Genomic DNA, 71739 nt, shown 5'->3' on the forward strand with positions numbered 1-71739 from the left:
GTGTTGTTTTTCTTGGGAGGACAGTCTCCAACAGCTGGACTGATGTTGTGCAATATACTGTGGTGAATAGTGGGATACACTTGGCTTTGAATATCGCTTTGAATCAGTGTTTGAAGTGTGCATCACATCTGGGTTACAACTGTTGGCATATTTCAGACATGGGACACACCTGTCTACTGCCTGGTGGTGCATGAACGTGCACTTAAGTGCTCAAGACTATAAGTGTGGGTGTTGGAACAGCCACGATATCTCATCTCTCTAAAAACATGTTTCCTTGATTCTTCTCTCTTCACTTCTTCAGTGGGATGGACTATGACGCAAAGAAAGAACACAAGTGGAGAAACATGGATGCATTTGAAGGATAGACGATTATTATACAGAACCATATATAAAGCTAAACTTACAGAGAAGGCAAAGGTCCCTGTGTGCTTAGTTAAGAACTGGTACTTTACCATTGGCAATTGAGGTAGGCAGATATAAAGGTATTCCTTAAGAGAAACGTTAATGTGTTTTTTGTGATCTTGGTGTTGTCGAGGATGAATTTCATTTTGTATTCTATTGCCCTTTCAATCAATCAATCAATCAGTTTTTATTTATATAGCACCAAATCACAACAAAAGTCATCTCAGGGCACTTTTCACATAGAGCAGGTCTAGATTGTACTCTTTAATTTACAGAGACCAAACAATTCCCCCATGAGCAGCACTTGGCGACAGCAGTAAGGACAAACTCCCCTTTAACGGGTAGAAACCTCAAGCAGAACCAGGCTCTTGGTGGGCGGCCATCTGCTTTGACCAGTTGGGTTGAGAGAGGAAGAAAGATAGGGGGGGACAGAATTACAGCAATCACAACAATAGCAACAACAACAGCAGCAATAGCCAGGGAAGGACACCAACAGGACCACAAAGGACCGCGAAGGCTCGGCCTGCATCCCAGGGTTTCCTGTGAGATGTACAATGACTTGAGGAATTGTTTGTTTGAAAGATAGAATTGAAAAACCCTGATTTGTTTTGGTTATCTGATGCTGATGTGTTGAGTTGGCTTTTTGATATGGAAATTTTTATTTTAGCGAGATTTACAAGAGATGCTTGGCAGGTAAGACAGAGATAATTGTATTCATCATGACAAGACATTTCTCCCATGTAAACTAAATGTTCTGAAATGCTTTATTTCTGAATTTGTGGAACTGTACAATATGATATGTCATGTGGCCATCCTGGTTATTTTTGTCTAGTGTCTTGTAAGCCCACTTAAATAAACAATTCAATCAATCAATCAATCAAAAATATGACTAGAGATTTTCTATACTGTTCTTATTGTGAATGAATCCCACGTATTACTCTGTAAATATGTCAAAGAACTTCAGTACAAAGTCAAGAGGTTGTGATGTAGCCCAACAAACTAGCAAAGCTGTAAAGAGAACCACATTCCCGCACATGCTCAGTGGTGCCTTACACAGAACTACTCTCCGGAGACTGAAAACACAATCGCTGTTATTTGTCTTTGGAGCCGTTTTTAAACAAACTAACATGATGAAACTCTTCATGATGAAGAAACATGTGACCGAGTGCAGCTGTGTGGCTCATTGATATGTTTTTAATAGAAACAAGCAATCAAAAAAATAAGCGCCATAAGTGCCAAAATAAATGAATGGATGAAGTATGAAATTAGTAGGACAAATTAGGGCTCGGACACATGACACTGGTTAAATAAATATTTAAAATTTTTTAAAAAAGCACAGAGGGTGTTTGACTCTCATCAGGCTGTCAGACTGTGTGTCTCCGATGTTGAGCAGGGAGGCTGATGGGAATCTGTTCATCGTCAGACTAAATGATATTGACAGCAGTTGTGTCACCGCTCATCAGCTGCTCAAGGACTTCAGTGTGCAACCACTGGCTGTGTTTGCTTGTTAGAAGAGAAACTAGAGAGGAAACTGAACATGATATGAGTCTGAGAGCTGCTGGTGGAAGTCACATCAGGTCAAAAAATACCACTTTCCAAAATGACAAAGGAAATATAACATAACATTTAATAATTATCTCAAGAATTTTCATTGTGTGTTTATGACTGCTGCAGCTGTTAAACTCGCTCTACTGTTATACTCTTCATTGGTTTCTGTTCATACTGTACTAATTATATTTACCTTACTGACACGTCACACCTGCATTCACTTGTACTGTACATTTTGCATGTTGCTGTTCCTACTATATCTGCATCATCTGTTCATTCATTCTGCCAATTTGTTTTTTTTTATATAAGAGAGGGTGTCTGCAGGTCTTGAAAAGTCTTAAATTCAGCTTCTTCAAACAAAAAAAGGGGAGCATTGGTTTTTACGTCTGCTGACCATGTGACTCCAGAAAACAGGAAACATAGGAGTGTTTCTCTTGTGTAAAATCAGTGAGTAGTTGTGTCTTCTTGTAATGTTTCACATGTCTATGAGTTGTTAACAGCTCCACCAAATAGTGTTTTTTCCCTCTAAACTTCTCACATGCTTTCATTTCAATAAATGTTCAAATGATCCAATATTTCAGCAAAAATCAAAGAAAACGTCCAAAAACAGATTAGACCATTAATCATCTCACAACCCTCAGACTTATCTGCTGACCTTTTGGAGGGGCCCGACCCCTAGGTTGGGAACCACTGGACTAAACTAGCTAACTGTATATAAAGTAGTGTAAACTAGCTCCACCTCCAGCAGCTACAACAGTAACATGCTGCTCTAACACTGATGCTTCACTATTAATAATCTAATGATGTCATATATAATAATATACAATTGTATATAATGAGCTCTTTCATGGCTGATACTTGAAGTACTTTTAGTTGATGATACTTATGTACTTTTACTTAAGTAGGATTTTAAATACAGGACTTTACTTGAGTAAAGGGTCTGACTACCAGGCTTTCCAGCTGGGTCACAAATTAATTAAAACCAGTGTCATGCAGAGCTTCCCTTTAACATGTTGTAATGAAACTAAAAAAAACTCAAATAGCAAAAAAAAGACGAAAAAACAGCATACGAACACACCTGAATATGAGACTTAATGCCACTACATTTCACAGCATGCTTCTGGATCACTGAGTTGGATAATTGTTTTGAGTGTCAGACTCGTTTACATATTGAGTGCATTTCTTGAGAACATGGCAGAAAAAGAAATATATATATATATACATATATATATATATATATATAAAACAACATGCGTGGGCGAACAATTTCAGCTAAAAGCCATCCATTGTGTTGTCTCTCACATGCATAATGTCTTCCATTCCTCTCAAAGTCTGAACAAATACCGCTGGTGGAGGCTCGTACAGCTGTCACAGAAAACACACAGCTGAATATCTGAATATTAATGATACAGCAGCAGCTCTGTGATGAGTCCGTCAGTCTGGCGGCGCACGGCGGCTCACCTGAGCTCTGACTGATCATCAGTCCAGTCACTCAAATAACAGGCAGAGCAGACAAGATGGAGTGTAATACAGGACAATACAGGATTGTCTGTGTGTTTGTGTGTGCTGTTTTTCTGCAGAGTTTGGTCAGCTACATCTTACTGTCGTGTTGAACATTAATAGTTTGTCTATTTCGGTTGGTTTGTTGAGCAGATGTCTGTCCAGATCTGCCATGCTGAGAGACTGAAATCTGAAAATGTGGACTGATGCTACGATCTGGATCATTTTTATCTGCTCTAGCTCAGAAATCACTCCTACTACCACAAAATAGATAAATATTTTAGAAACAAGTTTTAAAAGCAGCATCTAGGCTGCAAAATTGTACATGCATGCGATGATTCTCTCACACTTGAGTCATTGCATTACAAGTTGGTCCTAAACTGGAGTTCCCGCATTAAAGCTGATACAATCTGTCACGATACTGTCACCGTCCTGTCATTCCTGTCATTATTGTGTTATTTCTTGTAGACTAGCCTCCTGTATGTCTCTCCAGCCTGTTTTTCCCTCCTCAGCCCTGCCCTGCATCCAGTGTTTCTCCCAGAAAGAAAGAAAGAAAGAGAGATAGATAGACAGACAGATAGGATGTTTCTTATCTTGAGAGCTGAACCCCACTGACACAGAGATAGTAGAAATAAATAACAGAAGGTGGATTTCCTCCAAATCCACTTAGGAAAATCTCCGCCGTATAAGCTATTTATTTAGTTTATATGCTATTTTACTGTAGAAAAACAAACCCGCAGAACGTGGAAACACACATTTGGCGTGACAGAAGGAGGGTTTTTAGCTTTTAAAGGTGAGCTGGAAAGTGAATTTTAAAAGCCAGAAATCTCAGCTGCTGAGCAAGAAGCTACTGAGTCACTGACATCGATTGAAACCGTCAATGCCCATAAATATATTATGGTCATCGTATCTGCTGTGTGTCGGTAAAAATCCAATTTCTCTCCTCTTTGATCACAGAAGAGGCTTCTGAAGCCTTGTCATAAGGTTTATTATTCAGATTAAGCAGTGATGTGACTAACAAGACCTGTGAAAAACAAAGGAACACTCAGCTGTCAGAAAACCAAGAGAGATGTGGAATACGAGTCTGAAAAGCCTGGAAAATAATTCTTAAAAAGGTTAAAATAGACATCTGGAGCAGAAAATACAGTTTCATCATATCATGCCATACACATTTCATCATATATATCATATTAAATGGCTTAAAAAGAAAGTTGATGAAACTGGCAGACACACTGTAAAACCTTTCACTGGGAAATAATCAATGTATATTTCAACAGAGAAGTGGGTCATTCATCACTTTCCAAATGAATAACGGTTTTGAATAAAAGCTGAAAGATGAGAATTTCCTTCATCAGAACAAAGAAGAAAACCAAATTGGTTTATACTTTTCATTTGTCCTGCAAAATGCTGCCAGTCACTCAAAACATTTAACTCAATAAATTCATCATCCAATGTCCCTTTTATTTTTATTTCTTTTCTATTTGTTTGCACAATAAATACATTTTTTGTAAAATAATCTAAAATTTTATATGTACACACAGACATTTTTATATTATATATAAATACATGTTTTTGCATACATTTGTTCATCTTTACATAAGTTTAAACTAAACAAACACTTGTGCAGCAGATGCACGAAGCTAAAAGCTTTTACTCTCCTTAAATCTCAACACAAGATAAACAGAATTACATTAAATAAAACAATAAAGTGTGGGAAGGCTATTAGAAAACAAAAAGAATGAGTAAAGAATTGAGTAAAGTGTTACCACAACCATTCAACAAGTTACAGTTTTTGTCAAACCCCTCGTAGGAAAATTCTCAAATTCATAGTTATTTTATCGCAACAGTCTATCTTGTTCTACAAATATCTTCAGCTGACACTACTGAAATGACTGATCACTGCAATTCATGACTCTTGTGCTGAAGCAACTGAGGAAAACTGAGGAAAAAATATCGGATGAAGAGACGAGCAACATAAGCAGCAAAATACCCCCATGTCTTCAGAAACAGGATATATAAGTGTACTCTGAAATGAGCTGAAGTGGTATCTCCAGTGTCTCATGTTGCAGTCAGGAAGGTTTGTTGTAAAGAGTCACCCTCTTGTGGACATCTAAAGTAATACACCAGTAAACACAGAGACAGTTCTGTAGTCTCAGTCTATGTGGTGTTGGCACATAAACGTGAACTTGGACATACATTTATTCTCTTAAAAGTTATAATGTTCTACTATAATAAACGTAACACAGCAGAATTTCCAGCTCACTCAAAACCTCTAAAACACCCAAAGCAACATCCTAATGAGTCTACAGAACCTTTATTTAACATCTGTCTTTCTCTTCAAGACACTTGGAACACTTTCAAGAATCCCTAGACCTTTAAAAGACCTATGGAGCACACTTAAGAGTCTACAGAACTTGTAGAACCTGTGGTTTCCCCTAGAGCCTTTGAGACCCACCTCAAGAATATCTGTAGTTCTCTTAAGGACTCCTGGAATTGCTTTGAGAACTCTACAACCCAAAGGACCCATGAGACACCTTCAACAGCCTACAGAGCACTTCTAAGAACCTCCATAAACCCACGCCAAAACACCAAATGAAATTGACATTTAGTCAAACGATAGTGGCCTAAAGTTTTGTAATTTGAGGTATATTGTGTTTTTTCTTTTAAATGTAAAGTGTCAGGTAAGATATGTCAGCTATATTTCATATTACCTCTTTTAACGTTAGCTTTGTCAGTCGGTTCATTCAGCTAGCTTACGCAACTTAACCTGGCAGTTAGTAGCTGTAAATATTTAGTAACAATTCATTATAGCAACTAGTTTGTGCTTTTAATTTAGTGACATGTAAATCTACACTGACATTATAACGAGGCCAAATTTGAACTTCCGTACAGCTGCTTCAGCCAACTCCAGGACCTAATGTATAGATCCCCAACAAGAGCTCACCAAAAGTCCCCAAAACTGCTGAAACCTCCTCAAGAACATCTGAAACCTGAAAGGAACGACTGCACAAAGCCAGAGTTCAGCAATTAGGTTCAACCATGGGCCATTTTTTTTCAGGATTTTTCATTTGGTGTGCAGTTACATGTTCTGTTTGTTTCTTTTAATTAATTTAAGAATCAAATTGATTTATAACATTGTTTAGGACTGAGCTGTGAGACGTTCATGAAGTGGAGCATTGTGGGAATGTCTTGGCGGTTGAACCTGTCCCACGAGTTTAAACCCTGCAGCTAAACTTTAATAGTTAATGACGGACCGGTCGCCTCGTGGCTGACCTGACTGTAATCTCTCCGCTGGCTCAGAGCAGACTACACAGCCACTCATTTATATGGAAATGACTCCGTCCTCTTGGTCTTTCCACACCGTCTGAGAAAAGCCCTGAAGTCAAAAATAAAACGGTGAACCACTAAAGAGGAAACTTTCAACTGATGTAATCTTCCTGTTCGTTAAGTGACTCAGTGGGAGCTGAAGAGTCAGAAGCAGGTGTGAAAAACAATATGAACAGTCATAACAATGTTTTAACACATCTTTACAGGCAAACTGGTGGAAAGTTACTAAGTACATTTACTCATTTACTGTATTTAAGTACAATTTTGAGATACTGGCACTTTACTTGAGTATTTCCATGTGATGCTACTTTCTACATTTCAGAGGGAAATATTGTACTTTCTACTCCACTACATTTATTTGACAGCTTTAGTTACTTTTCAGATGAAGATTTGACACAATGGATAATATAACAAGCTTTTAAAATACAACACATTTTTAAAGATGAAACCAGTGGTTTCCAACCTTTTTGGCTTTTGACGTCTTATAAAAAGCAGTGTGTAGTCGGGGTCACATTTCACATGTCTATGAGTTGTTAACAGCTCCACCAAATAGTGATTTTTCCCTCTAAACTTCTCACATGCTTTCATTTCAATAAATGTTCAAATGATCCAATATTTCAGCAAAAATCAAAGATTAGAGAAAAAGTCCAAAAACTGAAAACAGATTTGTGTATCAGAACTTTGTTTTTTCTTCTTTCCTCTCCCATTAATCATCTCACGACCCCTCAGATTTATCTGCTGACCCTTTGGAGGGGCCCGACCCCTAGGTTGGGAACCACTGGACTAAACTAGCTAACTGTATATAAAGTAGTGTAAACTAGCTCCACCTCCAGCAGCTACAACAGTAACATGCTGCTCTAACACTGATGCTTCACTATTAATAATCTAATGATGTCATATATAATAATATATCAGTCAGAGGGACCAAACCACTACTTTTACTGCAATACTTTCACTACATCAAGCTCATAATACTTATGTACTTTTACTGCAATACTTTAACTACATCAAGTTCATAATACTTATGTACTTTTACTGCAATACTTTAACTACATCAAGTTCATAATACTTATGTACTTTTACTGTAGTAGGATTTTTCATGCAGGACTTTTACATGTAATGGAGTATTTTTACATTGCTGTATTGGTACTTTTACTTAAATAAAGGATCTGAATACTTCTTCCATGATTACAACATTTCTATAATGTTTTTGCTTCTTTGTAATCTAATTAAAGAAAAATCTCAATATAATTACGGGTTTTAATCTATATATTTATACATTTACTCAGACATTTATTCATGTCTTTTTGGTTTGAAGAAATATTGTGTGAGATTCTATGAATCACCTCTTTATCCATTACCAAAATGATGATTGAAAGAATGTAAAATAAAAATAATGCATGGGAGCTGTTGTGTGCAGTTTTCCTCTTTCTTTTTCTGATGTCTACATCTGGTTTTCTGTCAATTCATCATACTTTAGAATAGTATATAATAATAATAATAATAATAATAATAATAATAATAATAATAATAATAATTTTCAAATATTTGAAGGAGCTGGAAGTCCAAATAAAGCATTGTGCCTGATCAGCTTGGTGTAATTCAGTCTACAGTGCAGCAACATTTCATACTGTAGAAAAACAGAAACACACCTGCCCAGCAGCCACAACTCCATCCAAAACCAATATTGTTCTTGTGGGCTGGGTGAGAGGAGCCTTCAGCCTCGTTTCAACATTTGAGGGGCGGATTAAAAGCTTTCCAGGGGAGGCTTGGACCTGCGTGTTGACCCCTGTATGTCCTGATGGGTTTATGAGTTTTAAAAAAGTAGGAGCAAAAGTTTCTCTGCGGGATAAAATACTGTCACCGGTTGAGTTGAGTTGCAGAAGTTTACTGACACATCATCTATTTAAGTTGTTTATTTAAAATCACACATGAGTTTAAAGGATAAGGCTGCTGATATTCTATATTTTTCTTACTGAAGAAACATGTCACACACGTCATAGCGAGCCGAAGTCGTGACATCACTTCCTGTAGCTACTGTCGGTCTTTCTGAAACAGTGAAGCGTGTTCCTGGAGTTTATTCTCCATATTTGCAGACCGCTCGGCTCCAGCTGCTATCATAAATTTAAACCTTTGTTATTTTAACAAAGTTGAACAACAGAAAGAACTACACCTCCCGTTAAAATAACAACCAGCTTGGCAGCACGGATACGTGCGTCACCATGACTTGGTTTCCATAAAACATCCATAAAACTCCCCGACGCTTTCTGCTAAAGTCATTGTTCATGTTTGTGACTTGTACAGCGTCCTGTTGTTATTACAGACGTGTCTGGTCTTGCTTTTGTTTGGCTTTCTGCTCTTATTTTGCCTTCTGAGTATCCTGCTTGTGCTTTGTCTGTCAAAGCAATTTGTAGACTCTGTTTTTAAAGGTGCTATTTAGTTATAATCATGCCTGAACTCACCGCGACCCCTCCGCTAGTCTTTCCTGTTCAGCCGTGCGATTCAGTGGATTTATGGGAAACATTTGTTATTGGATAAACAACAATATTCAGACGGTTTTTCAGAAAACTCCCGTCCTTCCAGAATCCAAGGCTGGATTTTTAACTTATTAACATTGTTAAACATGTTTTGAATTTTGGTTTTCCTACTTCTGAAACGAAATCCGGATGTTCTGGTTCTGACTTCGGCTCTCTAAAGAGCTCCTTTGTTGTCCGAAAGCTTTTAAAAACACATCAGTGAGCCACATCGCTGCACTGGTGACATGTTCCTTCAGTACCATGAACACATACACACACACACACACTGTAGTTTATTTTGGCTCAATCCCACACACACACACACACACACACACACACACACACACACACCATCCTGCTGTCAGAAACACTCACTAGAGTGACAAATTCATCCGCCGCTGAAAATAGTCCCCAACAAACACACCGTTTCCTCCTGCTTTGAATAATGTTTTAGGACATTACTGAGCTTATATATTACTGAGATGTTTTTAAAGTTTTACACTAAGAACCAATGAGCTTCAGACAGAGTTGGAAAGGAGGAAAAGTGTTGAGGGACAGACTGACACATTGTTGGTTTGGGTGTTTTGACAGGATTTGTTGTAATAACTTTGCTTCATTTGCTTTTTTTTTTTTTTACTTCAACAGCTTCATTTCCTGACGTGAACTGAAATACGTTTAAGGTCGTTTGGCCTTGAAGCCTTGTTAGTCTAAATATCTCACCTGACACAGTTTAGACATGAAGTCCAGGTAAATATTACCTTGAGGGGATGTAAACAACAAATAGCAGTGAGAAACACCTAAAAAACAAACAGATTCATGTCTTATGTTCTTGGATTTACGTCACAAACATAAGCAGGTAGCTTCTCTTTAAAGGTGTGTTTTACCTCCTCGTTTTGTCCTTGTTGGTGTTAAAATAGAGAGAAAGATGTCGGCAGAATGACCTACTTCTATTTGTTTTGAAGGTGGGTTTGGTTGCAGATTTTTGGCAGCAGGTGATTGTTGGGATCCACCTACATGGGCTCAGTTTTCTGCTCTGTTGGGTGTTATCTCAGCTGTGGCTTTTACCAGCAGATTACAGCCGCAGCAGCTCCAGTAGATTTGTTGTTATCTTAATACACGATATACCGAACCAGATAACTTCACACTGAGAGAAAAGTTAAACAAGAGAATAAAGGACGGGGTTCACGGTTTCTCAAGTGTGTCTTAAAACATCAGTCAGGTGTCCATATGAGCAGTGAAAGAGGTTTTCCTCGCTGTAATCATTCCTCCTGTTCATACTGGATATTAAAAGATCCTTCAAATGTGCTTTCAATGGAAGTGATGGAGGCTAAAATCCACAGTGTGTCCACACAGTCATTTAAAAGTCTGTGTGAAGCTTCTATTCAGCTTCAGCAGTCTGAGTTATTCATATCAAGTGGATATCTGACACATTTACAGTCTTTTTAGCATCAAAGTCCCTCTTTGTGTTTCCCTGTTGAGCTGCAGGCGGAAGTATAGTAACAAAAAGAGGAACTTTGGCACTAAAAAGACTGTAACGTTGAAAGATATCTACTTGATTTGACTCATTTGGAAGCTTTATATTAGCTTCAGATAAACTTTTAAATACATTTTTGCTTAGAGGGAGGACTTTTTTAATTAATCAAATTAAGAAACTCATCTATGTTTATAATTTGAGGGCACAAATGACTAATTAGAGGGAGTGATCTCTTCCTGACTCCTAGAAAGCTCTCTGTACAACCAACTAATGTTGAGAATTTTTTCCAGCTAATCCTTTTCCCCTCACTTTTTTTTTTTTTTTTTGCCATCAGACACAAACCTGGACACTGGTACCACTGTCACATGCTACTAAAGCCCAGTCACATGTTCTGCCTGCTATCCTCCTTCACAGCATCTGCTGCAGGTCCTCCTGTGGTGCCTTCAAGTGCTCCTCGTAAAATACTTCCTCAGAGTTTCTTAGCTCCAAAATGAATACTCTATTGTTGTTTTGCATTTACTTGTAGCATTTGCAGTTTCCATCCCAGCGAAGGTAAACTTTGTTGTTGTATCCTGCAGTTGGGGTTATACGCTCACTGATCACTTTATTAGGAACACCTGCGCAATCTAATGCAATTGAATACAACAGCTCTGCCAAAGTGTTCCTAATATTTTGCCCCTCTCACTTTCCATCACTGTTAATGGGGTGGAGAAAATATTAGGAACATTTTCAGTCATTTTTAACCAAATCTGTTTTCAGATAGAATCCTAAACAATGTCATAAATAAATGTTATTCCTAAATGAATTAAAGAATCAATTTCAAACGCCCTTTTAGCTTTTTTTGTATTTGCTATAATAACTACATTTAATACTCTACTAACACATTAACCTGAACCTCTCATATAAAGAAAATCACCAAAAGTTCATTTTTTATCATCTTAGGAATGTTGCCAAGGTAACATGATGCATAAGAACTCATCAACGCTTTTATAACTAGCAGACTGGATTATTGCGCTACCACATCAATTAACAGGTTTGCAACTAATTCAGAACTCTGCTGCTGGGCTTTTAACCCGAATAAAGAAGAGAGATCACATCATGCTGTTCCTGGCTTCATTACATTGGCTCCCTGTAGCTTTTAGAATTGATTTTTATGATCCTCTTGTCGGTTTACAAAGCTTTGTACGGCTTAGGTCTGGCCTCTTTAACACAACTCTTAAATCCATACATTCCTGCAGGAACTTATAGGTCCTCGAATATCCAGCTGAGATTAAGTTTTTTTTTCCATATACGCCCCTAAACTGTGGAACAGCTGACCAGCAGACATCAAACAGGCAACCTGAGTAGTTTCCTTTAAAAGCTAAAAACTTCTCTTTTTAAAGTTTTTAGCTTTGTTTTTATGTGAAGCACTTTCAATTACTTCCACTGTATGAATCGTACTAAATAAATAAATGTTGATTGATTAATATCTTTGAATGATTCTGTACGATCACATTCAAACCCCTCATGTGTCTTATACACAATGTTCTTAAAGGAGACATTTTCCCCCATCTTACCCTAATGTAAAAGACATGCTTTAATCCATAAAAGAGGAAACTTCAGCTTCCATTAGGGGCCAAATATCTTCGTTGGAGGGCCAGATTAACCCTTCTGAAGTCCCGTCTTGCCACTAGAGGAGATTATGTGTTTGGTGTTTGAGCCCCGTTATGAAATTAAAACGTTCTTTTATTGGAAAGTGTTTTTTGTAATATATGTTTTATGTCTGTTTCTTTCTTTTATATTTGTTTATGTGTATATATTGTTTATGTGCATGTATATACATGGATGTATGTACAAAATCTTTGTTTTATTTCTGTTTTTATTTATATTAGTGGAGCACTTTGTGACTGTCCTTCCACTCAAAAACATGTTTTTCTATCTTGTTCCTTCAGTTGGATGTTTGTTCTCTTCTCGGTGCAGAGTTTGTTTTCACATTCATCTGCTGAAAGTGGAAAGTTTCTCTGAGCTCACTGAAAAATCATATTTTTAAGGGGCGGGTCTATAAGCAGGATTTGTGACATCACAACTGGTTTGAAGCCAATCGTGGTTCAATATTCAACTTATTACACAAGTGTGATGTGGAAACTTGAAGCCTCCGCACTGAGAATGTACTTTACATTGAATAGGAAACATCTTGCATCATACAGGAAATTACATACTTTAGAAATATAATTATAAAGTAGTGTAAACTAGCTCCACCTCCAGCAGCTACAACAGTAACATGCTGCTCTAACACTGATGCTTCACTATTAATAATCTAATGATGTCATATAGGGTGGAATCAGGTAATTTGGGACACTTTTTGGTAAAATTACCAGGAGACCATCAAAAAAGCTAGTTACTCACTCCGCCAATGTTTTTATAAATTATCACGAATCTCTACAGTATTCCTCTTTTGAAATTATGTTGTAAAGTAGTAGTGTTGTTTAGAAACTACAGACCTTCAAACACACCAAGACACCTTCTCTCACGTTGTTGGCATGTTCAGGTAAAATGGGACAACTGGTAAGGTAAATTGGGACATTCATTTTCAGCTGAAATATTTTTTTTATTTGAACATATAGTATATAGTACAATTGAACATAGTAATAGAAGGGCTGAACAGAGTAAAATAGGGAATCAGGTGTTGTATGAATACAAAAATAATTAAAAAATGATTTAACCTTAAACCTTAACATAACTCTTAAATGTTTCATATTTCATCCCACTATGTTATTTGGGTTTTAATTTTAATTGTTAAAACTTAAAAGGGCTGAACTTCCCAGTGAAACAAGCCAGAATACTGGTTATGAAACCATTCATAGGCCTACTGTGCGTAGCCTACTGCTACTGTGAAATTATACACACTCTTTGCAGACAAACCCCTCATCTTCCATTATGCCATAGTCTTCCCCACAGCTCTCGTGGAACCAGCAATGGCACTGTTGACAGCTAATCCACTCCTCTGTCACCCCCATACGTTTTCCTACAGACCTCACAGGGGTGGCTGCTGCAGGTTTGGCTTTCTGCTTGGCTGGCTGCTTGCTTAGCCTTTGTTGGCTTCTTGGTTTTTGTTGGCTTCTTGTGCTGGTAAGTCGATAGCTGGGGGGTTTAGCCCTCTTTTGGATCCCTCTCTCTCTCTTTGGAATGGGAATCAGGTCAATGAATGTCACTGGCTTGGCCTGAGGGGAATCAAGAGACAGAAGACAGAAGGTTGACTTAGGTGACGGATACAGGTAAGTGACAGGTTACAGTGACAGGTAAGTAGTTAAAGGACCATACCAATAGTTTCGAGTGTTCTTGCCTATAGTGGGTAATGTTTTACAGGTTATCTAGGCTACCCACCGTTGAGGTTGATGGCTGCTCATCATCCTTTTGGGTGGTTGGGTCCTCTGGCATTGGGGTAAAGCAGAGGAAGGAGGTATCATCAAGTGGAGACATGATGATTTCCTCTGCACCCAGATCTTCCATGCTCAAAGTCATCTCAGTATGTGAGGGTGGCATGGCGTCTGTGGGTGGCACAGCGGGTGAGGGTGGCAGGGCGGGTACTACAGTGGGTGGCAGTGGCACGGCTCTCTCCGTGGTGGTACTTGGAGCATAGACCTCAGCAGGGACAATGTTTTTGTTCAGGGGAAACATTCCCGTTCCCCTGAAGCCAGCCTGGGCGTTCTCAACTGTGGCAGTCTTCTGCCATGCCTTGTTGAAAAGGGAGAAGAACTCCATTTTTGGCAGCTTGAGTCCTGCTCTCTCTCTGGTCCACCTTCTCCCTTCCTCATACCAATTTCCTCTTAAAAAGTGCCTTGTCAGCTGGCTGCAGGACATGTGTCGTGTGGGATGAATAGCACATGACGTGAACATTGTTGTCCTTCATCAGCTGGATGAAAGGCATGTTATAGACATGGCTGCTGTGGCCGTCGAGTAGTCCTTCGGCAGCTGCTGCACAAACAGCTTACCCCACTCAACGAAGAGCTCGCTGTTTATCCAGCCATTCTCTGAGACACTGGCAATCACATGACTTGGGCAATCCATCCTCAGTCGTTTTCCTTTGAAAATTACAAGTGTGCGACTGTACTGGCCCACAGCATTGAATGCTGCCAGCACTGTTGTGGTTTCTCCTTTCTCCCCAGCCGTTATTTCCACACACTGTTTCCCCACTTCCCCAACTACCCGTGTGGAGCAGAACTGGTCTTGTAGTCCTGATTCGTCGCAGTTCCACAGATGTGAGGGAACATCCACAATGTTTAGCTCTGTGAGCAGGGCTTCATACTCCTCAAACCATTTTCCCACCACCACTGGGTTCAGGCCTGCAGCCCTTGCTGCAGACAGTGCTTCAGGTTTTTTGATCTTCAGTTCTTTGTGACGTTTCATGAAATTGTTGAACCAGTGGTAACCAGCTGAACCCTTAGCTTCCAAAAAGCATTTAATGCCATTAGCTTTGGCAAAGCTAAAAGCAAGCTTTTGAATATCTTTCTTGCCCGAGGGGAAACCACAATGAGATAGCATTTTTACTATGCTGGAAACTTCTTTTTCTGCTGCCTCTGACATGTAGGGTTTCCTGCCAGAGGCATGTTTGGAGCCACTGATCTTCCCATTGACCCGTCTTTCCAAATTTGACTTTGGCATGTTCCATGCCCTTGCCAAGAATCTTAGTTTGGGATTCTGCCCTGCCTCCACTGTCTCCCTATATTCTTTAATAGCACCCTCCATCCTGTCCTCTCTCCACTGATTGTATTTTACCTTGACATTCTCTCCCTGTCTTTTCTTCCCTGTCTCTCTCCTTGGTACCATGTCTATAATAAATAGTTTTACAAAATGTTAATTTTAGGCTACTAAAATGTTCAGAGATAGCAAGTGAACAGAGCTAGCATGAATGAATAAACTCTGATCAACTTTTATTACCTTCATTAGCCTAGGCTAATGCACATTAGCCTAGCATATTGTGTATCTGTGCGAGGCAAAATGTGTGACATGGCTAATGTACACACATTAGCTTAGGCTAATGTACACACTTTAGCCTAGGCTTATGTACACACATTAGCTTAGGCTAATGTACACACTTTAGCCTAGGCTAATGTACATTAGCTTAGGCTAATGTACACACATTAGCTTAGGCTAATGTAGATTAGCCTAGGCTAATCTACATTAGCTTAGCGTGTTGTGTATATGTGTGAGGCAATATGTGTGACATGGTCAAAATAATACAAGAAAAAGTATAAAATTGTCCCAATTTAGCTGAAATTCTAATTACACATCCCATTTTACGAAATGCTGTTTGATAAAATGGGACGGTGCTTCAAATGCTTATTCACAAATAAACAATGTGTATTTGGCAAATATGTCTATTATAATTAAAAGACTTCCTAAAACACTTCATCATAATACAGTTCTGCAAATTGTTAAATAGTCTGTTATTGGTTTAGCACCCTTATTATGCAAAAGTACAATTCAGTATGTCACAGCACTTACTGAGCGATTTGCCTGACCTGATGACTTTGAGGGTTTTGCCACACACTTCCTGGGTACCACAGATACAAAATGATTGTTTTATGTTAAGTAGTATTGTAGCAACAATTCAACGACCTTTTCAGTGATTGGCTGCTAATATTTAAAGAGCAGAGTGCCTCAAAGCTTATATGTCCCATTATACCTGATGTCCCAAATTACCTGACATCACCCTATAATAATATATCAGTCAGAGGGACCAAACCACTACTTTTACTGCAATACTTTCACTACATCAAGCCCATAATACTTATGTACTTTTACTGCAATACTTAAACTACGTCAAGCCCATAATACTTATGTACTTTTACTGCAATACTTTAACTACATCAAGCTCATAATACTTATGTACTTTTACTGCAATACTTTAACTACATCAGGCTCATAATAGTTATGTACTTTTACTTGTAATGTAGTATTTCTACATTGCAGTATTGATACTTCTTGCTTAAGTATCTGAATACTTCCTCCACCACTGTCTGCCCTACAGGGGTTTGTTCCGTTTACTCTGCTTTTTTCCCTCCTCCACTCAGGAGTAATTCAGATGTCCGGAAGTCCTTGAATGCAACATTACCACATTGATTATCAGAGCGGAGAAATACCGAGCGGCGCCGTGAAGCTCACATACCAACCGGAGAGGACCAAACACCACACTTACATTACCTGTGAGTAATTCCACACATTTAAAGGTTTGTTTATGTGTGATCTGTAGCTGAGTAGAGATGAAGCGTGTCCGCTCCGCACGGCACGGCGGCGGCAGCGGCTCAGTTTCCGGGTTTGCCGTCTTTGTGCACACGGCACCGGGCTGGTGCAGCGCGCAGAGATCCAACGTGTTTCTGTTTATATCCAGTCAGACACATTCAGTTCTTCACACGGACACGTATGGAGGTAGATTTTTATATGTTTAATGGCTTAATATCGCCGTGAAGCCGAGGCCGAGCCTTCGGGCGGGCAGCACCAGGCCCGAACCTGGGCCGCGGATGACTTCTCTCCGCATCCTCCGGGAAGTTTGACGAAATAAACCCGCGGCTAAGCTAGCTGCTGGCTAACCTAAACTGAAGAGGTGAGGAAGGTTTAAACGTGTTAGCATCAACATGACTTATTCCTGAATATCAAACCATCACGGATTTACATTAATCGTCAGTACAAATGACGAGCCGTTTGTTTATCCAGCGTTTTAAACAGCCATCCGTTTATTTAGATGAACCGGGCGCCAAACTCCGTTTAGAAAACCTGTCAATTTAATTTTTAATTTCCTCTCAGTGCGCGAACATCATCACAACATCCATTAAATGTTCGTATAATTATTGATTAGACGTTGTTCTTCAATTCGGCTTTCAACCCAACTAACAAGGAAACCGTTTTTCTAGTTTTATCATCCATTTAATTCTCATCATATTAGACACAGTTCATATTCTGACCCTTCACTGTATCCCCTCATAATTAGAAATTATTCATAAATACATCATAAATACATAAATAGATGATTAATACATAAATATATGATTAATTCTTAATGAAGCTTTCAGGGAGCAGAGAGTTTATTCTTTAGTTTTTACACTTTTTGTTTATGAAGAAAAAGTATTTACAGTCACACTGTATAATAATAGTCATATATCACAGAAAACAGGAGAACATAACAGTTTCAACGATTTATATTAAATGTGAAGAATGCAATAATATTTTTGAATGGTGATATTTATTTATTTTGTAATAAATGTGGGTCATTTCTCTACGAAAACGTGTATCAGCTACACAAAAATGTTTGGCTAAAGGAAAGAAAAGTGTTTTTGCTGCTCTCAAATGTAAAAATTAGGTCAAATTTGGCTTTAAAACACGACTGTGCTTCAGCTTAGCTGCTAGACTAATAGGATTAATCGAATAACTGGTGTTTTTTTATTGTAATTACTATATCCGGAATTAACCATAATCAGTGAATAATAGATGCTCTGCGCTGACATCTGTCGTCATGCTCTCAGTTGTGTAATAATTCTTTCAAATCACGGTAATTACGGCAACTTTGCAGAACTTGCTTTGCTTTATTTGAGAATTTTAATTTGATGCTACTTTATAAATCTGTCTTTAAAACTTTATAAATATCATTTAGGGTATTTAACACCTATATATATATATATATATATATATATATATAAGGTGTAGCATTTTGCACTTTTTACTCAGATATCTGCCTCTAAAACTGTAAGGAGTTTGATGTGATAGTTGTCACAGCTTTTAGTTTTATTTACATTATTTTATTAAGTGACAAGTCAAACTAACTTGTATTGTTTTGTCTGGCAGATAAAACATGTTTGCGTTATGTTATTCTATTTTTTATATTAATAAACTCTTTTAAAGTTGAACTAATGAACCTTGTGCTTTATTCAGGCTTCAGTCATTATCAGGATGCTCTACCTGATCTACTGCAGGGTTTATGTTAGCCGTAGCATGTGCTTTCTGCTGGTGTAGTTGTCCAGCAGATGCCAAAGAAATAAATGAGTCAGTTCATTAGATAGCCTAATATTGTGTGACCCTAAGATCTGTTGCCAAGGCAACTTAAATATAAACTTATATTATGAAAAAAAATGAGTTTTTGCCTTTGCTGTTAAGACATTGAGAGATTTAGTCAGATGTGACTGAAGCTGGATTCAGACCAGTACAGTCCTGCGCTGTGGCTTGACACCAGTTAACATGACTGTGAATCAGCCGGCAGCTCTGCAGTTAAATAACATGTAAGTGACCAGTAGGAGGTTTAACTTTTCCCAGTACGGCCCTGGTGAGAGGTGGAGGTGGAGCTGCAGGCTGCCTGCATGGCTGCATTAAAGTAACAACAGCAAGGCTATTATATAATATAATAAACGTAGACTATTATATGACTATTAAAACATACAGACGAGGGGAAAAATTCAAGGAAAAACCAGTCCAGGTCTGAATGCTGGACCCCTACATACAGTGAGGGGATCTGGTGGCTCTGTTCTGCTCTGGGGGGGGGGGGCATTTTGAACACCTATGGGAGATTTTGGACTGACGTGTCTGACACATCAGTGCAAAATCTACCATAGATGTTCAGTTGGGTTGAGATCTGATGACATATGATTCACATCATCTTCATACTCATCAAACCATCCAGCGACCCCTCGTGCCCCCCCCCAAAGCATCACAGAGCCACCGGATCCCCTCACTGTAGGGGTCAAACATTCAGACCTGGACCGGTTTTTCCTTTAATTTGTCCCCCGTCTGTATGTCCAGTAGTTTTTCCTAAATGGCCGTCAGAAAGAAGTCCAGCGTAAACACAGGAACTCACTAGTACAGATGGAAATCTCTGCTTCCAGCTTCTTAAATGTGAATATTTTCTGCTTTCTTTAATCCTTTTACGACAGTAAACTGAATATCTTTTGTGTTGTGGACAAAACAAGACATTTGAGGACGTCGTCACGGGTTTTGTGAGACATGTTTCACCATTTTCTGACATTTTACGAACCCGAACAACTAATGGAAAAAAAAAAAAATTGACAGATGGTAAATATTAGTATCAGTTGCTGGAAGGTCGGCTGCAGGTAGACGGCGAGCAGGGAGAGGAGTTTAGGAAGATATGTGGGGATTTATCCAATCAGGGTCGAGTAAATAAGTGTTTGCTGACAGATTGAGAGAGAGAGGCGGGAGACCGGGGGGGGGGATGGGGGGGTTGTGGTGTATGTTGCACAATGGCGGGTATGACGAGAAGCTCCTGTTGCAAATCTGAGGACGCAGTGAGGTAATGAGTCGTATTCAGCCAGGAGACTCAGCAGCAGAGCGGTTAACGGAGTCACCGCAGCCACAAAGTGTTAATACGCAGGATTTAATCAGCGAGGGGGGGGGGGGGCAGGCATTGAAGCAGGATTTGTTCCTGTACAGGAAACCAAAGCATGAGGAGGATGTTTGTTGAGAAGTTGAGGAAATGATCACTATTTAGATGATTGATTAATAGTTTTAAGTCATTTTTGTCAAACGAAATTGCAGCTGTTACTGTTTTTATGTGATAATAAACTGTTTCTTTGAGTTTTTGGGTTGTTTGGATGAAAGGATGTGATGATGTCACGTCAGGGCGGGATTAAGAAACTTTTAAGAATGACTCAACATTTAGAGTCACAGAAACATGATTCATGAACTCTGTAGTATGTGTTTGGTGTCTTTTTAAACTAGTTTGTTCTGAAGTTTTTGCATTTTTATCCTTTTTAAACGTGTCGTCTTGGTTTTAAACATGTTGTAACTCACCTGGTAGCGTTAATACTCGTTGTTGTTGTTGTTGTTTTCCCCGGCAGCAGAGATGATGACTGAGGCGAAGAGTCGAGCCGTCCGGGTCGTGATGTTCCTCCTCGCCGTGAGTTTGTCCGGCGGCGACGGGTTGACCGGTCCGGACTGCAGCAGCAGCAGCAGCAGCAGCAGCTCGTCCGCCGCGGAGACGAACGGCGCGGCGTGTTTACTGACGGCCGTAGTGGACACACACAGAGCGGAGCAGAGCCAGAGACAACACCTGGAGGCTCTGTTCAACAGGTGAGACCCTCTACGCAGAAAACTCACTGATAACTGTCAGTTTATTTAGTTTTATTATTTCAAGAGACAAAGATTTTGTTTGATGACATCATAGAAGAGTTTATATGGCGACTGATCACTTTAGAGGCTTTTAACTCTGAATGTTTGCTGCTTTCAGCCTCTCAGATGATTTAATGTTTTTCTTTGTCAAACATGACAGTTAACCTTTGAACCTGGAAAATTATAATTAGCATTTTTTTTAAACCATTTTCTGACATTTTAAGGACAAAACAATTAATTAATTATTAGGTAACAACTAATGTAAACATTAAAGCAACTTGAGTCTAACGCACACAGGAAATTAGAAAATAAACATGATGTAACAGTAAGTATAAAAGGCTGCAACTAACGGTTATTTTCATTATTGATTAATGTGCTGATTATTACATTTGTGTCGTGTATAAACTCGTGTATAAAACTTCACTTTTTCAGTTTCATACAAACGTTATTAAAAGTTTTCTTCAGAGATGCAGCGATCGATCAGCTGCCGATCAGATTTACACACACGTGCACACAGCGGCACAGACAGTAACATCACACACACACACACGTGCACGTTGGTCAGACTTTTAAAGAATCGAAATTTGCCAAGAAAATTGCAATCTGTAAAATCTCTAGTTTTCTTTCTTCTTCTTTTTAATACAGTAGAACTCGCTGTTATTAATCTGTAAAGATCATTAAATAGTTTAAAATGTTGCGTCCTGAAATGTATTAAATGTTTTTACATTAGTTGCTGAGAATAAATGGAAACGTCAGCTGACGGGTCATAAATATTAAACCTGGAAGTTTCTGAGTCGTATTGTGATGATTATTGTTTATTTGTTTTATTGATCTGACAGATACGGAGAAAACGGCACCATCTCTCTGGCTGGTTTAAAGCGTCTCTTACAGAACGTGGGCTTGGGTCGCATCAGGACCGTTACGGCACAACATCACGAGCAACTGGGCCACCGCGACCACCCGCACCACCATCACCACCACCACCACCACCACAAGGGCCACAACCACCACCACCATCCCCATGACGACAGCGACGACAACTCGCATCACCAGAAACACGGCGAACCCTCGCAGCCCGGGAAGTCCCCGAAGACCCCCGACGTCACCAAAGAGGGCACGATGGTGAAGAAAGCGGAGAACCCGGACAGCCATAACAGTCTGTACGACAAGAAGAGCGCGGCGGCGGCGGCGGCTCAGGAGGTCGGCACCACGGCGGCGTCCAGCGCACAGCTGATGGTGAAAATGGATGCAGGAGAGGAACCCACCGCAGCCAGACTGGTCACTGAAACTCAGACGCAGGAGGCTGCGGTCACGCATGACCACGACCATACGAACCATGACCTCCTTCACAACCGAAGCCTCCCCGCTGCTGAGGTACCACGTTTACAGCGATGAATCGATGAATCTGTCCTTTTGTTTTCTCGATTGAATCGCGGTCTGTAAAACATCAGAAAACCAAGAGAGGTCGTCAAAGGTCGTCGTGTTTTTTGTCAAAGCAGCTCTCCAAAACCCAAAAGATATTAAATGTAGAAGTAAGACGTGTAAACGCAGACGGTTCAAGAAGCTCGAAGTGTCAAAAGTTTGTCTGAAAAATCACATAAACAATTATCAAAATAGTTTCAGATTAATTTTCTGTAAGTTGATTAATCTATTAATAACTGCAACTCTAAAAGTTGTGAATATCTGCAAACAATACTCAAAATATACCAAAAATACTACTACTACTAATAGTAATGATTATTAATCATAAATAACTAATAATACTTCTTTAATACTAACTTTTCAGTATTTTTTTGCATATTTTGCACAATATAAACATGTTTTAACCTTTTTTTTCAGTCTTAACGACAGTTAAACTTCATATTTAGCTTACAAAAGGATCTTTCTTGTCATCTTTTTATCTTTTTTATTGTCTTTCTAGCTTTTCTTTACTGTGTTTTTACTTGTAACGGATCACAAAACTCACGGTTCGGATCGGATCATTTTTCGGATCAGCTAAAAAAAAAAAAAAGGAGGAGACAAAACTTTGCTTTCCATATATTCTGTAAAACATTTACAGCAAAGAACTAATGCCCATGGTCTTAAATGAAAACAGCATCTTAAAATCTATAAAATCTATAAAATATTCAAAGCTCAATTGTTAAATTAAATATGAAACATGACACCTTCCTCTTTTAAACTCGGTAGTGAATGAAACAGCCTCCGTCCACTTGATGATGAAACATGAACACACGTCTTGTCCTGCAGCTTGTTGAACGAGACAACAAACAAACGTTCACCGCTAACGTCAGTTAGCAGCTAGATGCTAATTAGCTGCTCAGCTGCAGCACATTGAACAGCGTGTAAACATACCTGCAGATGTTACCCTTCAAAATCCCTGTTAGCGACACGCTGTCTGCTATGACGTCTACTAATAGCAGTTTGTTTACTTTATTTTAAATGAGATGTTATATTTTGCAATTAATCCGCAGTTCACATGCGTGTTGAACCGTGGACGATCCGTTACACCACAAGTTTTTACATATTTTATCATAACTTTATTTAAATTTGATCTCACCTTTATTCATTATTGTTAATATTATTATTATCATTATTTTTATTATCTAACTCTCTAGAAAGCCAAAAAGCGTATTTCACTAAATGTCAAACGTCCTTCAAAACTGAGCGTCACAACTTTAAAGGACGAGTTCACAATTTTTTTATAAGTATTTTTTTTAAAACAGCCAAGAGCCCAAATAATGAACACTGAAACATGTTTTTCTTGCTGTAATTATTCCTCCTTTTCATTTTATTTAATCTTTATTTAATCAGGGAGTCTCACTGAGATTAAGATCTGTTTTCTAAAAGAAACCTAAGAACAAAAGAAAACACTCATAAGAACACAATCAGTGGACAGAAACAACACAACTACACAAACCGGAACCTGAAACCAGTTCAGCCAACACTAGTGTGAACATGAAGGAGGTTCAGTAGTTACTGGATTTACTGGATTTAAATGAGAGGAGATGTGAGGCAGTTTGGAAGCTTTATAGACGAATAACATGAGATGTATTTTTCTTCTTGACTGTAAGGAAGTCCAACCAACGTTGTGACGCAGAGAACAATGATGAGTTCATAACGCTCTATCTTTAAATCTTAGTCATTGTTTCAGTGACACGAGTCATTTCCTCTGAGCCGTCATGCCAGATATTTTATGACGTGACTATTTTGGTACAAACATTTACCCGTCGGCCTCCCGAGATTTACTTGCCAAATAGAAAATCTACCCGCATTTGGCGCTTGGCGGTTGTTAATGTCAGACCCTGCGAAAGGTTGTGAAATGAGTTTTTGGGGAAGAAACAAAACCCGCTCTGGATAAATAAAGATTAGGAGAATATATCGTATAAAAATTGAAATGAAGATGTGAGTAAAATGAAGAAACAAATCCTGGTTTTAAGAGACTTGTTTTGTTTTAATCCTCAGTGTCTGAACGCCTCCAGCATCCTCTCCTCACACGGGATGTCTCAGGAAATGAACATGACCCTCGGTGACTTCAGCTTCCTCTGTCCCGCCCTCCTCAACCAGATTGACGGCGGAGCGTGCATCCTGCACAGAGACGCCGCCAAACACGGAGACAGAGGTGAGAGAAAAACATCCCATCGACCGGATCCTGGACTGAGATTTATTGTTTTTATTTTACGGACGAAAAAATTTGAGTTGGCTTTCAGGTTTTTAAAATAGTTTCAACCTTTGACTTTGTGTTTATATCCAAGATAATATTGCACTGTAAACACTCACAGACTGTTAACATGAAAAGTAATGTCTACATATTATTTAGTATTAAGAAGGATGTGGCTGAATAATAAAGGTTTAATACGTTTGTTTTACCTCGTACATGCTTATATTTTTATAGCAATTCAGTGACGTGATGAAACAGGGTTCATTAAATGCAGTTCCTTGTTTTTTTTGGAATATTTTATATTTATTTTCAGATTTATTGTCAACAATTAGAACAGAACAGAAACCCGTCCGTTATAAACCCAGTTAGAAAAATGGAAAAAAAGGAAAGAAAGACAGAAAAAGGTCAGTTCATAGAGTGAAACACAAAGAGACACAGTGTTGTGTCCTTTCAAAGAGGCCTTCTGGCTAAACAGAAGTGATCACATTGCTATGGTGACGTCAGTGATGTGCTTATATATTCTATATATATTCAGAAAGGTATTTTATCCTTTTCTAAGACTACATGTGATCTTTTCAAGAGAAAGATCATCAAAGACCATCTATCAGTGAGGAGAAGGGGAATCAGGTTTCCATAAACTTAATTTGGGAATTAGTCAAAGATCTATTGACAGTTGTGAAATTTCTTAGTAAGCAAAGCTCAGGATCTAAATGGAAGGTGACTCCTGGTGTCACAGAGGTCGCACTGAAAGGGTCTCACCTTCGTGCAAAGCCGGGTACAGTTCACGACCTTTATAACACATCCGAAGCACGTTTCTGACAGTTCAGGTTTGGATTTATGGAGTTTCTGTGGGATGAGGTACAGCTGATGGAGGAAGTTAAAGTCAACCAGTCTGTACTGGGCATTAACGGTAGCTGACGAACCGCTTTGATGTTCAGATCTGATTCCCATCTCACTCTAGATTGGAGCAAATCCGACTTTGGGCCCTCACTCAGCAGCAAGGAGAACATTTTAGAAAAACATCTGTATACATTTCCCTCATGACGCTGTTTCTCCACATCGGTAAATGCAGATAAAGCCGTTCCACAGTTCTGAGAAAAGATGTTAACTGACGATAGAAGAAGAAGAAGAAGAAGAAGAAGGTCTTGCTGGAGAAGTCATACTGACAAGTCCTTGTTTGTAACAGTCTTCCAAATACTGGATCCCTTTATGATGCCTAATGCTAATAACGTCCTTTTTTGTTTTTGTTCTAGACCACAAACATCATAAACATGCTCACGATCACCATGGTGACCACAACCACTCGGACCACGACCACAGCGGTCGAGAAAGTGGAGAAAGTGGCCGAAACATCGCAACAGGTGAGACCTCAACTGACGAAATAAATGCATTTTTGTTGCTAGTGATGATAAAAAGTAGTAGTTTTATATTTTTATCTGTAAGTTTTTATTAAAGTGTGAAGTTCTATTTCTGAAGAGCGAGATGAAGTCTGGTGTTTTGATCGGTGTGTTGCAGCGTGGGTCGGCGGGTTCGTGTCCATCACGATCATCAGCCTGCTGTCTCTGGCCGGAGTCGTCCTCATCCCGCTCATGAACAGGGTTTTCTTCAAGTTCCTCCTCAGCTTCCTGGTGGCGCTGGCCGTCGGCACGCTGAGCGGCGACGCCTTCTTGCATCTCATCCCACACGTGAGTCGGCGTGGCGGCAGATATCCGGTTGTGTAGTTCAAGTTCGAGTCGAACTTTATGTAATTTGAGTCAGTTGTCACCCGTTTGTTTTGAGTGTCCCGTCTTTGTTCAGGCCTGTTTTAGCATTAAAACCACAGACTGTATAAAAATAACGGACGTAGCCACCGTGACGTCACCCACTGGTTTGTGGACTTGTGTTTGGAGGCCTCCAGTTTGGTTTTTTGACCGTCGCCATCTTGTTTTTTTGGAGCCAGAAGTGATCATATTTTGAGGAGAGCGTGGAGCAAGGGAAGAGCTCCCCAGGGTCCTACTGCAGCACCTCACCTCTCATACGCTGCTTTATCGTCTTATTTTACTCTAAATGAGACCATAATTTACAAAATGAACATCATGCTGTATTGAAGACTTGAAACTAGAGATTGAGATCATAAACTCATCAGGAAAGTGTTTACTGTAGTAGTAAATCCAGTGAGAAGAAGGGTCATTTTCTCATAGACTTGTATACAAACTGACTGTGGAGTCGCCCCCTGCTGGCCATTAGAGAGAATGCAGGTTTGAGGCACTTGACGTATTGGCTTCACTTTTCAGATCGGCAGCAACCCGCTTGATTTAAAAACAACGTGAACACAACTGGCAGGACGACAAACACCCGTACGAGCCTGCAGGTCTTTGTAGCTTCAAAAAATGGGTTTTTATTCTCCCAAAACATGCAAAAAGGAACAAAGCAATAATGATTAATAACAGTTTGTTCGTTTCGAAAGGTGCCTGAAACCAATTCTGCCAATATTAGTGCTTACATGAGGAATACTTTTATAGTGCTTCAGACTGAAACAAACAAAATAATAACATGTTAATTAGTGAGCTAAGGAGGTGCTGGTAGTTGGTGGAGCTGCAACCAGTAAAAAGAATTACATTCACCCACAGTGATGCCTTTAATTGTCTTACTTTGTTCGACCAACAGTCCAGAAATGAAAAATATTCAGTTAATTGTTATTTATGTCAAAGAAAAATAGGAAATGCTCACATTTAAGAAGCTGGAAATCATCATATTTTTGGTATTTTTGCTTGAAAAATGACTGAAGCGATTAATTGATTATCAGAAAAGTTGCTGATTCATCTTCTGTTAATAAACTAACGGTTGCGGCTCTAGCAGATGGATTTTGTTACACACGGACAGAGCTGATCCAACCGGCTGCTGGCTTTAGTTTCATATTTAAGACCATGAAAGTGGTGTCGGTCTTTTTGTTCAACTCTAAGCAAGAAAGCGAGTCAGCGTATTTTTCCCCCAAAATGACGGGAAACTGGGTTGAAGAGTTGTTAGGTGTTGTTGACTTTCATTCTCTTTATGTGTTTTTACGTCTCAGTCTCAGGGAGGACACCATCACCACCACGACGTCTCCGGGATGAATATGGAGGGACATCATCACCTCCACGATGAACACGAGGAAAACCTGGACGGTGTGTGGAAAGGTCTGACGGCTCTGAGCGGCGTCTACGTCATGTTTCTCATCGAACACTTCCTGACGCTCGGAAAAATGTACAAGGACAAGAAACAAAAGGTCGATCAGTTTCTTTAAGACGTCTGTGAAAATATTTGCATTTGAGAAGCTTGAATCAGAGAATTTGGACTTTTATTTTCTTAAAAAAATGACTCAAAACTGTTGATGGACTATCATAATAGCTAGAGATTAATTTATCTTCACATTGATACCAGCTGAAGTCAAAACGTTTCCATCTGGATACTGCAAACGTCATGAGGTTTAATGTTGTCCTGTCGTTGTCACAGATCCAGAAGAAGTGGGATCAGAACGACAAAGCGGATCCGGAGAAGCAACCGGCTCTGGAAGAGAACGACCTGAAGCCAACCGAAGGTGAGACGCAACACGAAACAAACACTCTGGAGCTGTTTTAACTTTTTTCTCTGAGAAAACCAGGAGTTCTTTAACTTCCTAAAATTATAAAATTGTCCAAAATGTCTGTTAGAATTCAGCTGAGACTAGATTCAAGTAAATCTGATGAAAGTAGAGCTGAATCAGACAAGCTGAACAAAAACCTCAACATGACCTTTGCTCACAGCAAACCACTTCCTGTCCACTAAGAATAACAAAATAACCTATTTTTACCCAACAGTTTTGTTTTCTGCTGCGTTTCTGCTAAAGCTGACATTAGCTTGTTGCAGATATATTGGTATATATATATATATATAGACACAGTTGTGCTCATAAGTCATAAGAAAATATGACTGATCATGCTGGAAACTTTTGTTATCTTTAGGGATAGTGGTCAAGTGAAGCCATTTATTTTCACATAATTATATTTCCCCTTTTTAATAATAACTGAAATCACCAAAATGGCTCCTGATCAAAAGTTTACATCCCCTTGAATGTTTGACCTGATAATAAACACACAAGTTGACACACACAGGTTTAAATGGCTATGAAGGGTAAGTTTCCACACCTGTGACTTGTTTGATTGTAATTAGTGTCTGTGTATAAATAGTCAATGAGTTTCTGCACATTTCATCCATGGCTGCTCTGACTTTACTGGATACTGAGCCATGATGAAAGCAAAAGAACTGTCAAAAGACCTATGAGAAACAGGGAGTTAAACTTTATTAAATCAGGAAAAGGATATAAAAAGATATCCAAAGATTTGAAAACACCAATCAGTAGTGTTCAAGCTCTGATGAAGAAGTGGAAAATGAAGGGTTCTGTTGATACTAAGCGACAGACAGGTAGAACAACAAAGATTTCAGCCACAAGTGCCAGAAAAATTGTTCATATTGCAAAGAAAAACCCACATGCAACTTTCAGCTGAAAGTTAAAACTTACAGCTGAAAGTCGCAACTTCAGCTGAAAGTTGCAACTTCAGCTGAAAGTTGCATGTGGCTGTTTTCAAGATGCACAACAAGGAGGTACTCGAACAAAAATTGGCTGCACAGTGAAGTTGCCGGAAAAAAGCCGTTACTATGCCAACGCCACAAAACAGCCTGCTAACAATATGCCAAACAGCACCGAGACAAGCCTCAAAACATCTGGAACAAAGTTATTTAGAGTGATGAGACCAAACTTTAACTTTATGGTCACAACTACAGACACTATGAATGGTTCATATCTCTCAGATTCTGCCAAGGTATGTAAACTTATGAGCACAAATAGATAGTACATAGTTTACATCAGAGAGTATGTAATGTAATGTATGTAAATGTAGTCGTTAAGAATAAACGAGCTGCTTCACCGTTTGTACGTGAGACTGTGTAGTTTGAACAGTTGGTTGATTTCAGTATTACTGTTTGTCTTCCTGCAGACGTGGAAACTAACGGCGCCGGTACATTCGGTGACCACTCCAGCGGCCTGCACGGCAGCAGCGTGGCGGAGGAGGAGCAGGTGATGCTGGCGCCGCAGGTGTCCGTCGTCTCGCCGCAGGGTTACGGCCGAGCGTCGGGCGCCGCCGCCGCCTACACCGACGAGGACTGCGAGAACAAATGCCACTCGCACTTCCACGACACGGTGGGCCAGGCCGACAGCATGCACCACCATCACCACGACTACCACCACATCCTGCACCACCACCACTCCCAGAACCACCACCCTCACAGCCACTCCCACTCCTACTCAGAGCAGCACTTCCAGCAGGCCGGCGTGGCCACGCTCGCCTGGATGGTCATCATGGGAGACGGACTGCACAACTTCAGCGACGGCCTCGCTATCGGTGAGCGGGTGTTACGTCTCATGATCGGTCTGAGACGTCAGTGTGGTGACCTGCTGACTTTGGCTTCATGTTATAAATGTTTCCTCGATAAGAAAAGTAGCTTGACACGAACACACTGCTGGGATTAAAACTTATTACTTACTATTAAAACAAAGTAGTGACCAACACTGACACATCATCAGCTTTTAAGTTGATATGTTGAACTTGTTAGCAAACAGTTGCTTATTTCCACATCCAGCAGTTACGGAGCAACATTATCATTCATGTGGAGTCGTGTTTCTGTCCACCTGGTGAATGTAAATCCAACATTCACTCTCTTTTAGCTCTGTTTTTACTCTCCACCAACCCCTGAGGGAAATATCTGGCTCTTTAGCTACTAAATGCTCCACTATGTTCACCAGCTAGTCTACAGCTAACTGTGTCTGTTTGCTGTTTGGTGCTGAGCAGGTAGTGTACTGGGGCTTTTTACAGCTTTTTCTCTGAAAACAGCTGCCTGCTGTGGCCCAAAACGACACTATAAGAGCGCTGAGAGTGAACCAAAACAGTAAAGTTGCAGCCGGACAGATAAACAATGAGCTGAAACTCACTATAAAGCTCCGTAAAGCCGAGAGGAGCTGCAGAGTCACTGATAATTCTCTGTAGGTTCATCACTACGAGCCACGACCAACACATTACACACTGACAGATCATGGTTATTATAAAAAAATTGATTATAGCAGCTTTAAGCTCAACAGAAATACCAATTAGCTTAGGAAAACACCTCTCAGATGTTAGAAGTAGTCCAGTAATAATAATTGTATGTTTTTTATGTTGTTCTGCAGGAGCTGCCTTCACTGAGGGTCTGTCCAGTGGTCTCAGCACGTCTGTGGCTGTTTTCTGTCACGAGCTGCCTCACGAGTTGGGTAAGAGCACATTTCTCATCCAGCGTTAGTTACTTAAAGCCACTTAAAGTGAAGTTTTAACATAAACATAATGTTATTATTGCAGTAATATCTTGATTTATATGTGAAAACGTTCATAAAACTATTCAAAATTGCTTAGTAAAAAGGCTAAACTAAGGTTTATCTCAGTCAAATAGATTTTTAGTGTTTTACGCACATAAAAGTAATATAAGTATGTTTATTTAAATTTTCAGTATACTTTATATACATGCGTAACACACATTACAAACAGATTGTAAGTAAAAACAAAATACAATAAATGCAGAACAGAAACCAATACTTCAACGATTAAATGATTCAACTGCAAACAAATGAAATTAAATAAGAAATCTAAATGTCGGACTCCGTTTCCCAGGTGACTTTGCGGTGCTCCTGAAGGCCGGTATGACGGTGCGTCAGGCCATCCTCTACAACGTGCTGTCGGCCATGATGGCGTACCTGGGCATGGTGACGGGCATCTTGATCGGACATTACGCAGAGAACATCGCCACGTGGATATTCGCCCTCACGGCGGGACTCTTCATGTACGTGGCTCTGGTGGACATGGTGAGTTAACGTCTCGTGCACCTGAACGCATCGCGGACCGTACAGCTGACCGCGAACATGCACGTTTGTTCTGCAGCTGCGTGACAGAAAATAACACGTGATAAGTCTTTAAGCATGTTCATGGGATTCCTACCAACTGCTTGCAAAGCAAATATCCCTCGTTTGATAAAGGTTGAAAGTTAAATCTACTAGAATAAACTTTTATATTTAGGAAGCAGTCAAGTACAGAAATGACTCTTTATTCCCTCTACATGGTGTTAAAAGAAACTACTCAGCTGGTTCCCAGTGAGTCAGGAGAAATGAAACCGATTGTTTTCATGCAGTCAGCAGCATCTGTTCCGTCTTGAACGTCTCTGTGAGTGCAGACGGCAGCGGCCTTCACGACCAGATGGCCTCTTCTCACACTCACACACTTTATAAAAAACATGCTGGTTTTATAAAAAAAAAAAAGCAAACAGAGGAGAGGTGAGCTGTCACAATCAGCTGCTGTCTGGAAAACACAGGAGAAAAAAAACAACTTGTGTTGCTCACGTCTGACCTCTTGTGGCCACATTACAACATTACATGAATATATAAAACCACAGAAACAAAACAAACCCACAGTTGAGATACTTGGCGACACATTTGGATTTAGAATTGATTCTCAGTTCAATAAACAGAAAGGGAAGCACTTTTTTTTGCTGTTCTTCCTCCAGTTTGGTCTTTCTGTCCACTGACTACTGTAAAACAGTAATCCTCTGCCTTTTGGGCTCGGTAATAACAGATTCTGGATCAAATTGTGAAACCAAGAATCCGGATCATGAGATTCCCAAAGATTCCCGTCCTACTGTTGTGACACCGTGTCTTCTTTCTTCTTCTTCCTCCTCCTCCTTCTTCAGGTGCCGGAGATGTTGCACAACGACGCCGGGGACCACGGCTTCAGCCACTGGGGTTTCTTCCTGCTCCAGAACGCCGGCATCCTGCTGGGCTTCTGCATAATGCTGCTAATCGCCATTTTCGAGCACAAAATCCAGCTGGACCTGGGATACTGAAAGCAGAGGTGTTTCGATCCTGAGCTCCCACCTTGCATTCCAGTGTCTGTGTCAGAAGTGTAGTGTTTTTTTTTTTGTTTTGTTTTTTTTAATTTCTTGTTCTAGACAAGTCAGAGCTTGATTTTTAGTTTTATGTTTTCATCTCGGTCGTCGTAGCTGAAACAGAAGGTACACATGTAGGAGCTTCTGAGGCTCAAATATCTGCAGCTCAAACTGAGAATTAGTCCAAGAATAACTGACAAAGTTGTTTTTTGTTTTTTTTTTACATTTTCTTGGACTACAGTTAAAAACATGCAGCATTTCTTCCTGTGTCAACAAACTTGTGATTCCCAAGTGGGAGATAAGAGTCTATAAAATTCCCCCCCCCCCCCCCCCCCCGTCCAAATCGCTCGTTCGATCAGTTTTCAGTCTATATTTACGATAAATCCAGTAAGACGTGAAAGCAGCGAAAAAAATGGTATCTGTTTCCCCCATGACGTCACTTGATTGATTTATTTCCTCCATTATGTGTGATATTTACTTTATCTGATGTGTTGGACGTGTTTCTGCTGCTGAATGGAACCACATCAGTATTACAGTAGAGACCAAAGTGCCATAACAGCCCGACTGTTCATACAACACTGTGCCGGGTAACATTTTAACGTTCCTCCTCTAAGAACTAAAGGTACGAAAACTTTAAGCCTCGATCTTTTGCCAGTTATTCTCTGCGTGCACTATTATCCTGATTTAAAGCTGTGACTTAACGATTATCATCGATTTTTAATGTCAGAAATTAGTCAAAAACATCCCGTTCTGATGCTCCAAAACCACAAAATATTCACATTTCAGAAGCTCTTCTTTGCAAAATAACTTAAAATGATAAATCGTTTATGAGAATTGATGGTTTAATGGTTTTTGAGTCTAATTGTCAACATTCCTAAGAGACCATCCAGTCCACAGTTTGTGGTGTTGTTGCTTATTGCAACGATAACGGTAGTAAAAACTACAAATATTCCATAAATGTACACACAGTTACCAGTTTATTAGGTACAACCAGCTGAAAATAACACAATCTAACACAACATTGCATCATTCAGAGAAGAGTTTTGGTTATTTAGTTTTAGATTTATCTTCATTGATACATATAGGGTGGACAAATAATACAAATAAGAAACACCTGTCAGTGTAACGTGCAGCCCAGAGAGCTGCAACTACTCATTAGTTTCACTATCGATTAATTGGCTGATTATCGCAATCAATCAATATAAAATCATAAAACAGTGGGAAAATGGGGGGAAATGTCCATCACAGATCACAACACTGAAATATATTCAGTTTATAATGATACAGAAACAGAAAACAGAGAAAAGCAGCAAATCTTCACAAAACAGAAGCTGGAAGCAGAGAATTTGTCGTTTCTGCTTAAAAAAAAAGACGAAACGATTATTTGATAATCAGAGTTGTTGCGTTAGTTGCATTAGTTTTAGCTAGCTGTACCTAATAAACTGCCATGTGTGTGTGTGTATATGTCACAGGGATGACTTCTAAATGCTTATAGAGGGGACTTATAAAAAGTGTTACCCAGTAAGGATCATTTGCCATAAAGAGCAACACACACCGACCTCGTCTCGTAGCGTCGTTTAACGCTTGTTAGAAACAGAAGAAGAAGTAGTTATTGTACGCTAACCAGGAATGTAAAGATCCTGGAAATGAGCCAATGTGATTTAAAAAAAAAACGAGTGTTGACGTTGGGAAAACAGGACAGCGGCGAATCTCGACGTGGTTTCAATCTGCACTTAATAGACATAGAAAAGATGTCCAGTGCCACAAATAAGAGTCAGGTGATCGGCAGGTAAAACCAGACTGAGAATACGAAGCTGCTTTGTTACACACGTCCTTCTTACAGGCGGACATGTGGAGGTGAATCTAAGTGCCCGACAGTAACCCGCAGCGTTTTATTCAATAACGATCTACCTTTGGTGTCTTGCAGAAGGAGCCTCGTCGGGATCATCGAACTCACTGTGAAGAGTTCTCTGGTACGAATCATCAACGTGTTACACACTCACACTCACATCCTCAAACGTTTGAGTCGGTACGTCGTACGTTCAGCTACATCAGCAGGAAATCCGTCCGTTAAACGAACTCGAGTTCAGCCAGATGAAGGAAAAAAAAAAAAGTTTCTTATCAGTTTGAAAATGAAGACTCGCCGGGTACAAACACGTAAAACCACAGTCGGCTGTTACAGTTTAAATGCTTTTGAAAGAGTTTGCTGTTAGTTCTGATGCGTGAGGAAGAATATCTTATAATGTTTAGTTTAAAAAAAAAAAAAAAAAAAAAGAGACAGAAAGATGCAGCTGCGTAGAGTCGAGGCTTCAGACTTGAAATAGATATTAATAGTGATATGAGTTAGTCTTTTTAAATAATGCGCTTTCAGTCGCTGGGAGGTCATTTGTTGTTTTTTTGATGTCAAGCTTTGCCTGTTTCAACATGTTGAAAGTCAGTTTTGAACTTTGACCTGTTCTTGATTCATGACTGGACAAGAACAAGATAGAAGTTAATTATGATCTTAAGAGCGTTTTTTCTTGTGACAAAAGGTCAAAAGATAATAATAAGTCTTGTTAATCTGAGGTTATTGAAGGTTTTAGATGAACTTCATAACAGTTTACATTTAGTTCAACAATGATCGATGATGGGTTTGAGTCAGTCCAGTCTGTCGGAACAGCTTCTCCCTCTACGGTCTGACACTTCTATAACCGACACTCCTGCATTCACCTCGCTCTGTGATTGGTCAGCTGTGAGTCAGGGGGTTGAACTTCTCTCTCAGCTCTTTTTTTTTTTTTTTTTTTTTTCCCGCCACCATTTGTTTTTCTGTCACTGTTCATGTGAACATCAGAGTGCAGCAACATTATGAATGTCTTCCAGGAGAGACAGAGTCTGTGCTACATGTGTGTTATTCCCATATTTAAAACAAAAAGGCCGACTTTTCACTCCACTTTTCATTCGTGGCCGTTCGGAAACAACCAAACACTTCCTGACGATTATCTGACGTGTCCGGACGACACGTCTTACGAACAAGTTCCTTTTCAATCATATGTGACCCTCTCAGGAGATCCACAAAAACAACTGAAGACCATTTATTGAAAGAAAAAAGAGGGGAAACTCAGCAGCTAGACGGTTTGCTTTAATGTATTTTTTTTTTGTTTAATTTATTTTTTTATCGTATTGTTACAGTCGGAGAGTTGGCGTGGCAGCTCAAAAAAAAAAAAAAAAGACCTTTGTTACAATATTACTCCTGTTCAGTTTGAATGTTTTTTTTTTTTATTATTATTATTATCACAGCAGGAACACATGTCAAAGTATAAATGTCCAGCATGAAGTCAGTTTGAATGGTTTTGTGTATTCTTGAGTCTCTGACGTTTAGGTCAAATAAGATTCCTTCATGTCAAAAGTTCTTTTCTGTCATTTGAAAAAAAACAAAACAACATTTAACAGCTCAGAAAACTACAAAAATCAAATTGAATCCAGATGTAAACCTTACTGTGTATATTTCATGTACAATATTATACTGTATGTATATATTTATGTACAATACTGTACAAGTACATTTCATTTGTTGACTGTAGTTTCACTTTCTGTGCTGTTTGTTGTGAAGAGTCTCGACTTAAATTCATCACCGTTTCAATTAATGTGTTTGAATCTAAGAAAAAGGAGGGAATTATTCCTATTTGTTTTTTTTTTTTATCTAAAACAAAAAGTGTTTGAAATGAATTTTGTTCATGGAGGGAACAACAGCAGGTGGATAAAATAATCTAACAGCTGTGTAAGTAATTCATGATGTTTGGTTTTTATTGAAAATGATCAGAGTTGCTGATTTGACCCGATGGTCATTTTTCAGGCTGCGGTTTGTTGTTGTTGTTAAACTTAACATCGTGTCAGAAGGATCATCAGACCCCAACCGAAACTGACAACAAGAGGAAGTTTTAAAAAAAAAATAATGAACTTCTGCAGCATGTTTCTAGTTTCAGTACAAGTTCCTCAAAATTAAACATGTTGCACAGCTCTTCTCAGAGATAACAAGATTTATTCTCCAAACCGTTTTGTGCTACGTTTCCTGAAGGCAAGAAAGCCAAAGATGTTTGGTGAATAAAGCAAAGTGTGTATAAAGTGAGTTGTATCATGTAGTTTAAAAAAAAAACGATCAAGTACTGAAAGTGTGCAGCAAAATGTCCTGACTGAGTCCATGATTTGTGACATTTATACATCTATAAAATGTCGACTTTTATTCCCAAACATGTTAAAATGCAGAAAAAAAAAAATCATTGTCAATGTTTAAAAAAGTGAAATGTTGTTGCTACAGCTGAGAAACGGTATATATTTACAGCTTGTTACTCAACTCCTATTTTTTTTTTTTTTTAAAAAGCAGCCCCACGTTACACTACAGATCAGACCAAATTAAGTAAGTTTGCACTGTGTTATATTTCGGCAAATGTCTTGTATATTTTTCTGTAAAAATGATACTTGTTTTTCTTTTTTTTTTTTTTTGTACAAAATATGTTTTTATTTGGCAAATTAAGGTGTTTTGTTGTCACTACCTCTTGAATCATTTTCACCAGTTGTAAAACATTTCGACCACCCGGCCTCCATTAAAAGTACACCTTCACATACACTGACTACTGAAACACCACAATTACTTGGTGCAACAGTTGGTAACAAAGTGACCATCGAGTCCAGTCATCACCTCGAACTGTTTCCAAGAAAAAAGAGAAATTCACCAAACTGATTTTTTGCTACCGAGCTCTTTAAACAGTGTTTCTGTTATTTTGTCCACCCTTTGCACCTCTGTATTGAATCACTGACTGCAGTATCCTTCAGGCAGCTTTGATGTTGACTTATTGTGCTCTCTGACATTCCTGAACACAAATAAACTTGGTCACCTTCCCAGAACTCTGCCTGAAGCTCTTTTTGTTTTATCTGAACAGTGACGATGATCATTTATCCAAACTTGTTCTGTAAGAAGCAAAACCACAATATCATTTATCTCTGTCTTATTCTCTAATGTCTTATTCGCAGTCAGTTTCAATGACAGGTTCACAATTTTTCAAGTATGCAACAGTCAGGTGTCCGTATGAACAAACTAACTGATAATTGAAAACAAGCTAAGTTTCAATAAACATACAAATCAGATATAACTAGGAGTAAACAACATGAGTTGTTTAAAAAAGGATAAAAACATGAGATTTTAGCTCTAACTTTAACCCTAAAACCAAGTTTCAAGTTCAGTTTTTCAAATGAAGAAACAAAATGTTTACTTATTTCCTCTCAAAACATTATTAGTTATGTAATTAATGCAAGGAGACACATTAGCGTAATGAAAAGTGCCCCATGTGTGAAGCAGTGCTGCAGTTTCAGTCTTTATATCCCATCTGAGAGAGAAACACCCCCCTGATCTTTATTCATGAGTAGGAGGCAGTAGTGAAGAGGAGCAGTGTACTGTTGTACACCATGTCCGTGATAATGATAAATGTCAGTGGATGAAATAAAAAACAGACAACAAAGGAATATTTATTTGGCAGAAGGAAGTTTCAATGAAAATTCCTCACAATGTTTTCTGTGGATTATCCAGAATAACTTCCTGAAATTCTGCTTAACTACCAGGAAGCTGGATTAAAAATATACATTTTAAATGAAAAGGTTTACCTGTCTAGAAAATGTGTAGAAAAATATGAATTTTATACATATATTCCAAATAACATGCTAAAGGTCATGAGTTGGTCACAGTTCAGACTTTCACAACCTCTTAAATCTGATTTGATACTTTGCAAAACCCTGAACCAAAACCCAGCTCATCAAAATGTTGTGATTTTAAAGTAGATAAGCTGCTGGAAGAGAACAATATGTACATGCAGGTGCTCATATGAAACTAGATTTTGCACCCTCACTGGGGTGTTATAAATTGTGCATGAAACAAGGTCATTTACTTTCACTTTCAGATTTGCAGGCTCTGGTTTCTGGGAAATGGTCTCTCTTATAGTAAAGTCATCAGCCCAGCATGAGTCTGTTTATCTTTCAGGTCCTAAAACCTCCTCTTGTATTTCTGAGGCAAAGAGCAACATGAACAACTCAAAATTAGATTTTTCTATTAACCAAACCGAAAACCTCATAATGTCAAATTAAGTGACTTGTAATTTTCAAGTTTCAAGAAAACTTGTTTTCTTGCAGAATGCTATTTGTTAAGGATACCCAATACATAATACACTGTTTGTGGACTATATTATTATATTATGTGTTAACAATACCGACTAGATATTAATGCCTCATAAAGTGCAGATAGGAGATTTTGGAAGAGAACAATATGTACATGCAGGTGCTCATATAAAACTAGATTTTGCACACTCACTGGGGTGTTATAAATTGTGCATGAAACAAGGTCATTTACTTTCAGATTTGCAGGCTCTGGTTTCTGGGAAATGGTCTCTCTTATAGTAAAGTCATCAGCCCAGTATGAGTCTCTGTTTATCTTTCAGTTCACTGAGGCAACAAATCTCTGCACAAAGTGAAGCCACGCCCACGTGTGTGTGTGTGTGTGTGTGTGTACACCCTATAAATACAGGAGCAGCAGAGGAATCTAAAGCACAACTCATCCTTCCTTTCTGTTGAGAGGCAAACTGAGTGGTAAGTTGCTGAATTCATTGAACTGTTAGTCCACTTCATACTTTATGTTGTTTCACTGTCTGTGATGTTGAAGATATAAATTGCATGATTTAGAATTTAGAATTATTTTAGTTTTTGTTCATTTGTGTGATTCCTGCAAGCATTTGTTTTTGAATATCTCTTACTATTTGTCTACATTAGGTTACTGTAGTGAATAGAGAATAGCTGGTTCCCCTTAAAGGTCAGTCCACCTTCAGTGAGCCTGGACAGGTTCCTTCGATAGACGAGTCTTATCTTAGTCTTGAGAAGCTGCAGCATTTATTAACTGACACTGCAGCCTGTTCTGCACATTTACCGCCAGACTGACAACTTACTGCAAACCTTTTCCTCTGCTCCGCTCACACTCACGTCACTTTTCTGCTTTTCTGCTTACGCACAAACATTTCGTGTTGCCCTTTGCCTTGTTCTACAGTTTATTTACAAAAACGACTGATGAAAAACTGTTGCTATTCATGTCAAGCTTTCCATTCTAGCACAGCACATGTGTAGTTTTCAGTGATAATAATGGTCAATTTAACACTAAAAAATCAAAGTAGTTATTAAAATAAATTTCAGACAGAGGAAGACAAAACAGGCATCTTGGTTTTGGCAGATTTAAAGAGCAGCTCTGATGGGAAGGCATTCTAACTCCAGGGTACATTACTGTCTTTTAATGTAAAGAAAAATAAAAACATGTAAATGAGAGATAATCTGATGTCCTGTCTGCCCTGTTTTTGTGACTCCATGCAGGTTTTTGCTGTTGACACCAATTAGAAGACATCAAGTAACATCAGATTTTGGACACTTTGAACTTCCATAGTGACATGTTCCTCTGCAGTGCCTATGACAGATTACATGTAAGGTAAATGACAAAATGTGTGAATGTTTTCTATATATTCATCATCCATACTATGGTCATAAAGACAAATTAGGATTTAAAATAGAATTACTGGACCATCAGTATTTCTTGCTTTTCTAAGACACTTTATTCATTTTGTATTCTAGGAGTTTTGGAGATGATGGTTTAAATCACGAGCAGCATTTTGAATCCCAACAGCTGTTGGATCCTGAGTCAGACGACTGGACTGAGAACAGCCAACAGAGGTTTGTTACTGTAATTCATCTCCAGCAGCTTTTTAGAAATGTAATACTAACATTTTGACTAGAATGGTCAGCAGCTGCAATAAGGAATAAAACCTGCACCATAGCTGCTAAATTGATCCAAAATTAATCATGAGACTTTGTCTCACAATTATAACGTCATATTCTGACTTAATCTGGGGTTTATTGACGTTTTTTCAATAATGATTCAACACTGAGAATTTCATGTTCATTACAGTGTTGAAAAGCTCCAACTGTCATCTGGCAATTATTATGTGAGAGATGAACTCGACAAAGTTTATTTTACCATCCATCACTAAAGCAGCTGTTGCACAGTTTTAGACTACAAGCAATATGATCACAAAGTGGTTCACTGTCATGGTAGCTCTAACTTTGGGTTGAATTACCTGTAATATTGTTTTTTATATTTCATTTTATACAGATTCAGAGCAGAGATCAACAGAGGCAACACTCACCAACCAGATGGATGAACTTCTCCAACAATAGTGTGTTTTCATTTTCTCATATGAAATAACTTACCTCTCCAAAGGGCTGATCCTGTTACCAATTGAAAATTGTAAACATTAATGTAATATTACAGGCATAATTGCGTACCCTCATCATAATGGCACCTTTTATTCCATTAGACTTTGAAAGATCAAAATCAGATGTTCGGCTTGCTGATGCTGTTCAAGAACAAAGCAAACTGCTAGAACCACAGACAGGGCCTCTTCCTGTTTATAAAGTCCCCCTCACACAGGAACAAATCAATGTTCCTGGGTTCAAGCGTTTCAGTTTTGGGAAAGAGTCCACTAAACATAATCGTACCATAATGGTTCTTGGAGCAACTGGGGCTGGGAAGTCAACTCTGATCAATGGAATGATCAATTACATTTTAGGTGTTGAATGGGATGATTCATTTCGGTTTAAGTTAGTTGATGAGGGTCAGTCAAAATCACAAGCTCACAGTCAGACTTCTGAAGTCACAGTGTACCAAATCAACCACCAGGAAGGCTTTAAGATCGATCACTCTCTGACTATTGTGGACACTCCAGGCTTTGGAGATACAAGAGGCATAGAAAGAGACAAAATGATCACAGAGCAGCTACGTAATCTCTTCTCTGCTGAGCTTGGTGTCAGTGAAATTGATGCTGTCTGTTCTGTAGCTCAAGCTAGTTTAGCACGACTCACACCGACACAGAAGTATGTGTTTGATTCTGTGCTATCAATCTTTGGGAAAGATGTGGCAGAAAACATCAGGGTTCTGGTGACATTCGCAGACAGCCAACGTCCACCAGTTCTAGAGGCAATCAATGCTTCAGGTGTCCCATGTCCTAAAACAAAAGACAGGCTGCCAGTTCACTTCAAATTCAATAACTCAGTGTTATTTGCAGACAACAAATCATCTGCAGCAAAAAGCACAGATGAAGATGATGAAGGTGGAGAATTTGATAAGATGTTTTGGAACATGGGGACAAAAAGTATGAAGAGGTTTTTTGCTGCTCTGAATTTCATAGACACCAAAAGCTTGATGATGATGAGGGAAGTCCTCAGAGAAAGAAAGCAGCTTGAGATTTCAGTTGAAAATTTGCAGAAGCAGGTTAAACTTGGGTTAGCCAAGCTTGAGGAGATAAAAGAGACGACTGAAATACTGAAACAGCATGAGGCAGTGATCAGCAGAAATAAGAATTTTGAGTTTGAAGTCACCTTCAGAAAGCCTGTTCAAGTAGATATTTCTGGTTCTGGAAATTACATCAGCAATTATCAGCAGTGTAACTATACCTGCCACTATCCTTGTGCCTGTGGAAATGATGCAGATAAATATAAACACAGGGTGATGGGATCAGGTGGATACTGTATTCAGTGCCCCGGCAAATGTTATTGGAATGTACATTTTAATCAGAAGTACAGATGGGATTATAAGGAGGTTAAAGAAAAACAAACAGTGAAAGAGCTGAAAGAAAAGTTCCTAAAAGCTGCAGAAGCTAAGATACCTGTTCAGGCTTTGTTTGAAAAACTGAAGGCTGAATATGATCATGTGCAGGTGGAGGTGGTGGCATTGATGGAGAGGTCTGCAAAGTGTTTAAACAGACTCAAAGAGATAGCACTGAAACCAAATCCTCTCACCACTCCAGAGTACATTGACATGCTTATTGAGGGAGAGAAATCTGAGGCCAAACCAGGATGGAATCAACGAGTTCAGTCCCTGAAGGACATGAGAGAAAGAGCAGAGATCAAGGCTAAAGTAGAGAAACGAGAGAAACTCCTCCAGAGTCCACTAAAATGGCTAAATTTTGCATCAGATAATTAAGCCTATAGCACCATTTGTATCATATTTGATACATGAGTTTCAGAGACCTCTACATCATCAACAAGATCAATAATTACCTGAAAGACGTATTGTTTACATGGCTCATGTTAGCTGCCCTCTAGTGGATCATCAGAGCAATGCAGGAAGTAGAGGTCCCTTTTTTACTAAATTCAAGATGTCTGCCTCTGAGCTGCAGCTCACGTGACTTACCAAGCTACTCATTTTTATATTTTGTTAGTTTTACTTATATGCTAAGATGAGCATTACCTGGATTGAAGCAGTATAAAAACATTGTGCACTTTATTTTGTCCCAATGTCATGTTGAAAATGTATGAATCAAATGTGATACAGTATGTATTTCAGATAATATGTCTTTAAATCCCTAAATTATCATCATCATTTCTTTGCTGTTAATAATGCTTATTATTATTATTATTTATACACTGTTTTAGTTACCTGATTAAACCAAATAAAGATTCAAATTTCATCTTTTTACAAAGGAGTTATGGGTATTTATGAATAGTTGTTGTATAGCTCTTGTATGGTATAGAGCAAGAACATGTACTTTCTACATATACATATAATTATATATGTACATAAAATATAATAATATAAAATCTGTAGTATCGTTCAACCAGTGTATTCTCTTGTATCCTCTATGAGGAGCTGTGCCACCTTCAGCCAGAGGCTCACACTCCCCCCAGGTACAAAAGGGAACGGTTCACTTTGTGCCAACATCCATCAGACAGCTCTGACTGTGTTGCACAGTTTTTATTACTTTTATTACTATATTTATTATTTAATGAACTTTATCTTGTTGTTGTTGATGGTTACTTTTATATGCTGTATATCTTTGCTGTTGTGACACCATGAATCAAGTGTTATCTTATCTTACTTCATCTTATCTTATGGGAGAGTGTGGTTAAAACAGCACTGTGTGATTTCTACATGAATTTGTTTTGTTTCCGGTCATTGGAAACCCCGACATAACATAGCATAGTGGCAGTTTTTTTTTTTTAAGTTTCAGAGATGAGCAATGCCCAAAACAACAAACAAAAGTTTACTCAGTCAAAACAGTAAAAACAGTAAACTTCCCTCACAAAAAACCCCACAAAATAAAATGACAAAGCTCTAACATCTCCTAACTGAAAACATGAGAGAAATGATTGCAAAAGAAAAGGGCAACTGCTACTGCTAGTATTAAATACTTACATTTTACAATGAATTAGTCCATGAAATTTATTTTAAAAAATTAGACCAAAAAAAGACTTAACATAAGTCTACAAGAAGCTCTTAGTCCGAACACATGTTGCTTCTACTTACAATCACTCACAATAAACACAAATCCAAACTGCTGAGGAACAGCCTCCATTGTTGAAGTGGAAGAGGGGAAGGGGAGGTTGTTGTCAGCTGTCCCTCAGCAGCAATCCCTTCAAATGATCCAGTCATAGGACACCACCTGCAGCTCATCACACATAAACACTGAATATACAAGCTGAGCAAGAGAGAGAAATAAAATACCACAACAAATGACTATGGGTCATAACACATGGTTGCTTTCAGATTCTTTAAGAGCTCTGTGCCTCCCTAACTGTATTAACCATCGGCAAGAAATGGACAGTTTCTTGATGCAAGTGGTTGGAGATGCTTCCCATACTCTACTGAGAAATGCTGATAATTATTGGAGCTCATTTGTCCTGATTATTATTATGGTTAATATTATAACACAGCAATGAAACTTCATAAAGTGCAAACATGAAGCTCTGCCATCTGTGCTGCAGTTTGATCTGATTGCAGCTTTAATGTGTAAAAGTTACACCAAATCAAGAATTTATTCATGTAAAATAAACAGCAATTGTATAACTGTATTTATCTACACCAACATCTTAAATACAAAAAAGTTACAGTGACTGCAAAATGTCTTTAATCATAACCTTTTAGCATATAATTACAATTATTCTAATTATTATAAGTATATTCTAAATAGTTTCACTATTACCAACAAACATCCGTTTGCCAACATCTAATGGCACCAATGCTCCTGCTGATGGAGGTCATTAAATGATATAAAACATAGATAAGAAGCAATTTATCATATCTAACAAAATATTCAGGTCCTGCAAACATATAATGCAGGTCAGTGTGATTCTTGTCCAATTACAAAACTGTTGGATGGATTGACATGTGTATTTCAGAATTGATTTTACAATTTCCAAACACAGTGAATTTTGTTTCACTTAAATTTAATGACAAATTATTATTATTATTATAATTATTATTATTATTAGTAGTAGTAGTAGTAGTATGATTATGATTGTGATCATTATGATCATTGTTATTATTATTATTATTAATAATAATAATAATAATAATAATAATAATAATAATTATGCATAAAGTGCTTCACATCAAGAAAGACATAAAATGAACATTAAAACATTTAAATATATGTAAGAGGGAAAATAAAACATTTTGATATGAGATAAAATAAAGTGAAAATAGAATACATAATAAAATAAGATTACAAAATAAATAAAAGTAAAATAAAATTAATAAAATAAAAACAAAGTTAAAACATAGAATACATAGAATGTATAAAATCAAGTAAAATTCAGCATTTTAAAAGAAGTGCAGCAGAGCATAAGTGCAAAGCTGAGACAAAAGCTACACTGTAAAAAAAGTTATTTCACAGAAATTTACTGTATTATTTTACAGTTTTTTTTTTTGTTTTTTCTACATTAAGTGTAAATGCCATAAAAACACAGTAAATTATTTTTATTAAAAATATTCACCATAAAATAAAGGCTGTAATCTGTAAATTAATATAATGCAATATTATAGTTTTTTTAACATGATTTTTCAGTTACTTAATGGTCTTGAATGTTACGTTACATTGAATTCTATGTAAAAATACAAATAATACACATCCTATTACTGAATGTAAAATTAAGGCAACTTTCTGTTTTTTTACTTTAAATTTAATGTAAAAAAAAAAAAAAAGTTAAAAAAAAGTTAAACAAGTAAAAAAAAACACTTACCGTCAAATAATGTTAAGAAAAAACCTTTAGTTATTCTACAAAGATTTTTTTTTAAAAATACAGATATTTACTGTAGACATTATCTGCATTTTTAAAGTCCAACTGTTATAAAATAAAAACAAAAAAATATAAAATATTGCTGGAATGGTAAATAAATGTATAAATGTGCACAAAAAAATGAAAAACATTGCAGAAATACTTTAAAATTACCTAATTTAAATAATGTCTTGTTTTATACAGTATTCTTTTGTAAATTCATAGAATTATCCAATTTATCCTCAAGACTGCCCCATCAAAGCACAAATTTCTGGATGTAAAACACAAAACAATTATGTAAAATTATATTCAATAATAATTAATTAAATAATTATCCTCCTTTAACAATAAGGAGTATCTTGAGAGCTTTAGGCTTTAATTGTATGTGATTATCTCATCTATTTACAGTAAATTCATGGTAAAAATATTGGTTTGATACTGTACAAAAAAATAGGATCATGCGAAAATGGCTTACAAAAACATAATTTTAATAATCATTACCTTATATAAACATTATCTGAAAGTAATTACAAGCAACTGTCCAATAGATCTACAGACTTTTCCAATTAATGTATGAGATATACTGTATATAAATAGTATTTGACAGTAATTACAAGCAACTAACCAATATATCAATCTGACACTCTCCTTCAGAGGGATATTTTTTGTAGCTCCCTCAATTTGTTTTGAGCATTGCATTGTGGGAGAATATTATCCATCAATAGCACACACAAAAATAAATCAAAAGTCAATTTTGTCACTTTTCCATTATGAACACACTAAACATTTAAAACTGCTGTATACTGAATGAGTGATCCAACTGTGGTGAATGATGAATGAGCAGAATACACTGAATGAAACTTAATGACTCTTTTGTCCACTCTACTGCTGTGTTTTTTAGATATATATTGTATAGTCTGAATATACGTTCATATTTCTATCTCCAGTGGATTGGAAAGGCGAGATGTCAATCAAAGACAGTCTATACAGGCCCACACACTGCTAAGTAGAGGTCTAATCAAGCAAAATAGGCAAAAACATCTATGTGGGTCTATCATTAGGGGCCTTTAAACTGGGAGAAGCAAAAGAATAAGATGAAATGAAACCCTGGCGCAACATGAAAATGACACTCCCTCTCCCCAGCTGCCAAAAAAAAAAAAAAAAACAGCAGCAACAAGGGATTTTGCAGCCTTTACATGTTTATTTCATAGTTGTGGTTTCAGGGTGAGTTAACAGCAAAAAAACAAAAGGAAACTAAAGCTAATCAAAATAAAATGACCTATTTAAACATAAAGAAACAAAAATACAAATCACTGACATAACTCCTAACTTAAAAGAAAGAGGAGGAAAGATATTTAAAAAAAATGCCATCCACCCCTACAGAAACTGGGCTATTAAATATATTTACAATACTGTACACAGTGGGTCAGAGAAGCAGAACAACAACAGCAACAACAATAACAATAGATAGATGACTAGCAACAGCAGGAACAGCAGGAGAAGGACATCCCCACGTCAGTGCGGTCCATGGGGTTTCCTGAGATGAGAAAGCACAAAGAACTCCGGGAAAGAAGTCAAGTTAGTAACATGCATTAATGGTAAATGAATACAAACAGATGGAGAGGAGGAGGAGGAGGAGAGAGGAGCTCAGTGCATCAATGGAAGTCCCCGGCAGTCTAGGCCTACAGCAGCATTACTAAGGGCTGGTCCAAGGTGAGCTTGGTCGGCCCTAACTATAAGCTTTATCAAAAAGGAAAGTTTTCAGGGTGTCTGCCCCCCCGGACCGAATCTGGAAGATGGCTCCACAAGAGAGGAGCCTGATAGTTGAAGGCTCTGCCTCCCATTCTACTTTTGGAGACTGTAGGAACCACCAGTAAGCTGCATTCTGGGAGTGCAGTTTTCTAGTGGGGTATTAGGGTACTATGAGCTCTCAATAATTACAGAGATCAATGGCATAGAACCAACAGCAAGCATGCCAAAAGTAGTTACAAAAAATGACCAGCAGGTGTCACACTGAGTGAACCTCCTCATCAACAGGTTTGTACACTCAATGTCTCAAAAAATAAATAGAAATGTGGATATGTTGACAGCTAGACAAAAAACAGGCATCTATCGATAGGCATTTATGCAGTGACTAATCTACACAGACAGTGAACATCATATGAAGCATCAACTATTGTGCAGTAAATCAGTTTGGGACATCTCATCCAGGTAGCATCAGTTAGAATCAAGCTCTCACTGGACAGTGGTCTCCATCAGCTGTGATCATGTGGAGCCACTTGATAACTGGCAAAACACACTCAATGTAATTCTGCAGACCGTTTAGAGACTCATCCTACCTGATAGGAAGGGACTGCTTTGCGGCTATTATGGAGATAGGACGAATAATTTCCGCCCACTAATAACTTTGTCGATTTACATTTGACATTTGAATATTGTATTGAGATAGACTTGAAAAAGTCCAAACCTATCCTTGAGTCTACTTAAATTTTGAGAATGCTACAGGAGGAGTTCAAGTTCGTTTCCCATACAATATGTTATGTCAACACTGTACTGATAGATATTGACATTTCTGTGAGTGTACTGAGAAGTTACACTGCTGGTCTTGAAGAACTCAGAGACCCCTCGCGCTCACGCAGAGTGCATCTCATTTTCATGAACATTTTGTTCTAGACTGAAAATGAAAAAGTAATAATTATTACACAAATAATTATACATCACACAAACATCAAGCACAAAACAGTGTAACAGTTCGACTAATGTAATTTCCAAAAAAATAATATTATGATGGTTCTATTTTTTTTTTAAAACATTTTTTTTTTTCAAACAACCATTGTTGCCCAAGCTAGTGTTTGAGAATTATATATATGTATAAAAATGTTTGCGGCAATGTTTCCAGACTTTACAAACTTGCCAGGGTTGTAAAATACTGACTTGCAGTATTATAAAGTGCTATGCAGTGTTTTGGCATCTGAATAGTCTCAAAACGCATGGATCTATCCCTCAAACTGGACTTCTTGTATCATATTTCATCATCTCACTGCTACCTGAAGCATCATGCCAACACTGATACAGACCATTTTTGGTCTGAACAGGGTTCAGACAGATATTCAGTCTGGTAATAGCTCAGTACATAAAAAGCACTGAGTCTACATATTCTTGAATAATTCAATACGTATATACAAATATACTGCTCCTGATGCAGAGAAAATCAAATTTAAAACATACCTCTGATTGCTGTACAAGGGGCAATGTCACTCAGTCAATTAGATCCTGCGGGAACAGATTTATCAAAAAACATGAAATAATTTGTGTTACAGTCCTAATTGCTAATTATTCCAGTTAACAAGGACTTCACAATGAAATGCTTAAGTGACTTTTTAAAATGCAAAATATAAATATTTATCTGACTTACCAATACAATAGCACCTTTCTGGTGAGTGAGTGATTTAGTCCTAAATGTGTACAAAACACATGAATATGAACTTTTGATTAGTTTACAAAATAACAGTCAAGTAAAAACTTCAAATGTAATATGGGCAGGGTTTGAAGTGGAGCTACAATGTTAAATTGATAAAGTTGATCAATAGAAAATGAATCAGCAATAATATCTTAATTTTATATAATTGTTTCACAAGAAAAAATGCCAAAAATGTGTTTGTTCCTGCTTCTCAAATATGCGGATTTGCTGCTTTTCTTTATGTTACATCACTGTGAATTGAATATCTCGGGGTTTGGGACTGTTGGTCGGACGAAACAAGACATTTGAAGAAGTTCCCTTGGGCTTCTGCAAATGACACTAACATTGACAGTTTATAGACAACACAATTAATTGATGAGTCAAGAAATAATCGTTGGAATAATTCAAGCAATACCAACAGTATTTCAGCATACATCATACCGAGATTTCTTTGAAGCTCAAGGAACCTCAGCACGCATGTTTCACTTGAGTCTAAGAGAAAAGAGAAATGACAACGGATGTTAACTTAAAATACATGAAGGACTTAGCATACAAACATACAGTATGTTCAATAGTAACACAGTTCAGTATTCACAGGTTGAGTCAAGCTATTTATATCCAAAACCAAATTATTTAGCTTAATTTTCCTGGTTAAAAAAAAGAGTTTTGACTATGTCAGTATCAAATATATCAAATCTTAAGATCAGAGGAGGAAAGTAGTTCTAGGATTGTTTTGTCTGAATAGTTTTTAGAGGCTGTGAAAAAGTGGGTGAGACCTCCATTTTGTCTCCATTAAACATTGTATTTCCTGCCATACTTGTCATTTGTTTGTTTAGCCAGTCACATTGCTGTCATTTATGGTTCAATCAAGACAGAAAAGTATTGAAGATCATTATTTATTGTTTCTTGAGTTATAGATTAGCTTAGCTTCTAAGCCACCATACTCACCCACCATGCGGCCAGGAGACAAAATGAACCACTTCCTGGTTTTAAGATCTTGCTGACATCACCAGTGATGCATGGGTTAGACCAAGTGTGAGGGGAATTTATTTTATTTAGTTAAATGTTTGGTTTTGTATTTATGTTATTTGTACTTAATTTGGTTTACGATAAGGAACAATGCTGTTGTTGATGTTTGTGTAAACAATGTTAACTGATACAAGTGACATTGTCATTCACCAGTTGTTGGTCTAAGGGAAAGGACACCCCTGGTAGAAATATGGTTCTGCCTTGACAGATTTCAGGGCCTATTTAAAGGGAGAGATGTTAGTTTAGAAGAGAGCAGAAACCAAAGAGGATGTCAGTGTAGCTGTGTGAAGGTAAGTTTGATTTTGCTTGTTTTCATTTGGTAGCCTCTGAGTCTGTCACTTATCACCTTCCTTGACACTCTGGCAAAGCTTCCTCACAGGTAAAACTTTATTTCACAGTAAAACAGCAAATAATTGTACAAAGCCAGAAAGGGTTGCAGAAATGTTTCATTTTTCTTGTTTCCTATCTTGTCAATTGTCTTTTTGATCCAAAATCCTTTAGGATTTAATTTAACTTTTAAATTGTATTGCATGTAAATGAAGAGATTTGCTTTTTGCCCATTATCTATTCATGTAAGAAAATAAACAGAACACTAGTGGGTCAAAAAATGAGAAGGGGTGAGAGACAGACAGTGATCAGTAGATGCTGAGTAAAAGGGAACAGACAGCTTTACATTATGGTGTTGTAATATCTCTTAACTTCTGGGGTTGTACTAAACAGTCCCTTCATCCCCATGTCCAAACTATGTGAGTGTCAGCATGTGTGTATGTAATACTGTAGGTCAAGGCTGATAATTAGTGTGATTACTGCAAGCGATCACACTATTGTAGCAGCAGCCGGCAGCAGCTCTCAGTAGAGTTGGCACATGTGCACCTGGACAGCGGCGAATGACTTTTATTTATTTTTTTTCTCACCCATCTTCATCCAGCAAATCACCAGGTGAGTTCCTTTTTGCTTTGCTTGGCAGCATTGTCAAAATACATTACATTTCCAATCAGTTTGAATTGTGCTATATGCCCTTGCTTTTGTCATGATAACGATTTGGTACCGTGTCATCCGATCACAACATCAAACAAAAAGCTATTTTACTGGTATATTTTTTTTTTCCTTAAGCCTGTGATCTATTCTTTGAGATTCTTTCCTACTTACTGACAAATCTTGACGATTTGGAGTTTTTGCTTAAATAGTTTTCCTGAAGTGAATTTAATTCCGTTGAAATGTAAAAGGCATAGGACTGAAGATGCAGGAGTTAAGTTTTGAAATCAGTCTTGCTAACTACCACATCTGTACTGTTGCTAAAATGTCTTGTTTCAGCAGCAAGTCAACATTTCTGAGAGCGGAGCTGGACTTGTGATTCTGATGCTCTAAATTACACAGTGAGTTTCATTTTACTTTGTGTTATATGACAACATGCCCAAATAACTTAATTTTATGTCGATAATATCCCATCGCTGTCTGTGTAGTGTTGTGTACTTGTAGATTTATTACTCTAGTGGCCTATATGAAACACATCAGCAATATCCCAGTCCTTCAGTGTTGCATCCATCTGGGAATGCAACACTGAAGTGTGCTATTTATACTACTACTACAGTTTATGATACACACTGTTTTTGTTTTTCAGGTGGTTCACGGGGATAAACACTGAGAGGCACCCTGTCCTTTCACTGGAGATGGAGAAAGATGACATCAGTCAACCCTTGTGTGTTCAGTCTCCTAAAGAAACTAACGGACTCTTGAATGGGACAGCGAACCCTCTCACCCACCCACACAATCAGTCTCTTAGCCACACTTTTCAGATACTCACTGAATTAGTCTTGGTTACTCATAGTGACTCAGTCACTTTCTCAGTCAGTCATTCGCTCATTACAAACTTTTATATAAACACACACTTGGACAGTCTGGTTACAACTTGCATTAGAGGGACATTAATTAGGGTTTTTTAATGGAAAATACCAATTTAAAAAAAAACAAACAGGCACTGATATTAGATGCAGTTATTTGGTTACAATAATGTGGTGAGCATTAGTACATGGCAACGATTACAGATGTACTGTACCAAACCAGCAGATTCTTAGGCTACAGACATACACCCACTAAAGCTGTCCCATTGATCTTTAGCCATATCATTTTTCCAGTTCAGTCTTCCCAGCATTTTTTGACATGCGACAGTTAGAGGAGCATGTTGATATATTTTGTCACTTTAAATGACTTTTGAATGTTTAGCTAGCTGAATAAACTCCATGCTTTGTTCTATTACTCTCTAATTGTGTACAAATGTTTAGCATCATTCATTTATAATGTTAATAAAGTGAGACACGGTTTGAAAGAAACACTTTGAAGTTGTATAATTTGTCTTAACATTTGAAGTCACAATTCAAACGGCTGTTTATTCACTGTTGCTGTCTGAGTAATTATGTACAGTAACAAGGTTTGTGGAAAAAAAAATGTAATTTAAACTCACCGTAGTCCTCACTGTTAGCAGTCAGTTAGTTAAACACAGTGGTCCGAGCTGACGTTTCTGCCGCGCTTATTTTATTGCTCTCCTAGTGGCTTTGACAAAGCAAATCTACTCAACAGTGACATGTTCCGTCTTTGGTTAAAGCATGTCTCAGGTTAAAAAAATGAATATATTCCCGCACTACCTTCTGACCTTTGTATCTAGGCAGGCACGTGGCATGTTTGCAACAAGGTGGTTGACTAAAAACATATGTACAACTAACTGCATCATTGTTTGATGTCCCAGAGAACCACTTGCTAGAGGATGTGTCAGAAGTGTCATCGCTCTGCAGGAGAAAGATGTTGACAGTTTGGATCGCACCGCTCGGGCTATCCGAGGCCATGCTGCCAGAGTTTTCCACCTGGTCACTTCTGAAATGGATAATTATGAACTCAGAGTCTACACAGAGAAGCTACCGGAGGCCACCAAGCTCCTCACTACGACAGGTACCACACAAACATCATGTAATGAAACCAAAAACAGTAATGTGTTTGTTTCTGCCAATAGACTGTGCACTCACATACGAGTGATTATTCAGTTGTTGTTGTTAATTGAAAGTCACTGTAGTCCTCACTGTTAGTAGTCAGTGACACATTAGTGTGTCGAGTAGTATGTCGTAGATTTTGCTGTTTACGGTAAAAATCTGTAAGTATGCCGCTTGTGAAAAGTTCAAATTAACAGTAATACACAAGTTACTGTTAATTTACACTGCTTGTAACAGTGTTTTGCTGTAAAAGAAGAAAATAACAGTTGTATGCTCTATTTATAAAGGCACCTACAAACAGAATTTCAGCATGACACTGGTTTCCGTTCCTGCAGTATAATGGCACGTCCTGGGGTCGTGCGGTGTACGGGGCACAGGAAATTGCCTTAAAAACCACTACTTTGGCTTATTTTCTAGCTTAAAACCAGCAATTCCCGGGGTCGTGCAGTGTACGGAACACAAACGACATAGGCTCCACAACCTGGTTTTAAAAGTCACGAGACCTAGGATCTTCAGACCTGACTGGCCAGGCTAGGGCAACCTAGCGGTGTTAACAAATAGCCTGCGGCGGTCAGGTGGTAAGTATGCGCCCCCCCTGTGTCCCGACTATAGGGCAGCACACAGGGTGTGGTGGTCCAGGGCGGCAGGACCTTGAACGTGGCCCAGTCTTCTCACTCATGCAACAGCCCACAATGCACCACACACGAGGAATCTGACCTTGGCCCCCAAACAATCAAGACTGTAGACTTACATGCAAGTGATTTGACTTTAGAGAGTATTTGGTAGTAACTCACTGTAGTCCTCACGGTTAGTAGTCAGTTACACAATTGTGTGTCGAGTTGTACATTTTGCTCTTTATGGTACAAATCTGTAAGTATGCCAAACTTCTCTATCATCTAAACAGTTCCCATATTTACTCTGAACTGACTCTAACTTTAACTAACTCTGAACAGTTTGATCTTTCCCAATGAAAGGCCCTTAAAGTCCTGATAATATCTTAATATCTTGTCATAGAAGAGTGACAAGAAGTTGCAAACTTATCACCAAACAACGTCTATTTACAGTCTTAAATAGGCATAACAACAATAAATGAAGTGCACATTGTGGCTGTGTGATGGATTTAACTGAGACAGGAACTGAACTGTGTTGTGGCCAAGTAGTTACTGTACCTCATGGTGACTTCTGAAATTAAAAATCAAAGAGAAAGACCGCCACCCTGTGGTCATTCAGAGGAAACACAAAGGGATCCAGACAATGCCATCTATGGTCACCATGGCAACATGATGCTTTTCCTCTAATTCTGCTGTCAAAACAGCAGTGACATCTAGTGGATAAAACAACATAATACTGATCTAGAAAGAAAGAATGAAGCACTGTAAAAGCCCTTTGAAATGACTTAAGACACTTTATTTTTAAATACATTGGTGGTAGCTCAGTTTTCTTCTCTGATATTATATACTACTATAAAAATTCTAAAACAATCAGTAAGAATGCAAAGTTCTTGTAAAGTTATGCATTGTATAGCCTATTTTTTTTCTTTTAAATATGACATAATTATTTATTTTTGCATATCTGTCTTAAAGAACAGCTTCATAATTTTTTAATTGTGTCTTAAAACATCAGTCAGGTGTCCATATGAACAGTGAAAGAGGTTTTCCTCGCTGTAATTATTCCACCTGTTCATACTGGATATTAAAAGATCCTTCAAATGTGCTTTCAATGTAAGTGATGGAGGTCAAAATCCACAGTGTGTCCACACAGTCATTTAAAAGTTGATGTGAAGCTTATATGAGGCTTCAGCAGTCTGAGTTAGTCATATCAAGTGGATATCTGACACATTTACAGTCTTCAAATTTTTGTTTCCTTGGACAGTGTTTCCCTGTTGAGCTGCAGTGGAAATATAGTGACAAAAAGAGGGACTTTGGCACTAAAAAGACTGTGTAACCAGGTGGTAAAATAATAATATTTATGGAAATAACATCCATGCTGAAGAACTTCTCCATTGTTGCTATCTAGCTGGGGATGCTTACGTTGGACAGCAGGGTGTGTGAGTTTATCGTTTAGTGCAGCGGTATGCCTGCTGAGTGGACAGGGAACGCTGGGAAAAATACAGGAAGTACAACATAACGCACTACTTTCTGCTGAGAATAGCCACTGGTTCCAACAGTGAGATTATTTCTCAAGTATCTTATCTTGTTTTGAGGTTGTTATGCATGATTCTGTAAAATAGTGATTTAATGATGTTGGATGCACTTATATAAAAGCCACATGTTGTGCGATTGTTTTGGTAGGATTGCAGATGTTGGTGGATTGAAAGCCACACGTGCGGAGCACAGCTTGCTATCCGTGAATTTGGTATGAAACAGTTTATTTCTGTTTTACTGTTTTGTATTTGTTCATTAAATGTATAAAGCACAATGAACGTTGAAGACTGCTAAATTTGATGCATTAGCGCTGATATGTTACATGGCAGTGCGGTGAATGTCTTTGTGCTCTTCTGTTTATAGAGGTGCTACTGGCGTATTTATGCTGTATTTGTGACGTATTTGAGCCACTTTTTTGTGCCACTTTTGTCACAATTTCAGTGATGTGTTTTCTGCACTGGAAAAAGTACTGAGTTTTGTTTTTGTTTATTTATTTATTTATTTTTGCTAAATGTTTCTTTTGTAAAATTTCACAACCTGGCCTTTGGTGGAAGCCAAGATTTTTCTATAAGTTGCTCTCCACAACTGGATAACAAAACAAGGAGAATAAAAACCTTCATATTAGCTTCAGATAAACTTATATATATTATAATTATTAATATTTTTGCACAGAAGGAAGTCTGTGGATTTTGTGGATTTTGTCCTCCATCACTCACACTGAAAGTGCATTATGAAAAGATCCTCTAATGGTCAGTATTAAAAGGAGGAATGATTACAGCAAAAAAAAACATATTTCACTGTTCAAAACATGGAGTCAAAGGGGATTTAATGTGACCTTTTGTACACTGAAAAGACCCTTATATGTCAAAGTGAAAATAGATCTCTACAAAGTGATCTAAATGTATTTCAAATATAAAATACATCATCAGCCTTACTAGTAAAATATAAATCTGAAAAGTAATTAGTACGTATAGCTGCGAAATAAACATAGTGGAGTAGAAAGTAAAATATCTCCCTCTGAAATGTAGTGGAGTGGATGTATAAAAAAGCATAAAATGGAAATACTCATGTAAAATACCTCACAATTGCACTTTATTACATTCCTCCCCAGCTGTAAAGTGCACCTTTGCTAAAAACTCTGGTTATTAGGACTCATATAAAACTGCTGACAGCGAATCAACACTTCCTTTCCTGCAGCAGACGGGCCGTGTGGGTTTCTGCTCAGCAGCCTCCAAACTGTTCGCTGTGGTTTTTCATTTTATTAACACAATGACGGTTACAACCATCGACTCTGGTTAAAGTATCGTTCCAGGAACTTCAGTATGAATTCAGCGCTCGCTGTCTCAATTTTAATCTGTGTTATTAATGTGTGAGAGAAGCAGCTGAAATCCTAAACTCAGAGCTGAGAAACTGACATCATTAAATAAAGGGAGACATTCAAACTCCTGCAGTCTGCTAAGGTCCCACAGTCTGTACTGAGTTCACAAATACATTACTCAATTAACTTTTAACAAATAGATGAAAATAAAATAGTTGAATAGTAATAGTCCTAATAGATAATACTAATAATACTTTTTGTAATAATTTTGATACTAAGAACCTAACTTAAATCATATTTTTTATATTTTTATTGAATACCAAACACAAACAAGCATATGTGATATGTATTTACAAAACAAAAAGAAACATCAGATGTATGTAAAAAAAAAAACCTCTCCTGTTCATTTTTAATGAAGAGAGCAAAGAAATGTTTCTCATTTGGCAAAAATACAAGTGCACATATACACATATACATATGTTGGTGTGAACAAAGTTCATTTTCTCACATATTCCACCTTAATTACAATAAATGACTCATTAAATAACAAAACCCAAATTAATAATACTATTAATGTTGTACGTAATTACTTGTGCTAATTTAATAATTAATATATATTATTTAATAATATAGATTTTATAATTAATATTTGTTTTACTTTCTTGTTGCTGTTTGTTTGATTATCAGTTTCTCTTATGAAGTTGTTTTTGTTCATAAAACAAACACATGTTTAAATTGTGGTGTTTCTAAAATCTTTCATCTTCTTCTAAATTGAGGTTTTTGCCTGCAGAGTGTTTAAATTCACACTGTAAGAACATTTTTAACATTCACTTCCTCTCTGCAACGTTTAAAAAAATACATCCTACATTTGTTATCATCAATCAGAGCAGCAGAACACAAACCACACTGAGACAAACAAGTCATCTTTTCTACACTGAATCACTTTTCTATTTATTTCTGTTGTATAAATCTAAATGAACTTAGTTTTCTTATAATCATATTATATGGAAATGTACCAATCAATTTTGTCTTGATAAAACTGCAAGAGCTAATCAGTATTTTGGTGATTTAGAAAGAAATCAAAAAACACACCCATCATTTTGACATCAGTCAGACTTCAGTGCAGACTAATGAAGCCGCTGTGTGATCGTTTTTATAGCAGCTCTTCAAAGCAGCTCTCTGCTGTTTCTTCATGTGTGTAAACAACAGTTTCATCAGCGTAGAGTCGTACATCCACACTGAAACTATATTACAAGATGATACTGAACCTGTTGGCACACCACACCTACTTGCTTGTATTTAATAACTTTATGTTTATGTTTGCTTCTCTTTACTTTGTTGTTTCTGTTTAGCTGTAAGCTTTTCTTTGTATCTTCCTGTATATTTGTTTTTAGCACTATGTGAAAGTTTACTGAGATCTACTCACAACAAGAGTCAAATTACTTGTAGGTATCAACAAACTTGGCCAATATAGTGGATTCTGTGTCTGATGATTTACATTATTTGAAGCCAAACTGAGATCAATGAAAACATGGACGATTATAAAAGACAGAAACTGTGATGTTTCAGTTTATTGAGAATGTTACTCTGAATGACTTTGACAAACCTGCCACCCTCTGTATAATGTATTAAAAAGAAAATACACAAGAAAGAAAAAATACTGTAAGCACTTAAATATCTACCAGGTAGCTAATGATTCAACTTCATTTTACACTATTATACAAGTCACGATTAAAAGTGGAATTATACTAGAGCATCAAGATATTAATATTCTACAGAATGTATACTTAGTAACTGCAAAGATACTGTATATGTTTATATATGTATTTATGTTTTTAGGACAACTGTGTCTTAACTGTTTTCAATGAGAAAATGTAAAACCAAGCACAACACATCATTACTGACATTTCTGAACACTGATCAAAGTGATAAATGAGATGAATTGATGAGATGTGATGGTGAGAAAAGGCGAGCAGAAAACAGTCAGTCAGCATGTGTGCAGTTGGTGGACGGTCCCTTGTTTCTGAGGATCATCAGCAGAGAGAGTCCACAGCAGTACACCAGACTCTTCACTATCAGCACTGTGTACAGCACACAGAGCATCTTCACCTGGTACTGAGACGGGACAGGTGGAGGAAGAGCAGAAACCTCTGAAACAGGAAAAAAATAAATGTCAGTGCTCTGCTCCTCTGCTCTCTCTGACAGCGTCTCTAGATGAAGCTGAATCACTGCTCAACACAGTCACCAAGCCTTCATTACCTTGTTCTGTTTGGGCCTCCACTGTTATCCCCTCATGCTTGACATAGCAGTGGTATTTATATGTGCTGTTCTCTTGCCGATGGAGCAGCAGGATGGAGGCAATGCGTCCCGGCTCTCTGAGCTCCAGCTGCTCTCCCTCAGCAGGGGGCAGATCCTCCAGCGGGCCGTTCTTCTGTCTTTTCCAGGAGAACTGGACCACAGGAGGAGACATGGCTGAGGCCAGACACAGCAGGGAGCTCTTCCCCTCCAGGTGGGCTGCTGGGTACACGCTCACCACGGGCTTCACTACCTGCTCATCTGAAGTTTGACAGCAGCAACAAGCAGCACAGACACACATTCACACAGTCAACAGCAGCTTACAGCACTGCACTGCATTCAGTCTGATCCTGGAAACTACATGATCACTAAACTACTCATCAATACACCACAAACATCATCTACTGGACACTGTATCAATAATCATATCAAACTAAAGCATCATGGAAGCTCATCATATGTCATATATAAAGATTAAAACATCTTTTACCACTTTATCAATATTTACCACAACATTAGTTACTAATATAATAGAGTTTATAAAGTATAAAATATATCATGACATAACAGCCTCATATAAAATACATTTGCTGATGATTATAGTGTTTTATATCAAATATATTTACCACCATATACTTTAATTAGTAAGAATCAATCAATTATTATAACTTAAGAGCTTTGTCTTTTACATAAAAGCCTATTACCACAATATGTTTGGATATTTCAAATATAATATAATATACTATAATATAATATATAATATAATATAATATAATATAATATAATATAATATAATATAATATGATGACATTTGTCTCAGTAGAATTTAAATTATAGTTTTGTTACTCAGTTAAAATATATTATATTTATTTTACATTTGTAAATGATTATAGTGTTTTATATGAAGTTCATTTACCAGCATATACTTTACTCTAATCAGACACACAATACATCAATACTTTTAACAACTTTTTAAAGAGTTTTAGCTTTTATATAAAACACAATTACCACAACATGTTCAGATATGTAAATAAAATATAATATAATAATATAAATATAATTAAATTACAACATGTAAATTATCTGATTCATTATATTTTCTACCAAACACTTTTTAAAATATTTTTAACATTATATATTTGACATCATGTTGATTTCATATAACAATTTGATTTATATTAGATGTGAATTAAGATATACAATTATACATTTTATCTATAAATTATATTTAGCTTAATCACACATTTAAAATGAGTTTGCCTTCATGCATTAATTTATCTTCCACTAAAAGACATATTTATCATCATAAACACACAATTATCATGAGATACATTTTACCATTTACAAATATATACTGTATATTTAACACACAATATATTTATCACTATTTGCTTCTAAAATTACATTTAGGAACATTTATTAAATAATGTTTCACATCATATATCATCTTGTTTTTAATAAACAGGAGCTGCTGCTGAATCAGTGAGATTATTAAATACTGTTTATTTGTAACATTACTGATATCAGACTTTTTGGCTGTAAACAAACTTTGATGTGATGCATAAATAAAGAAGAACTTGTGATGTGCAATGAGATTTGAAGCTCTTTTCAGGAGTTATTGATTTGTTTTATGGAAGAATGGCTGCATCAAGAATTCTCTACTAAATATGAAAAAACTAACATGTAAAGCCTGAAGCAGCAGAAACTAAAACTAAAAACACATTTTCAACTTGTTCAATAAAATAACTGAAGGAAAATGAAAGTTTAGTCTTACCTACATACAGTTTAGTTCCAGAGCCAAAGATGTCGTAGTCCTTGTTTGCTGCCACAGTGAATGAGACTGTGACAAAAACCTGTCTGCTGTTGAATGTGTCAGCTGAGGTGAACGAATCCAAATTATGAACCAGTATCATATTTCATCTCCATGATGTGTTTCTCTAATGTTCATATCAACATGACTGTCTCTTCTTTTATTTGATTTTAGCCACATTAGCAGTGTGACTATATGGATGCTAATGTCAGTTGGTTGGTCGGTCCACCACTTAAGTGCAGATCCATTGGATCTGATTGTGGATCAAAGGACGGATGGATTGTTCATTAAATGTTGTGCAGACATTCACGGTCCCCAGAGGATTCAATTATTTAATTGACTTGATTGATTCTAACTTTTAATCTAGCGCCACCAGCAGGTTGACATGTTTGGTCCAGACTGAAATATCTTTTCATCTATTGGATGGATTGTCATGTAATTTAGTAGAAATATTCATGTTCCCCTCAGGATGAATTATAATAACTTTGATCCTCTGACTTTTCCTCTAGTGCCACCATCAGGTCAACATTTAAACTCAACTAAGAACTCATTTAAAATCAAACTGACATTTGTAGCAATGCAAATTACTTAAAGCTGCTTTAATCGATATTTTTATAATAACCATGATGTGTCAGTGTGTAATGTGTTGGTCGTGGCTCGTACTGATGAACCTACAGAGAATTATCAGTGACTCTGCAGCTCCTCTCGGCTTTACGGAGCTTTATAGTGAGTTTCAGCTCATTGTTTATCTGTCCGGCTGCAACTTTACTGTTTTGGTTCACTCTCAGCGCTCTTATAGCGTCATTTTGGGCCGCAGCAGGCAGCTGTTTTCAGAGAAAAAGCTGTAAAAAGCCACTGTACACTACCTGCTCAGCACCAAACAGCAAACAGACACAGTTAGCTGTAGACTAGCTGGTTAACATAGTGGAGCATTTAGCAGCTAAAGAGCCAGATATTTCCCTCAGGACTTGGTAGAGAGTAAAAACAGAGCTAAAAGAGAGTGAATATTGGACTTACATTCACCAGGTGGACAGAAACACGACTCCAAATGAATTATAATGTTGCTCCGTAACTGCTGGATGTGGAAATAAGCAACTGTTTGCTAACAAGTTCAACATATCAACTTAAAAGCTGATGATATGTCAGTGTTGGTCACTACTTGTTTCTGATGAAAACTAGTGGACAAAACATCAGTAAATGCAGGTGTAAAATCCTTCCCTACAACTTAACATTACAACAGTATGTTGTGTGGTTCACTCCAGATGTTTAGATAAGAATGATGGACTAAAATAAAATATGATTGTTGTTGATTACAGTTCAAAAGTTGTAAAGTTCACATTTGAGGAGATTTGTTGAGTATTATGAACTAAACCAAGTTAGGATGACATTAGTACCTGTGCTGCCATGCAGGTACATTTTCATAGGAGCCGTAGTTTTTGTTTGCTTGTCAATCAATTGATGTTTAACATTTTGAATCACATAAAGGATTAAATTTCTAATAGTAAATGCTGTAGTGGAGCCATTTGTCTTAGAATATGGACAGTAAACATCAGAACCTGTGGTTAAGGTTTAGTTAGGTTTAGGTAAAGATCATGGTTTGGGTTAAAATGACTTCCTTTTTAAGATGTGGGGAGCTGCATCGTCATGGTTACAATAATAAACACGTGGTTAAAGTTAGGAAATGATGGTGGTCGTGTTAAAAGAAACAAACAGTGTCTGCTGTCGTTTCTCTTGTGAAGACAGTCTCAGCTGCTCACAGAGCAAAATCCATTTACATTTACCACATTTCTGTTGAGGGGAAATTGTCATAAATCCAAGAATTGTGTTGAATCATTTAATAAAGTGAAATTATCTGTTGAAATCTGCTCAAAGATGTGACATGAAGAATGCTGCCTGAAGAGTTTTATTGTGAAAGAACCACAGGAAGTGTTTTCATTAAAAGCAGATTATTATTGTGAAGGAGGAATGAACTTTATTCCAGCAGCAGGTCAAAGAAGACCATTTTTATCTTCATCTCAAACTTTCAACTCTGTCAAACATCTTTTTCTATTTATTATTTTCTCAATTTTTGTTATTAAATCAAAAATTAATAAAGTTTCACTTTTGATCTCTCCATTATCTTTTATCTGTGTTATATCGTTGTTTATTTGTTTGTTTGTCTTCATCTTGTTGTATCATTGTGCTTCTGTGTTGCTCCTTTGTTCTCACTGTGTGGAACAACAGGAAACCTGCTGAAATAGCTGATAAATAATATCAATGAAATATAATGTTTAAATCAAAATCCTGACACCAACAGACAAACATTTAGTCCTCAGCTCAGTTTGTTTGTGACTCTGGCTGAGATGGAGGTGAAATATGTGATCCTGGGCTGTGGTTTACTGCTCTCTTCCTGTCACAAACACTGTTTGACATCTGTTCATCTGGAGGTTTTTGTACAGGCTGCAGGGATCATCTCTCACTGTGGGTATCAACTGTCACACAGCCACAGTAGTAGGTGGCTGAATGTGAGAGTTTAACTGTCTGGATCTCCAACTCACTGCCGTTCTGTTTATTTACAGCTGAGAAATCATCTGTCTGAGAATGATTGTACCTTCTATCTATGTTACCATTCGTCATGTCAATATCAAGAATAAATGTGAATGTTTCTGTGTCTTTCTTCTGTAACCAGAATACAAATGGGCGTCCACTGTCACACTGGTCAGTTCCTCCACAGCTGAAGGAGACTTTTTCACCAGCTCTCCTGGTCAATGTTAAATCATCCTGAATCAGCTCTGCTGCCATGGCAACCAGCGCTGTAGAGAAACAGACACACAGATGAAGGTGAGTGTGGCAGTGTTTGTTAAAGGTTGAGTTTGTTGGCTCCTGATTGGCTGGAAACACTCACCTGAACACAGACAGCACAGAGCAGCAGCTGGGAGGAAAAGCATTTTGTGCAGTGGTGTTTCCTCTGGTGAACCTGGGGAGAAGTGGCGCTCTGATGCAGCTGAGGCCAAACAAGGACGAGCTGTGAGATCAGACGAGGGCCACGTGGTTTCTAACAGCTCCTCAAACCTCCCATCAGCCCCTGCAGCGGACAGATAAGGCTGATGCTGCTGTCTCACAGTAGACTTTTTCATAGTAGTAACCTTAAAATCCCCCTCAACTTAAAAATATGTTATTCTTCTTGTGCCTTCAGTTGGATGTTTGAGTTTGTTCTGAAAGTTTCTCTGTATCACCTTAAATCTCAGTTTAACACTTTTACCTACGAGCAGGATTTATGTCATCACAACTAGTTTGAAGTCAATCATGGTCCAATATGCAACTTACACAAGTGTGATTTTAAACCTTGAAGCCTCCAGTACATAAAGACTGAAAATGACTTCATAGTGAAGGAGGAGACATCTGATGTTCAGCAGGAAAACTTTAGAAATGAGCAATATACAGATTCAGAAATTCTGGATTTGGAGGCATGACAACGAACCCAAACATTCAGCCAGAGTCATAAAGAACTATCTTCAGCAACAAGAAGAACAAGGAGTCCTGTAACAGATGGTTTGGCCCCAACAGAGTCAATTATTAAGACTCACAGGCAATTTAGAGTTAGTTTATTTTTAGTGAACTTTGGACTGTGTGGGGAAAAGGAACATTGCAGGGAGATTATGCAAACTCCACACAGAAAAACATCGATCGGCCAGCAGGTCTGATGCCAGAAGCTTCTTTCTGTGAGGTGACAGTGCTAACCACTGCACAAAACCATAACATCTGCATTTTGATTCCAGCTATCATGCCCCTCTCTCTGCCCTGTTTCCTGTCTCTCTGCACTTTCAACTGTCAAAAAAAGGGAAAAAACAAAACAAAAAAGAAGGTGTAAAAAGAATAAAAAGGTCTATTATTTATTTATTTATTGTCACTTTTTGTACAAAGTGAAACTTTTTGGAGCAGATTTTTATATATATATTTTTAGTTTTTTTTAATTTACAGTTTGAATCTTGTGTACATTTTGTTTTTGTTGCAATCTGAATCTTTGAACTGAAGTTCATTTTAACTTTGTTTGACACAAAACAGCTTTTGTAAATTTATAATAGTAATAGTATTTTAAATGTATTATTTAATTAACTATTTTGGAGTTGCTTTTATCAAAATCAAAATAAGAACCAGGTTTAATGCCAAGCAGGTTTGTACATACAAGGAATTTACCTCAGTGTTGTGGTGCCTAACAGTCAAAAATATACAAAGAATTAAGTAATCCTGAATAACATAAAAAAGAAAGAAATTTACAGTAAAAAATATGTCAAATATATTCTAAGTAAGAAGAGCTGCTACAGGTTTAAATTTTACATTGAAGAGAATGAAATGAAATGTACAAAATATTGACCAGAGTGTGAAAATGTTCAGTGTAAACAGTATATGCAGTATGTAATTAATAATACTAAAACTAATACCACTAATAATAATAATAATAATGATGATCCAATAACAATAATTGTTTTTATATTTTGGATTAGTTGAACTAATTTGATCTAACTTGGCACGTTACATTAACACAAAGAGCAGCGTATTTGCTTAATTAGATCTCTCTGAAAAGTTATTCTCAAATCTACTTTTAATGGAATAATACACGAAACCAAACCAGACAACAGCCAGACTGTTCCTTTAAGAATCTTCATGATCAGCTGGGATACATTTAATGTTATTTTAAGAAATGTTTGTTCTGCTGCTTCTCTATCATCTAAACAGTTCCCATATTTACTCTGAACTGACTCTAACTTTAACTAACTCTGAACAGTTTGATCTTTCCCAATGAAAGGCCCCTAAAGTCCTGATAATATCCTAATATCTTGTCATAGAAGAGTGACAAGAAGTTGCAAACTTATCACCAAACAACGTCTATTTACAGTCTTAAATAGGCATAACAACAATAAAAGAAGCGTACATTATGGCTGTGTGATGGATTTAACTGAGACAGGAACTGAACTGTGTTGTGTCCAAGTAGTTACTGTACCTCATGGTGAGTTCTGAAATTAAAAATCAAAGAGAAAGACCGCCACCCTGTGGTCATTCAGAGGAAACACAAAGGGATCCAGACCATGCGATCCATGGTCACCATGGCAACATGATGCTTTTCCTCTAATTCTGTTGTCAAAACAGCAGTGACATCTAGTGGATAAAACAACATAATACTGATCTAGAAAGAAAGAATGAAGCACTGTAAAAGCCCTTTGAAATGATTTAAGACACTTTATTTTTAATTAAATTGGTGGTAGCTCAGTTTTTTGTCTCGGATATTATATACTAGTATAAAAATTCTAAAACAATCAGTAAGAATGCAAAGTTCTTGTAAACTTATGCAATGTTTAGCCTATTTTTTTTCTTTTTAATACTACATAATTATTTATTTTTGCATATCTGACTTAAAGAACAGGTTCATAATTTTTTAATTGTGTCTTAAAACATCAGTCAGGTGTCCATATGAGCAGTGAAAGAGGTTTTCCTCGCTGTAATTATTCCACCTGTTCAGACTGGATATTAAAAGATCCTTCAAATGTGCTTTCAATGTAATTGATGGAGGCCAAAATCCACAGTGTGTCCACACAGTCATTTAAAAGTTGATGTGAAGCTTATATTCAGCTTCAGCAGTCTGAGTCAGTCATATCAAGTGGATATCTGACACATTTACAGTCTTCAAATTTTTGTTTCCTTGGACAGTGTTTCCCTGTTGAGCTGCGGTGGAAGTATAGTGACAAAAAGAGGGACTTTGGCACTAAAAAGCCAGTGTAACCAGGTGGTAAAATAATAATATTCACGGAAATAACATCCATGCTGAAGAACTTCTCCATTGTTGCTCTCTAGCTGGGGATGCTTACGTTGGACAGCAGGATGTGTGAGTTTATTGTTTAGTGCAGCGGTATGCCTGCTGAGTGGACAGGGAACGCTGGGAAAAATACAGGAAGTATAACATAACGTGCTACTTTCTGCTGAGAATAGCCACTGGTTCCAACAGTGAGATTATTCATCAAGTATCTTATCTTGTTTTGAGATTATTATGCATGATTCTGTAAAATAGTGATTTAATGATGTTGGATGCACTTATATAAAAGCCACATGTTGTGCGATTGTTTTGGTAGGATTGCAGATGTTGGTGGATTGAAAGCCACACGTGCGGAGCACAGCTTGCTATCCGTGAATTTGGTATAAAACAGTTTATTTCTGTTTTACTGTTTTGTATTTGTTCATCAAATGTATAAAGCAAAATGAACGTTGCTTTTTTGTGAACTGAAAAGGCTGCTAAATTTGATGCATTAGCGCTGATATGTTACATGGCAGTGCGGTGAATGTTTTTGTGCTCTTCTGTTTATAGAGGTGCCACTGCCGTATTTATGCTGTATTTGTGACGTATTTGAGCCACTTTTTTGTGCTGCTTTTGTCACAATTTCAGTGATGTGTTTTCTATACTGGAAAAAGTAATGAGTTTTGTTTTTGTTTATTTATTTATTTATTTATTTTTGCTAAATGTTTCTTTTGTAAAATTTCACAACCTGGCCTTTGGTGGAAGCCAAGATTTTTCTATAAGTTGCTCTCCATAATTGAATAACAAAACAAGGAGAATAAAAACCCCACAAATTTGCATTTAAAGTTGTGTGTTGACTTAATCCCCGGCTTCAACTGTAACATTGAAAGATATCTACTTCATTTGTCTCATTTGGACGCTGAAGTAGCTTCAGATGAACTTTTAAATATATTTTTGCAGACAAGGAAGACTGTGGATTTTGTCCCCCATCGCTCACACTGAAAGTGCATTATGAAAAGATCTTCTAATGGTCAGTATGAACAGGAGGAATGATTACAGCAAGAAAAACATATTTCACTGTTCAAAACATGGAGTCAAAGGGGATTTAATGTGACCTTTTGTACACTGAAAAGACCCTTATATGTCAAAGTGAAAATAGATCTCTACAAAGTGATCTAAATGTATTTCAAATATAAAATACATCATCAGCCTTACTAGTAAAATATAAATCTGAAAAGTAATTAGTACCTATAACTGTGAAATAAACATAGTGGAGTAGAAAGTAAAATATCTCCCTCTGAAATGTAGTGAAGTGGACGCATAAAAAAGCATAAAATGAAAATACTCATGTAAAGTACCTCACAATTGCACTTTATTACATTCCTCCCCAACTGTAAAGTGTACCTTTGCTAAAAACTCGGGTTATTAGGACTCATATAAAACTGTTGACAGCGAATCAACACTTCCTTTCCTGCAGCAGACGGGCCGTGTGGGTTTCTGCTCAGCAGCCTCCACACTGTTCGCTGTGGTTTTTCATTTTATTAATACAATGACGGTTACAACCATCGACTCTGGTTAAAGTATCGTTCCAGGAACTTCAGTATGAATTCAGCGCTCGCTGTCTCAGTTTTAATCTGTGTTATTAATGTGTGAGAGAAGCAGCTGAAATCTTAAACTCAGAGCTGAGAAACTGACATCATTAAATAAAGGGAGACGTTCAAACTCCTGCAGTCTGCTCAGGTCCCACAGTCTGTACTGAGTTCACAAATACATTACTCAATAAGTTTAAACAAATAGATAAAAATAAAATAGCTGAATACTAATAGTACTAATAGATAATGCTAATAATACTTTTTGTAATAATTTTGATACTAAGAACCCAACTTAAATCATATTTTTTATATTTTTATTGAATACCAAACACAAACAAGCATATGTGATATGTATTTAAAAAACAAAAAGAAACATCAGATGTATGTAAAAAAAAAAAACCCTCTCCTGTTCATTTTTAATGAAGAGAGCAAAGAAATGTTTCTCATTTAGCAAAAATACAAGTGCACATATACACATATACGTATGTTGGTGTGAACAAAGTTCATTTTCTCACATTTTCCACCTTAATTACAATAAATTACTCATTAAATAACAAAACCCAAATTAATAATACTATTAATGTTGTATGTAATTACTTGTACTAATTACTAATAATTAATATAGATTATTTCATAATATAGATTTTATACTTAATATTAGTTTTACTTTCTTGTTGCTGTTTGTTTGATTATGAGTTTCTCTTATGAAATTGTCTTTGTTCATAAAACAAACGAATTGTGGTGTTTCTGAAATCTTTCATCTTCTTCTAAATTGAGGTTTTTGCCTGCAGAGTGTTTAAATTCACACTGTAAGAACATTTTTAACATTCACTTCCTCTCTGCAACGTTTAAAAAAATACATCCTACATTTGTTATCATCAATCGGAGCAGCAGAACACAAACCACACTGAGACAAACAAGTCATCTTTTCTACACTGAATCACTTTTCTATTTATTTCTGTTGTATAAATCTAAATAAACTTAGTTTTCTTATAATCATATTATAGGGAAATGTACCGATCAATTTTGTCTTGATAAAACTGCAAGAGCTGATCAGTATTTTGGTGATTTAGAAAGAAATCAAAAAACACACCCATCATTTTGACAACATTCAGGCTTCAGTGCAGACTAATCAAGCCGCTGTGTGATCATTTTTATAGCAGCTCTTCAAAGAAGCTCTCTGCTGTTTCTTCATGTGTGTAAACAACAGTTTCATCAGCGTAGAGTCGTACATCCACACTAAAACTATATTACAAGATGATATCGAAGCTGTTGGCACACCACACCTACTTGCTTGCATTTAATAACTTTATGTTTATGTTTGCTTCGCTTTACTTTGTTGTTTCTGTTTAGCTGTAAGCTTTTCTTTGTATCTTCCTGTACATTTGTTTTTAGCACTATGTGAAAGTTTACTGAGATCTACTGACGACAAGAGTCAAATTACTTGTAGGTATCAACAAACTTGGCCAATATAGTGGATTCTGTGTCCGATGATTTACATTATTTGAAGCCAAACTGAGATCAATGAAAACATGGACGATTATAAAAGACAGAAACTGTGATGTTTCAGTTTTTTCAGAATGTTGCTCTGAATGACTTTGATAAACCTGCCACCCTCTGCATAATGTATTAAAAAGAAAATACACAAGAAAGAAAAAATACTGTAAGCACTTAAATATCTACCAGGTAGCTAATGATTCAACTTCATTTTACACTATTATACAAGTCACGATTAAAAGTGGAATTAAACTAGAGCATCAAGATATTAATATTCTACAGAATTTATACTTAGTAACTGCAAATATACTGTATATGTTTATATATGTATTTATGTTTTCAGGACAACTGTGTCTAAACTATTTTCAATGAGAAAATGTAAAACCAACCACAACACATCATTACTGACATTTCTGAACACTGATCAAAGTGATAAATGAGATGAATTGATGAGATGTGATGGTGAGAAAAGACGAGCAGAAAACAGCCAGTCAGCATTGTGGACGGTCAGTTGGTGGACGGTCCCTTGTTTCTAAGGATCATCAGCAGAGAGAGTCCACAGCAGTACACCAGACTCTTCACTATCAGCACTGTGTACAGCACACAGAGCAGCTTCACCTGGTACTGAGACGGGACAGGTGGAGGAAGAGCAGAAACCTCTGAAACAGGAAAAAAACAAATGTCAGTGCTCTGCTCCTCTGCTCTCTCTGACAGCGTCTCCAGATGAAGCTGAATCACTGCTGAACACAGTCACCAAGCCTTCATTACCTTGTTCTTTTTGGGCCTCCACTGTTATCCCCTCATGCTTGACGTAGCAGTGGTATTTATAAGTGCTGTTCTCTTGGAGATGGAGCAGCAGGATGGAGGCGGTGCGTCCCGGCTGTCTGAGCTCCAGCTGCTCTCCCTCAGCAGGGGGCAGATCCTCCAGCGGGCCGTTCTTCTTCTGTCTTTTCCAGGAGAACTGGACCACAGGAGGAGACATGGCTGAGGCCAGACACAGCAGGGAGCTCTTCCCCTCCAGGTGGGCTGCTGGGTACACGCTCACCACGGGCTTCACTACCTGCTCATCTGAAGTTTGACAGCAGCAACAAGCAGCACAGACACACATTCACACAGTCAACAGCAGCTTACAGCACTGCACTGCATTCAGTCTGATCCTGGAAACTACATGATCACTAAACTACTCATCAATACACCACAAACATCATCTACTGGACACTGTATCAATAATCATATCAAACTAAAGCATCATGGAAGCTCATCATATGTCATATATAAAGATTAAAACATCATTTAACACTTTATCAATATTTACCACAACATTAGTTACTAATATAATAGTAGTATAATTCTTAAAATATAAAATATATCATGACATAACAGCCTCATATAAAATACATTTGTTGATGATTATAGTGTTTTATATCAAATACATTTACCAACATATACTTTAATTAGTAAGAATCAATCAATAATTTTAACTTAAGAGCTTTGTCTTTTACATAAAAGCCAATTACCACAATATGTTTGGATATTTCAAATATAATATAATATAATATAATATAATATAATATAATATAATATAATATAATATAATATAATATAATATAATATAATATAATATGATAACATTTGTCTCAGTAAAATTTAAATTATAGTTTTGTTACGCGGTTAAAATGTATTATATTGATTTTACATTTTTAAATGATTCATATATTATATGAAGTATATTTACCAGCATATACTTTACTCTAATCAGACACACAATACATCAATACTTTTAACAACTTTTTCAAGAGTTTTAGCTTTTTATATAAAACACAATTACCACAACATGTTCAGATATGTAAATAAAATATAATATAATAATATATATTCTTAATTAAATTACAACATGTAAATTATCTGATTCATTATATTTTCTACCAAACACTTTCTAAAATATTTTTGACATTACATATTTGACATCATGTTGATTTCATAAACCAATTTGATTTATATTAGATGTGAATTAAGATATAGAATTATACATTTTATCTATAAATTATATTTAGCTTCATCACACATTTAAAATGAGTTTGCCTTCATGCATTAATTTATCTTCCATTAAAAGACATATTTATCATCATAAACAAACAATTATCATGAGATACATTTTACCATTTACAAATATATACTGTATATTTAACACACAATATATTTATCACTATTTGCTTCTAAAATTACATTTAGGAACATTTATTAAATGATGTTTCACATCATA

The 71739-nt window shown here is 37.2% G+C and overlaps 5 protein-coding genes and 1 long non-coding RNA gene across 14 annotated transcripts in view; 2 read left to right on the plus strand and 4 right to left on the minus strand.

Annotated features, from left to right (window-relative positions):
• Positions 1-13357: 13357 nt before the first annotated feature.
• On the minus strand, positions 13358-16521 carry LOC121908822 (chaetoglobosin A biosynthesis cluster protein C-like). 4 transcript variants are annotated; one of them, XM_042429131.1, is made up of 3 exons: positions 16252-16521; positions 14953-15575; positions 13358-13967 (listed from the first exon to the last, which is right to left on the minus strand). In XM_042429131.1, the coding sequence occupies exons 2-3, from the start codon at positions 15571-15573 to the stop codon at positions 13644-13646; spliced, it is 945 nt and encodes a 314-aa protein (XP_042285065.1). In that variant the 5' UTR covers positions 15574-15575; positions 16252-16521; the 3' UTR covers positions 13358-13643. The 4 variants fall into 4 exon arrangements, 3 of the variants coding, with proteins under 3 accessions (XP_042285065.1, XP_042285064.1, XP_042285066.1); XR_006099317.1 differs by lacking the exon at positions 16252-16521 and having other exon boundaries at positions 14131-15903; XM_042429130.1 differs by lacking the exon at positions 16252-16521 and having other exon boundaries at positions 14953-15900.
• Positions 16522-16658: 137 nt separating this feature from the next.
• slc39a6 (solute carrier family 39 member 6) lies at positions 16659-37351 on the plus strand. 5 transcript variants are annotated; one of them, XM_042429125.1, is made up of 12 exons: positions 16659-16952; positions 20586-20817; positions 21696-22230; positions 24319-24475; positions 25768-25875; positions 26030-26199; positions 27564-27758; positions 27986-28070; positions 29506-29910; positions 30732-30812; positions 31207-31397; positions 32276-37351. In XM_042429125.1, exons 1-12 carry the CDS (start codon positions 16850-16852, stop codon positions 32426-32428), a joined length of 2415 nt encoding a protein of 804 aa, XP_042285059.1. In that variant the 5' UTR covers positions 16659-16849; the 3' UTR covers positions 32429-37351. The 5 variants fall into 5 exon arrangements, with proteins under 5 accessions (XP_042285059.1, XP_042285062.1, XP_042285060.1 ...); XM_042429128.1 differs by having other exon boundaries at positions 16880-16952; positions 20589-20817; XM_042429126.1 differs by lacking the exon at positions 16659-16952 and adding an exon at positions 17110-17350.
• Positions 37352-39025: 1674 nt separating this feature from the next.
• On the plus strand, positions 39026-42970 carry LOC121908818. 2 transcript variants are annotated; one of them, XM_042429121.1, is made up of 4 exons: positions 39026-39079; positions 39848-39959; positions 40103-40201; positions 40641-42970. In XM_042429121.1, the coding sequence occupies exon 4, from the start codon at positions 40824-40826 to the stop codon at positions 42507-42509; it is 1686 nt and encodes a 561-aa protein (XP_042285055.1). In that variant the 5' UTR covers positions 39026-39079; positions 39848-39959; positions 40103-40201; positions 40641-40823; the 3' UTR covers positions 42510-42970. The 2 variants fall into 2 exon arrangements, with proteins under 2 accessions (XP_042285055.1, XP_042285056.1); XM_042429122.1 differs by having other exon boundaries at positions 39848-39954.
• A 4475-nt stretch (positions 42971-47445) lies between these two features.
• On the minus strand, positions 47446-49243 carry LOC121908087. Its single transcript, XR_006099169.1, has 3 exons — positions 48999-49243; positions 48812-48856; positions 47446-48257 (listed from the first exon to the last, which is right to left on the minus strand). It is a non-coding gene; the product is annotated as an uncharacterized LOC121908087 (long non-coding RNA).
• Positions 49244-58414: 9171 nt separating this feature from the next.
• On the minus strand, positions 58415-65715 carry LOC121908082. The gene is made up of 6 exons (XM_042427778.1): positions 65602-65715; positions 63505-63684; positions 63093-63412; positions 60585-60624; positions 58775-59071; positions 58415-58665 (listed from the first exon to the last, which is right to left on the minus strand). The coding sequence occupies exons 2-6, from the start codon at positions 63545-63547 to the stop codon at positions 58499-58501; spliced, it is 867 nt and encodes a 288-aa protein (XP_042283712.1). The 5' UTR covers positions 63548-63684; positions 65602-65715; the 3' UTR covers positions 58415-58498.
• Positions 65716-69983: 4268 nt separating this feature from the next.
• LOC121908083 (immunoglobulin lambda-1 light chain-like) overlaps positions 69984-71739 on the minus strand; it is a 6583-nt gene continuing 4827 nt past the window's right edge. Inside the window, exons 5-6 of the mRNA XM_042427779.1 lie at positions 70245-70544; positions 69984-70135 (exon numbers count right to left, since the gene is read on the minus strand). Coding sequence (XP_042283713.1) covers positions 69984-70135; positions 70245-70544 — 452 coding nt within the window. The remainder of the gene's footprint in view (positions 70136-70244; positions 70545-71739) is intronic.

This window comes from Thunnus maccoyii, chromosome 12 (assembly GCF_910596095.1).
Source record: "Thunnus maccoyii chromosome 12, fThuMac1.1, whole genome shotgun sequence".
Classification (NCBI taxonomy): Eukaryota; Metazoa; Chordata; class Actinopteri; order Scombriformes; family Scombridae; genus Thunnus; species Thunnus maccoyii.

What these genes read in the sequence shown, in the direction of transcription:
- LOC121908822 (XM_042429131.1), bottom strand. Translation starts at nt 15,573, where the DNA reads ATGGTACCAAGGAGAGAGACAGGGAAGAAAAGACAGGGAGAGAATGTC. An exon ending in ACCAGTTCTGCTCCACACGG is followed by an intron (nt 13,968 to 14,952) that starts GTAGTTGGGGAA and finishes GATTCCCCTCAG; the next exon opens with GCCAAGCCAGTGACATTCAT.
- slc39a6 (XM_042429125.1), top strand. Translation starts at nt 16,850, where the DNA reads ATGCAACATTACCACATTGATTATCAGAGCGGAGAAATACCGAGCGGC. An exon ending in GAAGCCTCCCCGCTGCTGAG is followed by an intron (nt 22,231 to 24,318) that starts GTACCACGTTTA and finishes TTTAATCCTCAG; the next exon opens with TGTCTGAACGCCTCCAGCAT. An exon ending in CGAGCTGCCTCACGAGTTGG is followed by an intron (nt 30,813 to 31,206) that starts GTAAGAGCACAT and finishes TCCGTTTCCCAG; the next exon opens with GTGACTTTGCGGTGCTCCTG.
- LOC121908818 (XM_042429121.1), top strand. Translation starts at nt 40,824, where the DNA reads ATGGCACCTTTTATTCCATTAGACTTTGAAAGATCAAAATCAGATGTT.
- LOC121908082 (XM_042427778.1), bottom strand. Translation starts at nt 63,547, where the DNA reads ATGCTTTTCCTCCCAGCTGCTGCTCTGTGCTGTCTGTGTTCAG. An exon ending in TCTGTGCTGTCTGTGTTCAG is followed by an intron (nt 63,413 to 63,504) that starts GTGAGTGTTTCC and finishes GTTTCTCTACAG; the next exon opens with CGCTGGTTGCCATGGCAGCA. An exon ending in GGAGGCCCAAACAGAACAAG is followed by an intron (nt 58,666 to 58,774) that starts GTAATGAAGGCT and finishes TTCCTGTTTCAG; the next exon opens with AGGTTTCTGCTCTTCCTCCA.